Raw genomic sequence first — 72,089 nt, forward strand, 5'->3', positions numbered from 1 at the left:
TAAAAAGTGTTTTAATACAAAATAATAAGAAAATAAAAAAGGATTGCTATACGCGATAATGTTATTTTCTATATCTTGAATCTCAAAATATTGTCCTAATATTGTCCCAAAACATATCAGTGAGGGTTTTGTCTGTGTCATACAGCTTTTTCCATTTCAGAAGGTAAAGTACGTCACATTTCGTCAGAATCTGCACAATAATTGATATCGGACTGCATCTAATATCTCAGATATATATTAGGGTGTCCTGATCCAATATTGGTATCGGATATCGATCCGATATCAGGCAGAAAACGAATATTGGATTTTAACAAACTGCATCTAAAATCTTCAATATATATTAGGGGTGTCCCAATCCAATATTGATATCGGATATCGGTCTGATATCAGCCAGAAAACGAATATTGGATTTTAACGAACTACATCTAAAATCTTCAATATATATTAGGGGTGTCCCAATCCAATATTGATATCAGATATCGGTCTGATATCAGCCAGAAAACGAATATTGGATTTTAACGAACTACATCTAAAATCTTCAATATATATTAGGGTTGTCCCAATCCAATATTGATATCGGTCCGATATCAGCCAGAAAACCAATATCGGATTTTATCAGACTGCATCTGAAATCTTCAATATAAGCGCTCCGATAAGTTTTTGTTGTTTTTGTCCCCACCCTCAATCAAAAAATAACTGAAGTGAACTTGAGTCGTTGACTATTGTTCTCTGTTTGAGTAACATCACTGGATCAAGCCTTTTCTAACATTCCACACTACAAAATAAATAATAAAAGTAGGTATGATTCGTGTTGATATCTTATCGGGTCGATATCGACCAATACCCAAGGCTGCAATATCGGTATCACATCGAAAGTGAGAAAGTTGTATCGGGACATCCTTAGTAAATACATGCGGGCGAGAAACACACAAAAGCTTGCCAGGGCCAGAGCATGTATGTGTGTGTCTGTTAATGTGATTACTCATCTGTTAAACAACGCTCCATTGTTAGCTTGTTCATCACTAGTTAGTTAGTATAGTTAGTAGTCTTTATCTGTTCATAGGAGACTGAGATTTTATGTTAGATGACATAATTAAAAAGAAATAGGGCTCGGTACATCAATGTAGTGGTAACTTTCTAAGTTTTTGTCATTTTTACACAAACTTATTTGCATTACCACAAGCATTGTTGTTAGAATTGTTTTGTTTGTTTCTGAACAAGGTGATCAGTGGACCTTTGTGAGTTTAATAATGTGGAAAGCTGCCAAACAAGAATATTTGTGAGAGAAAATTAGAATAATTGGCTGATTAAGACATTGGCATTAGCTTCCAAAGTCTAATCCCAGTCTCAGTGTGATAGTGGAATAACTTGGACTAACATTTTTATTTTAAAAATAAAAAAACAACAAGAAAACATGAAAGCGATGTAACCTGTTAACATCAGACTAAAAAACTTAGGCCCAAAACAACAAAACAGTCCGCTTGTATGTACGGTTTGGTGATGAATTAGAAAAAGTCTCAGATAAGGATTTAATACCCAATGGCTACAAATATGTCCTCACAGTCCTCCTCAGGGCTTTTAGGCTGTTAAACTTTGAATTTCTATGTTTTGCTGAAAACCCAAATGTCTGAGCTCCAATAATCCTAAATACGTCACTTCAGGTAACAACATATAGGATTACTGCCAGGAACAGGCTCAATAAAAAGCCTTTTTATTTTCCGTCCTCTATGGCTATAAAACCCCGTGTCCTCAGATAACTGGGTCAGATTCTGTTAGTTTCTGTGTGAAAACGTGAGCGTGGACCAAACAAAAACCACATTGCATGTTTCCACTTCAGTCAACAGTCGAAGGCAAACAGACCCCCTTGCCCTGTTTCCTCTCAAACTGCTTCAGCTTGATGTGCCAGTCAACAGTGAATTATATGACCCAATTTACCCTCCACCGTGGCCATAAAGCTTGTTTGATACTTAAAGATATTCAAATAGCGACTAGCTTTACACTGGTGTATCACACATATTGGCATTGTTGGTGGTGCTATGTCTCATTGGCCTGATTGCCTGAAGTCGCTATATCATGTTAAAAACTTTCACACACTTTTGGCCACAAACAGAATAGTCCACACGAGGGGTGTACATTGCCATAAATCTGATACGATTCAACTTTTGCATGTCACTTGGGATGTGAATCTTTGGGTGTCTCACGATTTGATTTCGATTCTTAGGGTCACGATTCGATTCAAAATTGATTCTCGTTTTAACCGATTCTCGATTCAAAAATTGATACAATGCACAGTGTGCTAAAGCAAATTATGGCATCAAAACAATACAGTTTGTATAAGTACATTTTAAATAAATTGATTCCAATGATGGAATCACACAAAGGTAAACTTAAAACACAAGGTAACATTTCTTCATGCTAAACAAATAAAAACTTACTGTACAAGAAATAACTTGCATAAATAAAATTGCCAAAATAAAAGCTTAGGCCAGCTGCCACTTTGTTCCAGAAGTAAGTGTCAACTCTCAGTGACAACAACAATAATTTCAAGGTGTACAAAAAAAAAAAAATTCTTATTCATCTCCTCCTCAGCTCTGGTGCACACACACTCCTTTTGTTTTATATACTGTATATATATATTTAGTGTTTCTACTTGTATTGTTTGACTTCCAAAAAAAAAAAAAAAAAAGAAAAAAAAAGAAAAAAAAATAGAAATTAAAAAATACCCCCAGCCTGTGAGCCAGATAGCAAAATAATAGGTGACACGTAGGAGGTAGCAGCGCACCTTTGGATGAGAGATCATCCGTGCTCAGCAGAGCTAAGAGGGAGAGGAGGAAAGGCGTTTACGAAACAGAAAATGGCGCTACGTACGAGAGTTGACGTTCCCAGCAGCGCACACTCGACCAGAGCATGTGTAGAACTCATGGATAATGTGGCGATGGTGAGATCAAACGATTAAAAAAACAGGGAACGCAGTGACACTCTGTATGTCCGGGAGGAAGAGGAAGTTGCGTGTGTGCAGACTGACGGGAGAAAAACTTGGAGGAACGCCAAAATACATTTTGTTTTATATAAGGAAACAATGTTCAGATGTTAGAGTTGTCACTAAAGCAAAAAAATAGCTTTAGTCACTGACAGGTTTTTTTTTTTTTTTTTTAGAAAAAGGCTGTTTTCTCAGCTTTTTGCTCTGAAACTGAAGATTTGTGTAAAACTTGCTCTATTCAACGGCTGATTACAGAAGAACGAAACTAGCCAGAAACAAATTGTTTTTTGATGACAGTAGAGGCTTCAATCTTTCAGAATCTGGTGTCAGATTTCAGTTAGTCATAGTAGAAAATATTCTGTGGGTCTTTAAAATCAGTCAAAATGATCAAAAACGACTGGCACTGAGGGGGGTAGAAAATCTGAAAATGGCTGGCACTGAATGAGTTAATGGATACTGACACATGTACCTTGTTTTAAAGTATGAAATAGCCACAAAACAATCCTGAATAATTGTTTATTAATCAGAATCAGAATGTTTATTGCCATTGTTGATGAACAGAATTCACAACTAGGAATTTGCTTTGGCTTACAGGTGCTTAAAAAAGGTGCAATAGCAAACAATAGAATAGAATAAATAAAAAATAAAATAAAAATAAGGCATGCAATAACACGTTCTTGGTAGTAGATCCATGGGGGTGGTTAATCTAATGTTTAGGAGCTCTTCGCGAGTGTAAGAGCTCCCAGACACACTTTTAAAGCACAGAAAAAACAGAGCGCACCAGTAAGCCAGGGTAACCATCCGTGGCGCCATCTTGGTTATTAATCGAATATTAGTACCCTAAATCGTAATCGAATCGTGAGGTTCTTTAGATGGCACACCCTTAGTAACTAACTGCATTTCATGTACCAATATCAAAAACAAGTGGTATGTTTATCAAACTGTCAACTTTTGCTTCTACAACAGATATTGATTCTGTTAAGTTCTTAAATTATTATTATTTTTTAAAAGTATACATCTATAAAAGTGCCCAGTATGTTTCATGAAAATAAAGTGCAATCAACTTCCAAGCTAAAATGTATTGAATAGTGAGGTAGTTTAACAAGCACTGATGTGGTTCACTGACACCTGGTGACCGGGCATTTACGTGCTATGCATATGTTAGTGCAGTTAAATGTATTCATTCAAAAACGTGATTAAAAAATTGATTTGGACATTTTTTTTTGGATCGATGCAATTTTATCATGCGGGGAAACGTTGCGATATATCGCAGAATCCATTTTTTCTTACACCCTTAGTTAACATAGCGAGAATCACCCAAACTGAACTTTGTTAGCGAGTGACTGATGAGGGTTAGACTGTGAGCAGCCCCATCATATCCAAAGCCTTTCATTTTGGAAAGCAGCCAAGCTCCAGGGTAAAGAGAAATGCTCTCTTTGTCTCCGTCTCACTCAAGCTCCCTCTCCCTCATACTAAAACACAGATGCACACACACACACACACACACACACAAACTCAAACAAACCCACAAAAGGCACTCTGAGTCTCACACACAAACACATTAGACAATGCTGGTTGTTTACAGTTTGGCGAGCCGCAGTAAGCACATATGCATGCACAGAAAAACACACAATCACTAGGCTGAGAGCTGAGTGTGTTTGCACAGTTTGCCCTAACAGTGAGTGAGAGAGAGAGAATGTGGATGAGTGTGTGTGTGTTTGTGTGTGTTCATGTGTGTCTTCTTTATGCACCAAAAAGGAGTGGTGGGGCTTGCAGAGATGAGAGGGATGATCATCCCAGGTTTTTATGCCATTAAATATACAGAGAGCAGCAGTGTGAACACTCAGCAGAAGCCACACTGTGGTTTAAATCTTGGAACAACGAGCCAAGGAGGCAAAGTAGGTCAAATATACTCACAACATACTTACAGTAAGACATTTTATTAAAGCCACAGGAGTATTTTGGAACCTCTAACAGCTTATTTTCCCCAATAACTATCCAGGCAATCAAGTTGTGTGACCAAAATCAGCCCTTTGAGATTCAATGTTGGTGAATGGCTCTTTTGCAGTCACGTGACTAATAAGCATCCAAGGCAGTGGGTGCGCACTGTATAGGGCCCTATAAAATCTGTTTTATTTTTTCCCAAATTCCGTGTTTTCCACTTAAATTTTTTAAATTCCGTTTCTTTTTTTAAAAAAAAATATTTATCATTTTTTAAAGAAAATATTAGTTTTTAACTCCTGCGAGGAAACAAAATAAATACTAATGAACAAAAAAACTCATAATTTAACAAAAATGTGTCAAAAATAAAGTAAGATACAATTAAAAGGTAGATATACTGTAAATTGTAGTGACATGGATTATTCTGACAGCTCCTTTTTAATTATTCATATGTCATATAAAAATGTAAGAGAACAACATTAATGTCACCCAATTTCCTCTCAGGGTTCAATGATTTACTGAATCTGATCAGGTTTATTGATTAAGTTTTGATCAACTCAGTTTAAATTAACCTAATTTAAATTATCCTATCTTCTGTAGCTCTGATGAGATGTTGTTAGAATGTAACATTCTAATAACGTTGCTCCAACGGACTTTTATTTTGTAAACCGGAAGTTCCCACTGAAACGGTTGTACTTGAGGTAGCTTGCTGACTGTGAATGTGTATCTACGAGGAACGGACAAAAGGCTGGAATAAAATAACTAAAGGACAACACGGACTGAGTTATTCTTAGTTAACCAGGCAAAACAGTTCAAACACTGAGCAGGTGAAGATGATTAAAGCTGATCATGTTCTCACGGAATGGACAGAGGTTTACAGGCACAGCAAAATTAAACGGGCACTGATCTGTATTTAGGAGTCAGTGATGATTTGCCTTGTTTACAGAGGGTGTTTGTGGTGGTTTAAGATGAGTTTAATGTAACCAGGACAGGAGGAGGGAGGGTGGTGCACCTAATAGTGGTCATAGGAAACATTCCCCATAAAAAAAAAAAAAAAAAACATTCTTTGCCCCACGGTGACGGGGTTTCATTCCTATTTTGTCCATTTCCGCATTTAACTGTTTTCATTGGTTGACTCCGTAATTCCTTTAAAGCGGATTTTATATGGCCCGAGTACTGCCCTGGATGAGTTACACAGCCCAGCTACGCCATGAACTTAAGTATCTTTCTCACTGGAAATGTTACCAACGGCTTGTTCAGATGATTCTTATCTCGATATCTTTAACTCAAAGTCATACCAGAAAGACAAATCAGGGTTAGATTTGCTGATAAAAAATGCCACACAGGCACATTTATTAACTAAAAACTGCACAATATGTGCCACTTTTGGCTTTTTCTCCTCTAAGGGACAGCACGTGTGAGTGAGTTCTGTAGTGTGGCTTGTTTAGAGGAAGGTCTGGGTTAGGATGCACACAGAAATCCATCTAACTGAGCTTTTTATGCTTTTCTGAGAAGTAACAAAAGCAGCAACTCCTAAAACGAGTATTTTAATACAAAATAAGCTATAATGATGAGATATGAAAATATTGTAAAGAAGGACACTGTTTTACTGTACTATATGAATAATATTAATGATGATGTGATTTGCACTGTGTGATTGTATAAACAGAAACAATTAAAAAATTCACTCCTATGATCCATTTAGAAAGACACATTACCTGAAAATCCATGTTTTTAAAAAGTGGGAAAAATGTTAACATTACAAAGTACAACATGAACATGTAAACTTTACATTTTGTTGGCTTTACTTTATATTCAGCTCTGTGAGCTCAGAGGCCAAAGGGCCTGATCATTTATTTTATATATTTAATTTTTGCTCGTGCTGCATTTGGACCAATATCAAAACAAACTCTCAGGGTTTGACAACTTAACAACTTTCTTCCCATCTATGATACTTGTCATTTCAAAGCCATTGTAATGGCGTACAAAGCAAAATGCTACACTTGTGTCACTGTCAAGATATTTCAGGCCTATAGAATCCCAATGAGAGTCTTTGTTACCAAAGTGGTCTCACAGCTGTGGTTCATGGTCCCAGATCAGTTACTTTAAAGCCAGAGAACCGATGAAACTCTTTTGAGTTTTGGTAAAAAAGATGAAACACCTCCATATATATTGTAATTTTTATGGATCCAAGTAATGCAGCTAAAAACCACCTGAATTTCCTTAGGAATTCATTTATTTATTCAACCTTTTTTTAACCAGATAACTCATTGAGAATAAATTATTAATTGCAACGACGACCTAGAAGCAATATCTCAGTGCCCCACAGTAGATTCGAACCAGCAACCCTCCAGTTACCATACAAGCCTACTTCCTTACACATTAGGCGACAATTTCCCTATTTATCTCAGGTAAGATACAAATTAATGGTGTGCCAAAATATTGATACGATATATCGCAATATTTCGTCTTGCCGTACGTTATTGATACACTGGCGTCAAATATCGATTTATAAAATAATTATTAAATATTGCAACATACAAGACAGTATGTGATATAAGCAATGGCATGGTAAAACTGTGAGACCCACAAGTGAATTTTTGGGTAATTTACACAATGATAATTAATGTTTTCTCTGTCACTTTTACTTTCTCCTGTGGGCCAAATTGCATGCTCTGAAGTAGGGGTGGGAACCTCTTGGTACCTCACGATACGATACACAGCTCGCGATAACGATTATCTCACGATGTGACGATACTGCAATTATGGATATATAGGTCAGAAATCAATCTATGATAATCTATGACATAACAAGAAAAAAAAAGATTAAGTGAAAAAATACAATTTTTATTTTATATCTCTGAAAGACAATAAATTGAAAAAGTGTCCTATGAACAGTGACACTATTTTAGTGCAACATTTCTGTAAATAAGTGTCAACATACCAATGTAAATGAATAAGTATCTGCTTTCTGTAAACAAAAAATATGGTCTTTCTTACCAGTGACACCATTATAGTGCAATATTCCAGTAAACAATATATTGTTTGCTTCAACAAACAGTGATAACATTTCTGTGAAGACCTACCTGCACATTTTAGTGAAAAAGCAGGAAAGGTTTTGAAAATAATAAATTAAATCTGAAATAAAAAAATAAAAATTAAATTAAAAAAAATCGATACTTAGCGTGAGCATAGCGATAATCGATCGTGCAAAAAAAAAAATACCGTGATACATCGCCATATCAAGATATCATCACACTCCTACTCTGAAGGGTCGATTTTGGTCCTCAAGGCTTGAGTTTGAGACATCTCCGTTACACTGCTTTTAACACGTCTAAGAATGCAATGTCAGCTTTTATTTGCAACACAAGGTAGAGATTCAAGTACATAATTCATTTTTGTGCAGATTTTGCTTGTATGTTATGTCCACTGCAACTTCCAACTTGACCAAAGAAGCAAATCCTAGTGTGCGCTGTGTGTGTCCTCATCTGTTAACCATGCACAAACAGACAGAGAAGCAATGTGCACTCCGCTGATTGGGTCGGGCTCATGCACAGGAAACCAATTTGCATGGATTAAAAGTTCCAAGGACCAAATTTTAGAGAACAAGATTAAATGTTTTGCGGTCATTTAACTACATTTGTAATTTCTGCCAATGGTCAGACATTTTATTTTCTCTAGCAGGGGTCACCAACCTTTCTGTAATCTACTTCATAAGTACTGTATAGTCCGAAGGGCTACCAGTTAGAAAAGCACTTCTTGATTTTCACGGTTTTACGCCTCTGAAGAAGACTGGCAGTTGACAGTCAAAACATGTCAGGAGATCAAAGTAAATTTCCTGAAAAACTGTTAGTTCTCCTAATTTTTCATTTTCATTAAATTGGACAGAAAATCCACCTCGACTTTTAATAAATACTAGTGCAGTGTCTGTAGGAAATATGTGTTGCTATAGAAAAGTAGGATGTTAAGTAGCCTTTTCATGGATGGTTTACATAGAAGCTTTAATTCCTCTTTAATTTAGAATAAAAGTTATATCATCTTTAAACTGACCTTGTGAACACTCAATTCCTAATGAAAATGTAATTCTGAATCTCACACACGCACGATTTTATTGTTATTACTCACCTTAGTTACAAACGTTGCTCACTGAGGGCACCTGCTGGTCAATATTTACGAGGTGTCTTTTTTTTAAGGATATTAAACCCACTTTAGTCGTTTTTAAAACGCCTTTGTGCAGTCACTCCTGTAGATTCTATGCATCTTTCAATTTATCCTGAGTTACCATGACTACGATATCATTTCAGTCCAAACAAATCCGACATTGCACACCCTTGAACCAAGAAACAGCCATGTTGAAAATCTCAGCTTTGTCTGTCCCTGAACCGCAGAGATATTTGAGTAACACACACACAGACACACAGATTCCTTACTTTATCGACAGATATGATATATATCATATTATATATAACATACCACTGACCATACACCAGACCTATAACATGTAAAAACATTTGTCACAATGCTTCACTGAAAATAAACATTTAAAGATGGCTAATTTAATACTAAAACTGTATCACATGCAGCAGTATTTAACTATAACTAAATACTTACTACATCTCTCAAATGTATTTATCTTTGCAAGTTTGACTCCTGGAAAGTAAACCAGATTTTAGATGGAGCTCATTGGTGACTAGAGCTCCTGGGGGCCCCTCACATTGTCTATGAGGGCTACGTGGTGCCCGCGGGCACCGTGTTGGTGACCCCTATATCTATCATTTCCTTGTGGTACACTCATTGGTTGATACTGGTTTGCCATTAAATTTTGCAGGATGAGCAAAAATGTTTACAAAAGGGCCTCATAAATAATGTTAGCTAAAAGCAAGTCAGATTTCTCTTCTTGATGCATGCAGCAATAAATAGTTTTAGCACTGTAATAATTATTGTTTTGTGTGTATTAGGTTCTTCCACCTGTTTTTTTGGTTTTCACTAAGTGCTTTTTTTTTTTTTTTTAAATGTGTAGACGAGAAAGTAAGTGAAATATGGCACAAGAGGAGAACAAGCACTTAATTTTTGATTTTAAGTCAAATTAGTGAAGATAAGGAGGACCTATGTTAACATATGAAGAGCCCTAATGCCAGCCTGGACGGCAGCATGGATGTTTAGGTAAACTCAGGGTGGCATGAAGCCTCGGTCAGACACACTTAGCTTGTCTGGCATCAAATTATAATATTGTGCATTAGTTTGAACTAAAATAAGTAGTTATTAAACCTTTATTCCCTCTAGGATAACAGCCTTTAAATATTCGGTGCCCTCTCCCATCCGCGGCGGGCCTAAAGGGAGGATGCTAACGGCTAAGCTAACGCTACTGTTAAAAAATTTTGGGGCTGGCCCCGGCGCGCGCTCCAGCCGGCCAGCTGCGCAGCGTCTAACGACAGCGCGTGGCTCAAACACACCGAATGAGACACGTACATACACTTACTGCACGAGCGGACGGCGTGTCCGTGAAGAAGCGAGTCCTGCTTTGTCCGAGTCCCCAAATGTTTGGTCTTATTTAAATATCTCGGTGGTGGTGATGATGGGGGGAAATCGCTCCCCCTGCCATTCTCTCCACAGCGCCGACATCAACAGGTCATCCCAGGACACGCAGCCGCTGAGGCTGAGCCAGACGGAACCAGTGCGGCACAGCGCGGGGGGAGCGGGCACAACAAGGCTCGCTTCTCCGCTTACACTGGCCCACAATGCACTCAAATCCTGGTATTTAAGACGCGTTTGATGAAAATGGCTCATGAGCCGTGGGGTGTTTGAACGACCTGGAAAAGGCTTCGCTTTTCACCGTTTTCAAAAGGGTCAAATCAGGTTACAGAAAGTTTGGATTGTGCCACCGTCTCTCTCTCTCTCTTAAAGTCTTCACGTGCCTTATCCGCCGGTTCGTCCATCAGGGACCAGTCCACCACCACCACCACCACCACCACCACCGTGTCCCCACTCACACACTCACCCGCTGCTGCTGAGCCTCGGTTCAAAGACGACGCTGCTCTGTCTCACTCCAGGAAGCCATTGAAGGTGAAGACATGGGGGCCATTAAAGCGGCACAGCCTCCCGGGGCACTGCGGAGCTCCCAGACACCGATACAGCACAGGAGGAGAGACGAGCATGACGCGATCGTCATTCAATCGCATGATCGCCCGGAGAGCGCAGACCTATCCCGACTGTTTGCGCATTGGCACAGCGTCAGCGGAGAGCCGCCACCCCCTCTTTCTTTCTATTCACTCCTCCAGGAGGGAACAGATTTGGCCTGTGTGTATGTGTATGTGTGTGTGTGTGTGCGTGCGTGTGCGCGCGCGCTCTTTAACTGGAATGAACCCAATAGGGAATAAAGCCGCACCCTTTACTCCCAGTAAACCTACATTGTGCCACAAGCTGGCAGTGTCTGTTTGATATAATGCATGTTTTACGTTTGTAATTTCACTTCAAGGCCGGAAGTCTTAGGGCAGCTATATAACTTTACACCCAGTGCCGTCTTTAGGTCATTTGGTGTCCTAGGCAAGAGTGGACTTTGACCCCCCCCCCCGCCCCCCCATCAAGACAAAACAGTGCAATTCTGTGACACAACAAGCCATTGAAAAAAATACAACCTATTTTAAAATGTAGAATAATGCACTATAATACAATATAACACCTACAGGCATAGTGCAAATGTCTCGAGGATACAATAACAAAAATGGTGCAAAATCCCAGAAGCAATGCAAAACAGCGCAATCAAAAGTTATATTAATAATAAAAGTTTCAATACAAGGAAATTTCTACTTTCCTGTTTAGTTTAACTAGTCAGTAACACAAATCTTAAAACCAAAGAACACAATGTGCAAACAACACAATAGAATTATATAGAATAGAACAAGAATTAAAATAAAAATGAATATGAGTAGAGGTTTAGCAGGTACAGATTTTTTTATATTGATATTCAATTAAGAGAAAACATGTACAGTGATTGTAAAGGGTGTGTTTGACATTTATTATACCTGTTTAATTTATTAATTAAAAAATTAAATTGGGAGGTGCAATTTGGCGCCCCTCCAGCAGATTGTATCGGGACATCCCTTGATGGCACCAGGGGTGCAGGCGTTTTTAGGCGTTTTTTTAGGGGTGGCAACGTGGCAGACGTATATACAGTATACTCATTTTAATCAGTTTATTGAGAAATAGAGAATGATAAAAGATAACACTTAAGTATTTGTGATTGCAGAACTATATACATCATTTTATACATCCAGGGTCCCCACGGTCATGAAATTCCTGGAAAAGTTATGGAATTTGAAAAAACTATTTTCCAGTCTTGAAAAGTCATGGAATAATTTGACTGTTTTGGAAAAGTGTTGAAAATATGGCCTATTTAATTTCAATGTTTGAAATCCAACCTTTGCTATTACCATGGCACGTTAAGCAAGTCCCTTAACCCTAACACATTGTGTTGTACATCGCTTTGGATAAAAGTGTCTGCTAGTTTATATTGTCATTTCATAATCTTATAATTAAACATGGTAGCACGTATGTAGTTGTTGTTTAATGTTACGTTCAATAGCTGATGCATCGTTATTTCAGAATCAACTTTAATGGCAATGTATGTCATACACACGAGGAATTTGACTTGGTGAACTGTGCTCTCTCGTAAATATTCTATAATAACAATCAACTAGAAAACATAGACAGTAGTTAGAGACTAATATGTGCCAAACTAAATAGGAGAATGTAACAAGATAATAAGATAGAAATAATAGGTTAATAGTGCAACAGGGATGATGAATTAAACATGAGTTAATTTTATTTCAGTATTTACAATGAAGAGTGAAGTGAACATTTAAATTAAATAGTATACGTATAGATAGTTCAGTTCCAGGCTTGTTATTTCAAAAAAAAAATGCAAAATGGGTGTCAAAGGCATTCCATATGATCCCTGCCACTGTTTGCTAATAACCATGGCACACTGTCAGACCTCTGTTACACTGGTACACTGGAAAGGCCCGCTGATTTTTGGTAGAATAGATCTAGCGGTTCAGAACTAAGTCATGAAAAATTGATAAAACATGTTTTAACTGTCTTTTACTATTTACATAAAAAATGGCATCAAATCCATCAATTCGTAAATAAAATTAGAGATTTAAATATTTTAGAAGAAATAATTCTTCACGTTCAGCAATGTAAGCTGTGCATGAACAAATTATGTTTTAAAGGCAACTTTATCTGAGGACATGTCAGAAATACTCAGAGAAAACCAAAGCCAAAGATGAACATGCTAACGCCAATGCACACATAACAAATTTTATATAACAAACGTAGCTCAACGTGCTTCATACAGAGACACAGGACATTCAAAAATAGGGCGGAAAACTCATAAAATAATGCATAATCAAAAAACTGTATAAAAGTGAATGTATGGCTTTTCCTCAAGATACAATAAAAATAGAAACTAAACTCTACAACAGTGGTTCTCAACCTTTTCAGACCCCCACTGTACCTGAAGGTGGTTGAACACAGACATGAACACTGATGAACAGTCATGGGCCATCTATAAGGGGGAATAAAGGGGAGATATTTTTGGGGTCCATCCATAAAGTCAGCAAAATGATGGTCCATTGTTTTATGAATCTGTGGCAGAAATGGGAGTAATTGAGCAAAAATGCAATAAAGGGTGCAAAAATATGGCAAAAAATAGGTAAAAAATATGGCAACTTTAGTGTAAATGCTGAAAAAGGGTAAAAATAAGCAAAAATTGGCTGAAATTGTAAAAAAAAAAAAAAAAGGCTTTGTTTCTTGAAGGCGTTTGGCCATCCCCTCCCAGTGTCTCGCGGCCCCAAATGGGGGCCTGACCACAAGGTTGAGAACCCTTGCTACACACAATTCCACACAAAGGGGCTTACTATGTTGTTGAAAAAACTGGAAGTTTATGATTTGCAATGCAGTTTAAAATCATCAGTATTGTTGCTTTCTTTTTAATGAGGATATTTATATGTTGCGAGGACAAACTTTTACAAAATGAGCTATGGTTCAACCATAACTTGTGATAACTATGGATTTTTGCATAAAAATACATTTTATACATAATGTGGTGTAAAGACTTGCTATTTAACTCAACTATTTAGTAACTGTCACCACACTGACACATACACCCACCAAATTTCTTCACATGTCATTTTAACATTTGTAGTGTTTTTGTTGTTGTGTTCTGTGTTCCCATATATTTTGCACTATTGTCATATGTTGATATTTGTTTTTGTTCTTACTGTCTGCTCATTTTTATTGTGTAAAATGTTTGTTGCTGCAACATGTGAATTTCCTATGGAAGCCTGTTTCCACCACTAAAAAAATCATTATGGCAAGTCATAATTATGAGTTAGTAAAGGCATAATTATGAGAAAATTATTTTTCATGTAAATTTGCAAAGAAACGTACAAAAATGTGATGGAATCATTTTGCAATAAAGACTTATTTATGTACTTCTACTATTTTCTACACTATGTACCATGTGTTGAATTCTAAGAACTGAATAAAAATATGTTTTATGAATTATTATTTAAAGTGTCATTTGAATGGTTACAGTCAGTGTCAATTTTTTTCTCATAAGTATAACTTTCTATCTCATAATTATTATTTTCTATTTCATTATTATGACAACTCACAAGTATGACTTTCTATCTTTCTATCTCAAAATTATGGCTTTACCAACTAATGATTATGACTTGTCGTGGTGATTTTTTTTTTATTTATTATATATATACAGTATATATGGTGGACACGGGGTTTTATAATTTCTCCTCTGGGGATCAATAAAGGTGTATTCTAATTCAGTGGTTCCCATACTGAGGTACGTGTAACCCCAGGGGTACTTGAACACCTCTCAGGAGGTACACAGAAACATTTGTCAGTTTGTGTTTTAACAGATTGATTTTTACAAACACACTCACTTTTTTTTCTCACCCATCAATAGTAATTTGTGGCATTCTTTAAAATACACCAAAAGGTGAAGTTCAAATTTTTAAATTAAGAAAACATCCGAAAAATTGAATAAAAAGTCCCAAATTCAAGGTTAATATTGGACAATACACAGGAAAAATATACTGAATGATAAAAAGAACAGACAAACAACAACAACAAAATACACAAAATGACACCAAAAACACGTGCATTAAGAAAGAAACATATTTACTGAGGGAAAAAAATACACAAGATTATTACAAAATACACAAAAATAACAGAGAAACATACAAAATGACAAAAGAAACAACCAAACGACACCAAACACACTGAGAGAGAATAATTTCAATAATACCAACAACACACAAAATAAGAGAAAAATAAAATGAATAATGAAACAAACAACATAATACACAAAATGACACCAAAAACAGACAAAAATACACAAAAAAGAAGATAGAAATGACCTTTATATAAGAACATGAACTGAAAATACAAGAATCAGTTTCTTGGTCCCACATCATACATATATACAGTACATATACAGTGATGTTGCTAGGTACGCGTCCTGCGTCCCTGATGCATAAAACTCTAAAAGGACGCATTAAATCCACGATCCATGCGTCCCAGGGACGCACCTAAATTTTCCCATGAAAAACAACACATTGTGAACAACAACTTATGCTTAAAATCACAGTAACTAGCAAAAGAAAGAAACCTCAGCGGACCCCTTTACGCATTAACTCAGCACAGACATGATCCCATTGTGTACATGCTATATGACATATAGATAATTAAAAAGGAGCAGTCAGAATAATAATGTCACTACAATTTATATCTACCTTTTAATTGTATCACTTTATTTTGTACATACATTTTTTGTTTAATTATGAGTTTTTTTTAATTTATTAGTATTTGTTTTGTTTCCTCACAGGAGTTAAAAACTAAAATTTTCTTTAAAAAAAATGATAAATATTTCTTTAAAAAAAATGTAATTTAAAAAAATAAAGTGGAAAACACGAAATTTGGGGGAAAATAAAATGGAATTTGGGAAAAAATAAAACGGAATTTGTAAAAAAATAAAAAGGATTTTATAGGGCCCTAAGTCAAAGATACAAACTTCTTAGTAAGGGCAAGGCAAGGCAAATATATTTGTATAGCGCATTTCATACACAAGGCAACTCAATGTGCTTTACATGAACATTCAAACCAATAAGAACATTTAAAATCATCAGTAAAATCAATTAAAATCATCAGTAAAATCAATTAAAATCATCAGTAAAATCAATTAAAATCATCAGTAAAATCAATTAAAATCATCAACAAACACATTACATCAACAACATGACAAAATCTCCCTCTCAATCATACGCAGTAGAGAAAAAAAGTACCTTTAAGTTTGATTTAAAAATGTTTACATGTGATGCTGACTTCAGCTCTGTGGCAGTTTGTTCCACTTCTTTGCAGCATAACAACTAAAAGCAGCATCACCATGTTTACTGTGAACTCTGGGCTCCACTATCTGACCTGTGTCCATAGATCTGAGAGACCTGCTGGGTTCATACCCTCCCGGAGGCTGAGGTCTCAAGATCAGAACCTGCTCATGGTCCCCTGTACCCGTTACAAGACCAGAGGAGATCGCTCCTTCCAGGAGGTCGCGCCAACGCTCTGGAACGATCTTCCGTTTTCCTTGCGTTTGCTTGATTCCGTTGATGCTTTTAAGAGCCAACTGAAAACCTATTTGTTTCAGAAAGCATTTTAAATTCCAGTGATAAAGGGTTGTTTTATGACCATCATATTCTTGTGACTGTAACTGCAATTTGTATTGTATTGTATGCACTGTATGTATTGTGAAGCACTTTGTGACTTCTGTCTGTAAAAGGTGCTATATAAATAAATATTACTTACTTACTAAAATCTCATTTATGTATTCTGGACCAAACCCATTCACAGATTTATACACCAGCAGCAGAACTTTAAAGTCTATTCTGAGGCTGACTGGGAGCCAGTGTAAAGACTTTAAAACTGGACTAATGTGTTCTGACCTCTTTGTTCTGGTTAAGACCTGAGCTGCAGCGTTCTGAACCAGCTGTAGCTGTTTGATGCTCTTTTGGGGGATTCCTGTCAGAAGACCATTACAATAGTCCAGTCTGCTGGAGATAAAAGCATGGACCAGTTTCTCCTGATCTTTCTGAGTCATTAAAGCTTTCACTCTGGAGATGTTCTTTAGGTGGTAGAAGGCTGTTTTTGTGATAGATTTGATCTGACTGCTGAATGTCAGATCTGAGTCAATCAGAACTTCTTAGTAGTAAGCAGTGATGTTGCTCGGTACGATATATTGTGAGCATCAACTTCTGTTTAAAATCACAGTAACTAGCAAAAGAAAACTAGCCGTCAGCGGACCCCTTTACTCATTAAATCAGCACAGACATGATCTTGAGTACATGCTGGTTTAGCCGCGACAACAGCAATCAGCCAGTTAACTAGCTGCTTACAATACACCACAAACATATCTGCATCATTTTATTTTTCCCAACAGACTTTGCACTGTGTTAGTTCAGTTACATTTTTGTGCTATAAGTTTCATAGTGATTGACTCAGTTTATTTGATTTAGTTGATGTTCAGACAAGAGTATTTTGGTGACAATTTATTTTTTGACTGTCATGGTGATGAGAATGTTTTGTTTGTGTTAAAATCAGCACTTTTATTGATAATTTATTTTTGTACAACAGACACCATTTTGTTTTCATTTGAATTGTATTTGTTTAATTTCAGATACATTTTGAACATACATGAATATATCTGCTAATTATAGCCATATAATGTCACCATTAAGAGAGTATAAGACTACAATTTAAGAAATATAAGAAATAGAAATGAATACATTTTTTTTTATTGGGGACCCATTGAATTTCCCAGAGACCCACTCAAATCATCACCTGTGGGTCCCAGGGACTCACTACATTGAAAACCTATGAACATTACTGCCCAACAATAATTATATATGTATATAAATATTGTTTTTTTTCTATCCTCTCCCTCCTGATGTGGGACCAAGAAACTGATTCTTGTATGTATATATATATATAGAAATAATATATTCATATATATTCAGGAGGCACTAAATACTGTTTCATTCAATTTATTTACAAAATGAGATTCTTTAAAATGCTTTATCACTCATTTGTCCCCTTATTATGATTTATAGTTATTTTTTCATAGAATTCTGAAGGTGTACTTGAGCCAAAAAAGTTTAAGAACCACTGGGTAAAGCGGTACATGGGGCAATACACTGTTCTATTCTTTTCTTTCCTATTCTATTCTATTTTATTTTATTCTATTTTATTCTAAAGTATAACTAGAGTGTAGCCGTCGCCCCCAGGTGGACCCTGTAGGTAATGCACGTAGGTCATTTCATGCTATTTGCTGTAAATTCGTAAAAAGCTTTCAGGATTTATTCATGCAATCATCCTATTCAGCCCGCTTACAATACTGCTAATTATTCAAAATATACACATATAAATTTAACAGTGATCCATTGATTTTGTGTTTTGTTACATGATTATGATGATTATGGCAACTAACAGAGGTCTTTAAACAACTGCACACTCTGAATGCTGGACTATTCCCACCTGTCACTGTTGGTGTGGGCACCAGGATCCTGGGCCACATGTTAGACTGTATGTATTCAGGGGTCATGTGAGGACCCAGAGGGAGGGGTGTTGGCAGGAGTGTATAGGAAGGTGTGGGGGTGAGGGTGGGGGTTGTCAGACAAGGAGACGCTGTGAGTCAGCCTATTGGGCTCAGTGCCCTGCTCCCCTGCTGCAGGCCTCCTGGCATTGGTAGACTGGACTGGATTGGCAGCAGTTTTCTGTGTGTGACTCCATCCCAGCAACAGCGTCACACACTGGGCTCTGTCTGCCACTCAGTCCCCAGCCAATAGGGGCACGAGCAGTGCCAATTCACCCCAAAGCTAACCAATAGGGGGCCTGATGTGCTCAGTGGTGGTATCCCTCCCTGATGTGACTTCCTGTGTGTGTGTGTGTGTGTGTGTGTGTGTGTGTGTGTGTGTGTGTGTGTGTGTGTGTGTGTGTGTGTGTGTGTGTGTGTGTGTGTGTGTGTCACCCTCTTGTGGTCAATCTGAGTAACCATGATAACAGCTGATGTGGACCAGGGGTTCTAAACTGGTCTCACCCTGGGACCCACATTTTGCCACAGTCTTCTTCTTCTTTTTTTTTTTTTTTTTAATTCAACCAACCAAATTTAGTTTTTCAAAAAAAGCTGTTGAAAACACACACACACACACACACAAACACACACACACACACACACACACACATATATATATATATATATATATATATATATATATAATCTTTTTTAAAACTTAAATTAAATTTTCCTGTGCAACATGCATTTCACAGCATGCCTGTCAAAAGAAAAGTTTCTTTCAAAATAAAAGACAATTCCAACTTGAGAGACATTAAGTATTTATTTATTTTTTATTACCAGCTGTCTGCGACCCACCCAGTTCAGGTCCGCAACTTTCTTTTTTGTCCCGACCCACCAGTTGAGAATCACTGGATTGGACAGTCTCATACCCCTTCAGACATTTATTCTGAAGCCATGTACCCACGACTCCTGCATACTAAAAAAAAAACATAATATACAATGTAGCCCTACAGGGAAATTAGTCTTCGAATTTTGCTATCCTGTTGAGGAATAATACGTAGTAAAAAATCAATAATAATCTGTGAGCACACAAGAAAACAACACGCTTAGAATTATTGGCAACACTTTACTTAAAGTTTTCTACATAAGGCTGATATTACGATGTCATTATTATGACATGACTTCTGTCATTAGCTTGAATTTAGTGTCATCAGGTGTCGGTCGTTACCCTAACCCAACCTAACCCCACTAGATGCCTCCACTTAACCCAAATTTTTTTTTAAGGAATCTAACAAACATTTGTTGGTTGAACATATAGCAGTAATACGACATATTCAATAATCACCCTGAAACTGTGAATTACAACTCACTACAACTTTAATGAGAAGGTTGAGGTTAAAAGGATGCACGGAAATCTTAAATCTCCAGGCAAAGTCATTCGGTTTTCATGTTTGTTAAAGCTGAAATTCCACTTTCACACAAGTACGTGGAAACAAAGGGCATCAAGCATGTTTGGCTATAGCGCAAAGCAGTGTTAACCTGGCAACAGCCAGATTGATGTGTAGCCCCTCCCTCTAACTCAAGTTCTCCACATCGATCTGGTTCCGTGTCAGGCAAATCCTTTCTGAACCAGGGAGGGACATGAACAGAATGCTTGAAGCTGATTGGGTGAAGCGCCTGTCCACCATGATTTGTTTTAGCCAATCACACGGCAGAGACGCTGCTATGGCTACAACAACAAGGCTCCGCTTTGTACAAAGCGCATGTCGCTGTTCCCTTTCTAAAGGAAATGCTGGATTCTTTATTTATAGTTTATAGCAGCTTCCACACGTTCATCCTCCTGTGGCGACATCTTTCTGTTTTGATTCGGAGCTATGCTAATAGCGGGCCCAGCTAGTTCCTCTCCCCGCAACTGCACACGCGCCAGCTTTGCTTCGATGCTTCTGCATTCATAACACCTGGGTATTCCGCCCTAAACCACAACATTGCCTCATGACTGGTTCTAACTGGTTTGGTTCTCTTACGGAAGGTAAGGGCCGGAGCAGCACAAGATGGATTCTAGTGTTTGTGAACACCAGGAGAATCCATCTCTCAGGCAAGGTTAAAGCAATGTCGTTCTTGCCATATTTGCGCTTTTTTCCCAAAAAAAAAAATCTGTCACCACTAGAGGGTAGTCTTCCATAATGTGTAATTTGTGACAATGCATGGAGGCTCCTGACTGCTGCTATATTTACATTCTAGTTTCCAATGTTGTCACGCTGTTTTTAATTTTTATTCACGTACCCCCTTCACAATTTGCGATGCATGCCCCACTTTGGGAACCTAGGGATTAGAACATAAAACCTGATAAATGCTTGCAAAGTGTTCATAGTTTTACTGAAGTAATATTACGTCGTTACATCATTTTTTTTTTAGTTGAAACTGAGTCAGTGTGAAGAAGATCATAACTTCATAATAAGATGAAGAAAATTTGAAACAATACATAAACCATTTCAGGAGAGCAGTAAATTACAAATGAAATAGTTGATTTTTATTCATTAAAAATACTTACATTATTTAGAAACAGCTTTCCAGGGTCAATTTACTGAATTGTACACTGTCCTTATATCTACCACCAATACAATAAGAAAGAGCATATAGCCCTTTTTGCTAAAATACGATGGTGGTCATTTTGGGAAAAGCGCCACCAAAAGTGACCAAGGCCAAATCTTGAGGGGGTCCCAATCCAAAATTGTTCAGAATACACTATTCTATACATGTGTACCATATGTGATGCTTTTATGCAAATTTGAACAATTGATCTGATTTATCAGTCCATTCTATATGTACTATTGCCCATGAGGAGAACATGCATCCTATGACTTAACACAACAACTAATAAACATTGAATTTCGGTTTCTTGTTAAAGCTGATATCTGGAGTTTCTGAGATGACGTCTCAATGTAGACCATAGTAAAAGACTAGTTAGGTGTTTTTTAGGCATTTTAAAATAATCATACATAAACATAGTTTTCTCAGAAACTCTGAATATCTATGGTTTGAGTCAAATTTGAATAATTATTATTTCAGTATTCACTTAAATACCAACATTCAAGCATTCATTTGTATCAAGGCCAAGCTCAGCTTCTAGTACTTTTATATTAACTTCATTTCTGTCAAGCTCTTTCTGTGGTTTGTAAGCAGCAGATTTACCAACAGGATGCCACAGACTCCTGAGACGCTGTGGACACACAAAACCAAACTATTCATTATTAATCTCATTGTGATATATACAGTATAAACACATTTAAGGGGAAAACACAATTTCTGTACGGGCAAGAAATAAACTAATCAATGATAAGACTTTTTTTTAGGAGTGTACTTTGGGATACTCTGATAAAGAACCCAACTATTTCTATTGTTACCTGTGGAAGTGGTCCCTTATTGATCAAAATCTTGCAAACTGTCCAAATAAAGGGGACGACCACTGAGGAAAGAGTCATAGCCCAGCCCAGCAGATAAGCCCAGCTGGGGTAAGTGTAGCCCCTGCTGGACGTCAGGGGCTGGTAGACCAGGAAGGAGCAGATGAAACAAATCTTCAGGGAAATTATATTATTAGAAACATGGGATAGGGATCACAATTTCCTTTGCTTTGTTTCAGACTCACCAAACAGAGCAGAGGGGTGAAGTAACGCCAGCAGAGGCTGATGAACAGACACGGTCTCTGTCCAATCATGTCCTCAACAGCATCACACATCCGACTGGACCCTGCAGGACCAAAGCCGGAGTTTTCTGAGTCAAATCAAAACTGAGTAGCTTCGACCAAGGAGAGGATATCACCTTTTATTTGACTCATATCACCTGAATTCAATGATAAAAAAAACTAATTTACTGAAAATTTGTAAAAACTAAGTTGTCAACTTTTGCAAATGAACTCCAAATATTATTCAAATTGGTCAAATTAGACAAAAATTCTGTCTAAATGGTATAGACCCTCGCGACTGACGTCACGACACATTGACCCAACGCCATCTTGGAAGATGACGGTCCTATATGGATGCACCTGCATGGGTGTGTTTACTTGAATAATAGTGTTATTTTTTGACTTATTGAAAGCAGCCCATGTGCTAAACGATTGTTGAAGGTCATCTACGTTTGGCCTCAACATGTCGGAGGCCACGGATTATGTTGAAACTCTACCAGAAGCTGAGAGAAATCGGTACAAGGAGAAACTGGGACTGATCGGTGGGAATGACCCCTACAACGTTCCTGTTGACAATTAAATGGGATGAAAATGTCTTATTTCCCGGGAGTGACTATGTCCTGACACTGTGAACTACCTCGTCTTTACATCTACCTCATACACGTGAAAAGTTTGAAGGGACTGGAAGTTTACAACCATTTTGTTTGTGGCTGGATTTGTAAAGTAGCTGCTTTTATTCATAATGGACTCCATGTGGTTAAATCCAGGGTAAGTAGACTATTTTCTCATAATTCATCTGTAATATGAATGTGCAATGCTGGTTTTTCAGAATCTGAGCTATTTTATTGATTGTTGTATTCTTTATTCTGGCACAAAACAGAAAAAACAAAACAGCTAACCATAAACTTACTAAAAAAACTTATCAGTGAAAAAATGGTCGGAGCAGATCCTGTACTGGTACAGGCTTGTTGTTTTCAGGTCAGGCCAGCACAGGGCAGCTAACCAGGCCTTCCTCCTTTCACGAGTAAGTGCCTCGTTTTTTCCCCTTTGGGTGGCTCTCACAGCTGGTATCCTGAACAAAGACTTGTGTACAGCACTCCAGTCCCAGCCGTGTTAGAACACCCAAACACAGCGCAAAAGTTAATCATCGCTGTGGGCTCTCTGCTTCGCTATATACAATCTATGGTTTCAAAACGTTTCCCGCGGTGCCTTGTTCTTCCAACATGGCAGAGGGCCGTACATCATGTGAACTGTGAGGTCATGTGGCATGGGTCTATTGTGTTCCCATGCATCTACTAAAACCCACAGCTAAGTAATAAAAACTGGGAAATTTAGAGACCAAGTAAAATGTGGAAGTAACATCCACAGTATGCAACCAATAGTTTGGTTTAATACGGGTATAAAAAAAAAAGCATCACATAACTCTCTCAATCCTCCTTTGACATAATGCATCATTACATTATGTGTTCTCTTGGTAGGAGTCATTTTCTAGTTCACTTTTTAACATAATCTCAAGCGCCAGTTTGCTGTCTGGTATATTCCACCCACCAGCATTGGCTCATTCCATGACATTTCAACAAATGGGCCTGACCCACGCACTTTAATCTGAAATTTGTATTATTTGTTACGTGATTACTCAATGGGCATACTGCTAATTTTTAGCTTGATCAGATGAATACTTTTTGAGATATGGCCAATTTAATATGGGGTTATGTGTCGATTTTTGCACATCCTTATTTCTTTTTTAATATCTCAGGAATTATATCACATAGGAAACTGAAATGTATACAGCTCCACATATTCTCTTAGAATGTACAAAAACATCTGCTATACATCCTATGTGGTGGACATGCCAGACCCTCAGAATTGGAAGAAAGTTTATTGGGATTTGGGCCTTTAGTAAACAACTTTACATAATGGTCGGGGAGCCAAAGTCTCAAAAATGGGTTGAACCTGACATAGTCTGCCATACTTTTTATTTGTGTTTTTTCTGTTAACTTTGACCCTAAGGACCAATGATTGGAGGGTCTGCTCTGCTAGAAATATTGCAAAAAAAAATTGTGGCTATTTTAGTGTATGCACCCTGTATTTATTTATCAGAAAAATGTGAAAAACAATTTCTTCCCTAAAATCCTCAGTGGGTTGGGTAGGCTGTCAATAAATGCATTCCAGATACACAGAACACGTGTGCTGCCAACATCCACTAAAAAAACAACTCTTTAAACACATTTCTACATGATTTTTCATCAATTTAATGCAAAAAAAATTTGACGTTTTCTCACTTTTTTCCAATATTTTCATCTTTACTTCATTGGCAATCAACTATTCCACCAAGTTATGGCATCAGTCAACATGCCATACTTTTCAACAAACTGTATACTCATTTCACAGATAAAAAGTCTAGCAGACCATGTCAGGTTCAACCCAATTTATTGAGCTTTTGAGACTTTGGCTCCCCGACTATATACCTCAACTCTCTGTAATCTCATCATCTTTCAGCTGTGTACATAGACTGTTTACATTACTAATAATTAGTCACATATATGCATTGGTTTTTGGGTGACAGTCTCTTGAAATCCAAAAACCTATTTTTTTTTTTTTACAATTTTCAACTGCATGTGGGAATGTAAAAAATATCTGATCTCTGTTTTAATTTATAGTATAAAGGTTACTCTTTCTTGGGATATGAAACAATTTTTCTTTATGCAGCTTCTTCATTCTTATTGAGGGCCCTAACTGTGGGTTAGATCACCACTCGCACATTTTGAAATTGCTTTTCATGAGGCCAGATCTTGCCTCTGTGTCTTATAATCATTTATTGTTTATTAGTTTTTCACTAGTAACAAAAAAACTATAGAAAACCATTGCATCAGAAAAATATCCATCCATGCATTTTCAGACCCACTTATTCCGGTTATCTCCGGCTCTCATTGGGCACTGGGCGGTGGTACACCCTGGACAGGGCGCCAGTCCATCGCAGGGCATTAGAAAAATATTTATTTTTGAAAACACAATAATTATTATGGACAAATTTCATCAAGGATTCATCCGGACCAACTAAAGATTTACAGTGTACAGTACATTTGTAAAAAATTCAGAATTTTTTGAGACCAAAGTGCATGGGATGAAAATTTGTTGAAATGACATTTAATGACCCCATAGTAAAAGGGTTTTTTTTTTCACTCCGTTCATCATTGATCATAATATTATGGCTAATCAGCATAATCTCAGTCCCCTCACGCATCTGAAAGAACATATTTAAACATGTTAGAGTTGGTCCCTGCATCTTACCAAAGGCCCAGCCCACAGCCACGCACTGCAGGAAGCCCACAAATAAAGTACAGGCTCCATTAGGACCGTAGTGATCAATCAGCTGGAACTGATAGACCCCTCCCTGGACATCAGAACACAGAGACATGGACATGCTCAGAGCTACTGCTGCACTATTTACTCCATCACTGGTTCCATCATCATGCTTATTCCTTGTATTATTTAATTCTATTGTTTTTTTTTTTCTTCCTTTATTTAATTATTGTTTGATGTTGTTATATTTCCTGTTTCCCTGTTTTTTGGAGCTGCTGCAACTTCTAAATTTCCCCCATTTTCCATTGGGGGATGAATAAAGTTTTATCTTACTGTATCTTATTATACCTCAGTGGTGAGAGAGATCTGTATGATGAAGCAGCTCAAACACAGGAGCAGGAGGAAGATTTCACGACGCCACGGTCTGCGCATCTGTGCTGGGAACATGTCCACGACTGATGATGTTATAGTCTCTAAACCTGTGAACTGTTACACACACACACACACACACACACACACACAATTATTATTCATATTGTTAGGCAACTTTTCACCTTTTTTATGTTCCTCTTACATACATTTTAAATTCTCGCTGATAATACATCTTCAGAGAGGCCAGTCAAAATATTTGTTGAGCATGCAGAAAAATCATATAGTCTACACATAACTGATATAGAATTGACTCAGAAAAGGCACTAAAATGTTTTCCTCGTAGCTTGAAATGAATACATGTATTCAATGACTCCCAGCCAGTTTTGAGGTCAATTACAATCTTTGAATAACAATTATACATCTTCAATTATCCATGCTCATTTACAACACAATTACGATTACATTGACGGCAGCATTTTTTCAATATAGATGTATCATATTTGTACATTTGTAATATGTTTGTAAATATCTGTATCATATTTGTATATAATTTGTATATTTATTTATTATTATTATTATAATTATTAATAATCTTACTGTATTTTTTACAACTATAATGTGTGAGTATCTGATCTTTATTTTTAACAGTCTTTTACTTAATTATACACTTATTTAACATTTATTCTTTCTTTCGTCTTTGTTAAACATTTTATTCTTTTATTTGTGTTTTTTTTTCTTAAGTTGCTGTAACGAAAACAATTTCCCCCTGGGATTAATGAAGGAATTCTGATTCTGAATTAAAATTACAATTCTTATTTTCCCCCTGAAATCAATTAAAATTCTCATCAATTAATAAAGTTCTATTACAATTAATCACAATTATTGAGCTATTAGCCTTCTTATGATCTCTTATGAAAATGGGTCAGTTTGGACCCATATGTCTTAAATCAGCTGCAACCTACAGTATTTGTTTTTAATCTCTTTTATCCGTTATAAAAATGTTCGTGATATTTTTGGTGATTTAGATTTTTTGATAGTTAAAAGATCCTGGAGAGAACTAACAGGTAAACTTGATCTGAAACATATTTTAATAAAACATGTGTAAGCCACTGAACTATAGCATGGTTCCACAGTTTAGTGTTTAATTAAACTGTAAAAGATAGTTGTTATAGAATCTTCATGCCAATTAAAATTACAAAGTCAATTAAAGCTGCAAGCAGCGATGAACGGGCTCTCGCAACCATACGCATGTCGAGAAGTGGCGCACGTTGAGGTGTGTTGCATGTCCAGGTGTGGCAGAAATTTGAGTGTTGAGACGTAGCTGACCATTTTCAAGGATTATATCACAAACCTTCCTGCAATATTTTGTGCAAATATAATGCCTATGATTTCCTTTTACCAATATGTGGCGCTATGACTATGAATGACAGTTGGGTTAAACCATAACTCATTTTTTTTTGGCATACAAATTAAATCTTTTACAATTAATTAGCATCTACTTAGCGCTACAAATTCTTAATAACTTCCATAAATGTAGCACATCATCCAAATGAACAGGCTGCTAAGAGGAAAATTTCAATCTATAAAGATTCAATTTTATTGTCAATATTGGGTAATAACACAACCAAATAAACATGTAAACATGTTTAAAATAAAAATATGAATGTGTGAAGTACTTTAACAGTGCAGTGTTGGATGCAAGATGTATCTCTCTATAAAAACAAGGAATCTTAGTTTGTCTGTGATTATGATGTCATTACTGTAGAAAGTGATGATGTCAGAATTTTGCAAAAGTTCTACAGTGATGATTTCATCAGTGCCAGCTGGGAGCAAATACAATTTTCAAGGGGTTGCCATTGAGTCATTTTTCCATTCACAAGTCCAATTCCCCCAAAATATCACATTTTTCGGCAGTCCTAATATGCGTTCAAAGTTTCAGGAGTTTTTGAACATGTTTAGGCCCTCAAAAATGCAATAACTTTTTTGTAAGAATAATAATAATAACAAAAAACAATTATCGACACCCCCCACCAGATCGGTTGTCATTATAACTCACAACCTTTTCCTAAATGTCCTAAATCTAAGAACTTAGATGTATACATAAGAAAAATATTATCACATCAGAATATAAAATTACTAACTATCTTAAACGGTTTCTTAGAAAAGCTGTCCTCTTTGAAGTTACCTCGAACAGAGTAAAAAAACTGAACACATGCAATAACTCTGCAAAAAATAATTACACACTTCTCATTTTCAAACTCCATCAAGGTATTGATAACCTGAAGCCACACACTGAATTTCACACTTTGTGATGGGGGATAATAATAAAAATGAGGTGCATTACAAAAGGGTCCTATACGTGCTCGGGCCCTAATTATCTGAACTCAATTACCATTCAATTATGATTACAACATGATTACAACAGCAACATATTTTTTCAACAATCAATTATAATGACATCGTAATTGGAATTAATTATAAATTTCACAATTACAATTCTAATTTACCCCAACCCTGATTGCAGCAATGTGCTCATGCACACGTACTCCTGTTGGGAATTTCTATTGCTAATCAAACACGTCTGTTTTTATCTCACAATGCATGACTGAACACATTTAGTTGTCAAACCTGTTATTTTTAACCAAAATGGTGAAAATAGAATAAAGATTTATTATTTTTAAAGTACATCTCCAGACTTCCTTCTGCTTAAGTTTTGAGGGTATGCAGGAGAATGTTCTCCTCCCATCTTACCACAGTGTCCAGCCCCAACATAAGCAGCATACAGAAGAAGCAGGCAGCCCACAGCTGAGGGAGGGGCATCATGGCCACGGCCTGAGGGAAGGCAATGAATGCCAGGCCAGGACCTGGAAAAGCACAAATCTCTGCATCATATATAGAATATATAGGATGTGTGAACCCTTTTGGCTTTAGCTTGTATACCTGAGCTGACCACCATGTCAACGGGAATTCCCTGCTTGTGTGCCATGAATCCCAGTGCTGAGAAGATGGCGAAGCCTGCAACTAAACTGGTGCCACTGTTAAGCGCACATAGCCACAAACTGTCCCTGTGTACACAAAAAGATCCCAGCCTTAGAGTTTAGATAGATACTGTAAATAGATAGATAGATAGATAGATAGATAGATAGATAGATAGATAGATAGATAGATACTGTAGATAGATAGATAGATAGATAGATAGATAAATACTGTAGATAGATAGATGGATAGATAGATAGATAGATAGATAGATAGATACTGTAGATAGATAGATAGATAGATAGATAGTTAGAGAGATAGATAGATAGATACTGTAGATAGATAGATACTGTAGATAGCTAGATAAATAGATAGATTTTTTTTTTCAAATGATACCCAAACTCATGCCATTTCAGTGCATACATACTGTACATACAATATATGCAAGAAAATCTTCTTGCAATTGCAGAAGAAAAATAGATAAAAGTAAAAGTACAATGAATACTGATTTCTATAGTTGAGCCGGATACTCAGCTGAAACGAGTATTTTGCCGAGTACAAGTAATATAATAATAATTTGAGTCAATATCTGTGCTCGGATTTAACGAAAATCCTCATTGGAAAGCTGAGCTGTGTTTGCATTCTGTGATAGGCTAGTCACAGGATGCGTCCCTCCCCTATACACATACAGATGTGTTGACTGACTCTCTCTCTCTCTCTCTCTCTCTCTCTCTCTCTCTCTCTCTCTCTCTCTCTCTCTCTCTCTCTCTCTCTCTCTCTCTCTCTCTCTCTCTCTCTCTCTCTCTCTCTCTCTCTCTCTCTCTCTCTCTCTCTCTCTCTCTCTCTCTCTCTCTCTCTCTCTCTCTCTCATGCACACACACCTGGTGTGGAAATAAAAAAAAAGAACCAAAATAAATAATTTAAAAAAATCACACGAATCATAAACAAATAAATAAAAGTTAAAAAAAAAGAAAGTTACGTAGAGTATGAAAACCCTTGTTTATTAACAACGATCATAGACTTCTGGTGAGCGATTGAAGATAGCAGCTTAGAAAACTTTCTTGGTCAATTTCAAGAAAAAATCCCCCACTAAAACACAAAAACTGCTTCTGCTCGAAGCCAACATGACCTAAAATGAGTGGGGTTTGAAGAAAGAAGGCTCTGGGGGAAAAAAAATACAGCGAACACTACCAAAAGCAACGTGGAAGAAATGGAGGCCGGCGGCAAGACTTTAACACCGGCAAAGCTATCCAAAACATAGCCAAAAGCATACAAAAACTCCAAACGGAACTTAAAGGCACACCGCTGACTTTTTGACCTAAAGAGTTGACCCATATGAGTTATTTTAAATGATTCCTCAAGCCAATATACAGGGCTTGACAGTATCAATGCTCCAAGCGGGGCTTCCCTCTTGAAATTCCGACCATGTAAGTTTGGAGAGACGGACTGTCTTTGGCCAGGTCATGTGACCAGGAGAATGCCTGGAGAACGTTTCACTTTACGGCAGTCATGTGACAACAGGCTCGGATATACATAGTTCCCACATGACGTCAAAACATACGAGCATTTCCCGACCCGGCGCCATTGTTGTGGGGAGCTGAAATGAGATTAGCCTCTGTTCACAGCCAAAAGAGCACAATATGGTAGTTTTGTGTTGGGTTAATGGGTGCACTAATCGCCGTGATAGTTGAGTTTAACGTGGATTATTTAGTAAGGGAAGTCGAAATGTCAGATCCATAACTTCGGGATAAGGATTGGCTTTCAGGGCTGGGTCGGTCGGGCAAGAGTGCGAAACGGGGCTGGGCTAGCGCCGTGGCTGGAGGAGCAGCTGCCGCCGCCCTCTTCTCCCCGCATCTGGCGACCCGGTACTTGGCCCGCCTTGCGATAACGCTCCCTGGCCTTGCCGTTGTTGTCAGCCCCTTTGCCTGGGACGGAGCGGAAGGGTGACCTGGAAAGCGCGGGGCGGTGTCTGGTGTTCTCACGGATCTGCCCACCCGCGGTGCCTGACGGGGTCCCCCCGTCTGCCGCGCCAACCCCCGGCAAAGGGGGCCGACGACGGTGACGGATAGGAGGACCAAGCATCGGAGAGAGGAGGGCGGCGGGGGCGGCGGCTTCTCCTCCAGCCGCGGCACGAGCCCATCCCCGCTTCGCACCCCAGCCCTTCGAGGCAATCTTTATCCCTAAGTTACAGGTCAACTACTGTCTGCATACACAATCAAAAGACAAGGGAGGCTGGCCGACTGACTGTTTGTTGATTTGTGCAACATTGCTGCGGCGCTTGTGGTCACTAGGGACGCTTGACGTGAAAGTTACAGGTCTAGCGCCCCTAGTGGCCAAAGTTACATAGTGTGCCTTTAAGCAAGATTTGACCGACTTTAAGAACGACTTCAGGAATGATATTAAACAGGAATTCAACAGTTACAAGACGGCGATAAATCAAAAGCTTCAGAGTATCTCTGGAGACGTTCGTAACCACGGTATGAGGCTAACTGAAACAGAGCAGCAATTGGATGAAAATGAGACGGCTAACACTGAGCTAAAAGAGGCTCTGCTTTATTCTCTTAAACAACAGAGACTCTTACAAGCAAAAGTTATATACGGCATTAAAGAAGGCAATACTTGAACAAAGTATTTTGTCTTTGATAAAGAGACAAAGATTGCACGGAATACGTCCGGGAGAGGCTCAGAGATTTTCAGAGACATTAAATATGGAAATGGTACTTGAGGACAAACCGGAGGTCCGTATTCCAGTCTCCGGTCGTGAGGCCGTCTAGCGCGGGGTAGTACGGGGGTACCCGTTACATGAATTACTGGCGTATAGCTCAAACGCACACCCGCGACCCCTGTACAAGCCAGGCAGACGCCACATGACACGGAAGAAGGATCCTGTTTGTGACGCCATTTTGTCACAGAAAATTTGCAGTTGTCCTCATTTAAACCAGTAGTTAGTGCTCTGTGTTGAAATAATGAGGTCCAGTCAAGAAACGTGGTGAATTATTAAAAAAACGATTTATTCTAAACTAAATTAAGAATACAAAAGTGGGCCCAGTCCTGTGCACGAGAGAAGCGGCAGGCAACTAAGGGAAAAGTTTCAAAAACCGTTGCACATAAGAAACAAGCCACACCCTGATAGAGAAAGAAAGAAAGGAGGTGGGGGGTCAGGGTGACCTGGCTGGGTGAGGAGATGTTGGAGACTTTGGCGCCTGGCATCAAGGTGTGTGTGTGTGTCTCCTGAGAGAACATCTGGTGTCTTATCTGTATGTGTAGGCTGAAAGAATGTAAGCCAGTGTCTACCCCCTCCAAGTTAGAAGTAGAAAAGCTCAAGAGAAGAATCACATAGACATATTATGAATAAGACATATAATCAATAGTCACATTAATTATGAATAATATACTTGAATGATTAATTTCGCCCTGACTAGAGAAATTAGCAAAAATCAAGAAACCAATAATCCAATTAACTAGACAGACTGAGCACTAAACTATAAACAACCATACAATGAAGACACGGACAATGACAACAACAAAAAACTTAGCCTGTTGCACACTGGAGGGAACAACCCAGCCTCTCAGCAAGGTGACGTGGGCTGATCCCTGGACAGACTGACAGTGAAGACTGGGCATAAAACAAAACACACCACAACATTAAAAAAAAACAGAACCAAAAGTGGGTTAAAACCACCATAAATACAAATGTATTAAAAACAGCCGATCTCGTGGAGCTGGATATAATAGAGTCCTAGGGCTGGAATGATTCAACTCCAGCAGCACCAATATGGCAAAGCAAAACAGCAGGTCTGATGGGAGATGCAGACGGTTTTAATAGAGCTTAATTGAACCTGAAGACAAAAACTTTAAAATTAAATCCCACTACCTCTGGCCATTATTTCATACATAAGGTCCACATCATCATGACATCATCATCCGGGACATTTGCGTTAGCAATGCTCTCCGCCATTTTAAGAGGGGTTTACATTTACCTGATAACAGCTATTTACACTATTTACCGCAGACAACATGAAGGTTTTACAATGTTGTACGAATATTTCAGCAGATTAGAGCCAAAGGCCAAGTAGCGATAAAAAGGGAAGTTACATCTGGTTGGTTTGGAATATTGTCCGTACCAAACACCTCAAGGTTCATGGAAAAATGACCCGACAACAAGGCCAGATCTCCAGTGGCCTGCTATTTACGAGTACTGACGTCTACACAATGGAGAAGATGAGGACTTACAAAAGCTTGGATGTATACATTTTCTTTAAGGTAGATTTATGTATGTGTTTTTGTGTCTATATAGGCCTGTGTCATCATGATAATTGGCTCATTACACAATGTGGGTATGCTAGGTTAGCGCCGCTAATAATATAATACAGTCTAAATTCAAACATAAATGGGTATATGATGCACATTTGTTTATTTTAATATACTTGCAGTTCATATACAAATCGACGCATTGCATATTTGTTCATTTCACATTGCTTGTCTTCAAGTTAGACATACTAACCATAAACATTTCAGTCATTATTGTATAAATTACAATTTAAATGTAGGCTAATTCATAATCAATGTCATAAAATCAGTCAGGAAGAAATTAGATCCCCAAAATACACAACCTACCATTAACGAAATGTCTACTGCAAACTTATGACCGCTTTGATTTTGGGCTCCATTTAGTTCGATCTACGTTTGTACGCCTCAGTGCTTGGATCCAGAATTTTTGCTTCTGGCCTTTTTCTGTTGGCATTCTGTAAAAGGTCATCATTTCCTTCAGCCAGGCGTGGTTATGACAGCCAAATACTACGCAGGATTTGGGCATTATACGATAAAAATCTGTCAGACTGCAAAATCTCCACCGTGATATCAGCGGTAAATAGCGGTTGTCAGGCAAATGTTTACCACTTTTAAAAAGGTGGAGCGCATTGCTAAGTCAAGTGTTGACGTCACGTGAAAAGATGTATAATGTAACTCAAAACTTAATTTATCACGGGAGCAGCCGCCAGAGAACAAGCAAGCCTACCTCGGAGATGATGATAAACTTGTGCCGAGCCAGACAGGAGCAGAGAGGCCGCCACATACATACTACGTTAAATGAGCATCCGTGTGTACCAGTGATCGGAGAAGGAGGCGGAAACTATGCTCACTTTTGGAGCACTGCAGGACTTCCAGCAGGTGCCGGAAAAACTCGCACCGCACAATTTGCTGCAGCCTTACGTCAATGAGCCACGCCACTGCATCCACTAAGTGGGAACTGCAGACCAGGTGGTCTCAATTACAAGCAACTCAATTACAGTAACGCAAGAACTTGTAATCTGTTACTTTTACCTAGCTTGATGACGTCACCAGGATGACATCACAGCACCTTAAGCTTTAGAAAAAAGTAGTGCGCCTTTGCCTTTTATCTGAGTTTACTGAAAAGCTGCACCCTTCAGATACATCGGCATTTTGGACGGTAACGCTCCTTGCCTTGGTTGCCAACTGCCGTAAAACTACACAAAATAATAAGAAGAAGAAGTACATTGGCAATAGAGATCAGGAAGAGACACTTTACTCAACACAGGTCATTAAACTTACAATCGGCTACTATTTTCTACAACGACAGAGATGGATCCAACCAAAGAACAAACTGTGACTTCTAGTGGAACTGAGACCTATCGCGGTGAGGTGAACCCTCGAACACGGGAAATTGTTGAGAGGATTAGGTCCAAAATAAGTCTTAAACTGTCTTTGAAAAAGGGATGTGCTTTACAAGCCCAATATGAAGAACAGGATGACAGTATCCAGCATGAGAAGAGGGAGAAGCTCACTTCAGAATACAAAGATGGACAAAAAAGGACAAAGCTGGAAAATGATTATCAGAATCTCAGCAAAGAATTGTTGCATCTCCAAGAACAGTTGGGTGTTGCAAAAATCAGCCTGTTAACACAAGCTACAGAAGAAAAAAGACTTAAAGACGTGAACTTAAAACTTCAGGAGCGTATACAAGTTTTGGAGTTTGAACGTGAAGAGCAAAACAATTCACTTGTTGCTCGGATGGACAAAATGAAAGATGAGAAGGATTTTGAGATTCAAACTCACAAGAATAGATTAAATGATCTTCAGAATGAAGTGGAGAAAAACAAAGAAGAGTCTCTGGAACATTGCCAGAGAATTGAAGATTTGGAATCGGAGCTTGGAGGACAAAAAGAGGAACTAAAATCAGCATGGGAAGAAATTGCAAAATCTCAGTATGAGCGCGAAACAGCAAAAAGATTTTTTGCCTCCACGCTGAAAATCTGTTTCTCAGACATTCAGGAGCTAGAAGAGAAAAATAATGTTTTAGTTGAACATAACAAATCACTTGTTGCTCAGATGGACAAAACTAAAGATGAAAATGATTTTGAGATTCAAACTCACAAGAATAGATTTCATGATCTTCAGAATGAAGTGGAGAAAAACAAAGAAGAGTCTCTGGAACATTGCCAGAGAATTGAAGATTTGGAATCAGAGCTTGGAGGAAAAAAAGAGGAACTAAAATCAGCATGGGAAGAAAATGCAAAATCTCAGTATGAGCGCGAAACAGCAAAAAGATTTTTTGCCTCCACGCTGAAAATCTGTTTCTCAGACATTCAGGAGCTACAAGAGAAAAATAATGTTTTAGTTGAACAAAACAAATCACTTGTTGCTCAGATGGACAAAACTAAAGATGAAAATGATTTTGAGATTCAAACTCACAAGAATAGATTTCATGATCTTCAGAATGAAGTGGAGAAAAACAAAGAAGAGTCTCTGGAACATTGCCAGAGAATTGAAGATTTGGAATCGGAGCTTGGAGGAAAAAAAGAGGAACTAAAATCAGCATGGGAAGAAAATGCAAAATCTCAGTATGAGCGCGAAACAGCAAAAAGATTTTTTGCCTCCACGCTGAAAATCTGTTTCTCAGACATTCAGGAGCTACAAGAGAAAAATAATGTTTTAGTTGAACATAACAAATCACTTGTTGCTCAGATGGACAAAACTAAAGATGAAAATGATTTTGAGATTCAAACTCACAAGAATAGATTTCATGATCTTCAGAATGAAGTGGAGAAAAACAAAGAAGAGTCTCTGGAACATTGCCAGAGAATTGAAGATTTGGAATCGGAGCTTGGAGGAAAAAAAGAGGAACTAAAATCAGCATGGGAAGAAAATGCAAAATCTCAGTATGAGCGCGAAACAGCAAAAAGATTTTTTGCCTCCACGCTGAAAATCTGTTTCTCAGACATTCAGGAGCTACAAGAGAAAAATAATGTTTTAGTTGAACATAACAAATCACTTGTTGCTCAGATGGACAAAACTAAAGATGAAAATGATTTTGAGATTCAAACTCACAAGAATAGATTTCATGATCTTCAGAATGAAGTGGAGAAAAACAAAGAAGAGTCTCTGGAACATTGCCAGAGAATTGAAGATTTGGAATCGGAGCTTGGAGGAAAAAAAGAGGAACTAAAATCAGCATGGGAAGAAAATGCAAAATCTCAGTATGAGCGCGAAACAGCAAAAAGATTTTTTGCCTCCACGCTGAAAATCTGTTTCTCAGACATTCAGGAGCTAGAAGAGAAAAATAATGTTTTAGTTGAACAAAACAAATCACTTGTTGCTCAGATAGACAAAACTAAAGATGAAAATGATTTTGAGATTCAAACTCACAAGAATAGATTTCATGATCTTCAGAATGAAGTGGAGAAAAACAAAGAAGAGTCTCTGGAACATTGCCAGAGAATTGAAGATTTGGAATCAGAGCTTGAAGGACAAAAAGAGGAACTAAAATCAGCATGGGAAGAAAATGCAAAATCTCAGTATGAGCGCGAAACAGCAAAAATATTGTTTGCCTCCACGCTGAAAATCTGTTTCTCAGACATTCAGGAGCTACAAGAGAAAAATGATGTTTTAGTTGAACATAACAAATCACTTGTTGCTCAGATAGACAAAACTAAAGATGAAAATGATTTTGAGATTCAAACTCACAAGAATAGATTTCATGATCTTCAGAATGAAGTGGAGAAAAACAAAGAAGAGTCTCTGGAACATTGCCAGAGAATTGAAGATTTGGAATCGGAGCTTGAAGGACAAAAAGAGGAACTAAAATCAGCATGGGAAGAAAATGCAAAATCTCAGTATGAGCGCGAAACAGCTAAAATATTGTTTGCCTCCACGCTGAAAATCTGTTTCTCAGACATTCAGGAGCTACAAGAGAAAAATAATGTTTTAGTTGAACAAAACAAATCACTTGTTGCTCAGATAGACAAAACTAAAGATGAAAATGATTTTGAGATTCAATCTCACAAGAATAGATTTCATGATCTTCAGAATGAAGTGGAGAAAAACAAAGAAGAGTCTCTGGAACATTGCCAGAGAATTGAAGATTTGGAATCGGAGCTTGAAGGACAAAAAGAGGAACTAAAATCAGCATGGGAAGAAAATGCAAAATCTCAGTATGAGCTCGAAACAGCAAAAATCATCTATACCTCCTCGCTGACAAACTCCTCAAACATTCAGGAGCTGCAAAAGGAAAATAATTTTTTAACTGAACAAAACAAATCATTTGTTCCTCAAATTGAGAAAATGAGAGATCAAATACATGAAAAAGATTCTGAGATTCAAAGTCACAAGACTGAATTAAATATTCGTCTGAGTGAAATGGAGAAATTGAAAGAACAGTCTCTTAATTATTGCCAGAAAATGAAAGAATTTGAGTTAGAGCTTGAAGAAAAAGAAGAGGAATTAAAATCAGCATTGGAACAAAATTCCGAACATCAGGAACAGATCAAATCATTGCAAAGAAAGCTGCGCTCTACGAGTGAAAATTATTTAGTTTTAATCAACAAAACAATGAACCTTTTGAAAAAGGATAGAGGAAATGAACAATGAAAAGGATTCTTGTATTTAAAATCTCAAGATTGTATTGGATGATTTTTTGGAGAAATCTGAGAAAACCAAAGAGGAGTCTCTGAAATATTGCCAGAAAATTAAAGATTTGAAATTGGAGCTTGAAGGGAAGAAAGGAACTAAAATATGCATCGAAACAAAATGCAGAATCACAGGTCCAGCTCCACGAAAAGGACAGAAAATACACACATCCATGAGTGAAAGATATGATGTGAAAACTCAGCAGCTATAATATAAAAAACGTTTTAATCCAACAAAACAATTCACTTGCTGCTTGGATGGAGGAAATAAAAAATGAGAGGGATTTTGAGATTCCAAGTCACAAGATTGTATTAAATAATCTTTGGGGAAACATTGGAGAAAACCAAAGAAAAGTCATTCAAATATTGCTCGAAAATAAAGAAGTTAGAATTGGAGAAATGAAAATCTGCATTGGTTCAATAGGTAGCAGTTGGGATCAAAGCATGATGAGCTTCACCAATGAAATCCTTTATTGACGAACTGATCAGCTACTAAAGGATAATGATGTTTTAATCCAACAGTACAATTCATTTGTAGCTCAGATGGGTGAAATGGAAAGTCACATGTGTGAAAAGGATTTGGAGATTAAAAGTCTTAAGGACAAATTGAGTGATCTTCAGACTGGAATGAAGGAACACACCAATCCCTTTTGTCCTGAAAACGCCATGAAGAACCCTGATAACGAGTTGGTGAAACCTCACCAGGAAATTAATGGACTGGAAGGAGAAAAGACCAAACCATTTTAGAAGAAGGTGAAGATGCAGAAACGGATGTTCTTTCGGTTGAACCATTGGAGCTACAGACTGGGATCAGTTCTGCTGATGGGGAGAAGACAGGAGGCTTTTGTGGACAAACTGTATTTTCACACCGTGTTGGCATCGCAGCAGCTTGTATAACAGCTTCCACACTAACATTAGCATTCATGGTGTTCAAAAGACGTCCCAGTTTCCTTTTCTCAAGCAACATGATTTAAACCAGGGGTATTCAACTCCAGTCCTTGAGGGCCAGATTCCTGAGACTTTAAATGTTTTTCTGCTCCAAAACACCTGGTTGAAACCTGCAGATACATGATAACGAGCTATTCATTTGATTCAGGTGTGTTGGAGCAGGGACACATCTAAAAGTCTCAGGAATCCCTTGAGGACTAGAGTTGAATACCCCAGTTTTATGCCATGCCATATGACATGCCATTAAAGTTCTGTCTAATTTTTTCTAAATCCGTCTCTCACTTGGCCAGCAGCATGAACCATGTGAGAGGCCATCAGGAGCGCTAGTCACTAATGAGCTCCTGAGCTTTTTATGAGAGAACTTGTAGGGACACATCAGGGCATATCACTTCTGAGGAAAACTGGCAGTCGACAATCGAAACATGTCAGGAGATAGAATTTGCATGTTCCCATGCTACGTGGGTTTCCTCCGGGTACTCCGGCCTCCTCCCACAATCCAAAAAAGTGAGTTAGGTTTATTGGAGTCTCTAAATTAGTGTGAGTGGTGGTGTGTCTGTGTGTTGCCCTGCGATGGACTGGCGCTCTACCCCTGCCTAATGCCCATTGAGAGTTGGATAGGCACCAGCAGACCCCTGCGACCCTGAAAACTGGAACAAGCGGGTCAGAAAATGGATGGATGAAAGGATGTATTGAGAGTGAAACAATTGCGTAAATTAGGAGAAATTAAGTGTTTCATGTTTTACTACATTGGAAAAATAAATCATTACTTTTTACAAAATCATGTTGATTTGTCATTTGTTCCCACAAAAAAACTGATTTTTTGAGAAAACGATTCCTATTTTGCTTGTAGAAGGTCGATTTGAATCGATTCTCCTTTTTATAGCTGTCATCTGATATTATTTGATTAGCTATTATTTGAGTAGCTTCTGTTCTGGTGATGTGGTGTCATGGAGGTGGTGATGGAATGCTGTGCTGCCATGCTGCTGCTGCATGAAGGTGCCATCATGTCCTACTCTTCTTCTTCTTCAAGACCCCCCTCATGATCTGAGGTTGATATTGCTAGAAAGAAAATAGTATAAGAAGCAATTGTTTAAGACAAATATTTGTATGGTCATATTAAATCAGATAACTCCCACGATATATTTTAAACTTAAACTAAATAAGTTCCTACTTTTATGTAGAGAGGTCTGCTGTTGGTGCTGCTGATATTGTTGTGGTGGTCCAAAACACTTCAACAAAGCACCTCAAGGAAGAAAAAAAAAGAGCACAATGTATTTGGTTGGCTTGCATAAAGTAAAGTAAATAAATGTGCATGTTACACAAACACTAAACATTTGAGATATGTATGGAATAATTAATGAACATTCATTTGCAGTAACATTTTATTTAATTTAACATTTAGGTTATAGCACAACATTTATGAATGTATCAGTTTTACCATTTGACAACAAACACTTTTTTCTGGGAGAAAATATCATTGGCAGCAAAGGACTAACTTATCGTGTCTATGAATGTACAGTATGTACACAGCCATTGGCAACAAGACTTATGTGTAAGCAAAGCTGGACTATTTTTTCACATAAAGCTGTTAAAATTGGTATAAAGTAAGAATAAATGTATGTTCTAAGTTTGTCATGCCACAGAAGTTTGTTGTTAACCACACTGTCAAATTTGAATGAGTAATAAATACATATAAACACACTTTATGAATGTGTTTAGAAGTAAATGGCTGAATTCACTTTACACAGACTTAAATGTGCAGTTAGCTTTTCTGGTGCTGGGTGGATGACTGGGAGTTTGGGACAAAGTGCCTGGGACAAACTGGGACAAACTTTTTTATAATGTAACACACATATCTTACACATTCTCACTTACCACTATCACGTTTTTTCTTTTCATCCTCTTCTTGTTTTTTTCTTCTTTTCATGAGCCCTGTGGGATATGTCCGCTTCATTTTATCAGTGTGTGTTTGACAACATCAGTTGATGCAGGGACCGGTAGTAGTGGGGCCCCATTAGGGAGGTTCCCGACTTAAAACTGTAATGTGTCCAAAGGGTTTCAAGTTGTGTCACTGATATCTGCCATCTGTCGGGGCCCCTACTAGCAACTAGCCAATGACTACTCAGAAAGGGCCCCGTGCAGGGGATTTTTGATGCGCTGTAGCGTTTTGATGACTGTCAGCTGTCCCTTGGGGTCCCCCTTTAGCTCGGGGCCTTAGACAATTGCCTGTGTTGCCTACCCTGTTGCAACGCCTCTGCATTTAGGCTTCAGTTGGGTTCATAAATGTGTGCATCTGACTCCAGAGGAGTAAGTGTCTCAACACCAGTGTTGGGTAAGTTACTCTAAACTTGTAATATATTTATATTACTACTAGTTACTGGGATAAAAATGTAATATATTTGGAATACAATGCTACTGTTTTTTATTATGTAACTGAGTTACACTACTTTGAGTTACTTTTGGTCCAGAACACTAATTATATTACACGGATAGTGTTCGAATAACATCGGTCTAAGTTTTGTTTCAAATACTTCTGCTGTTTCAGGAGCAGAAAGCTCATTTTTTTGTTCCCCATTAGTTATATTTACCTATAATGATAATATATTACAAAAATGACTAGTTTCCCCCAACACTGCTCATCACTAGTAATGAACCTTACCTCACGCAGTGGTTTAAACCGATTAGTAAACCTGAATCATGTACTGACCTGACCTAAAGACTGCAGATCATCAGGTGTACAGTACCTGTAACAGTTGTTTTTGACTTTATTGTAGCTGCCCAGTGTGATGATGCTTCCTGACGAAACGCCGTATGAAAAAAGCACCTGGGAACAAGCATCCATCCACACCTGAGAGATGAGGAAGAGAAATGATCAGCCACAGCAGCAGCTTGTTTACCCACAGGTTACTTCCTTTTGCAAAAAATAATTGATTCCAAATCTAAAACACCGTTAAATGGATTGCTTACATGTGTGAGATAGACAACGTTTCACATAGCTTATCTCAAATGATACTGGGGTACTCCACCTGAAGGTCAGCCAGACGAGATGGATCTGGATACAGGTAGAAAACCATGCCCTGCCAGGCTCCTGGCAGAGTTAGCCCTCTGATCAGCAGAATGAGCAGCATCACGTAGGGAAACACAGCAGTGAAGTACACCACCTAAAAATCCAGACTATTGAAAGTTACCACGAAACAAACACACGTTGTAGTTTAGTTAACCGTAGTGTAGTGTTTGTGAATCAGTGAAAATTTGACAAATGTATTGATCTAAATCTATTTTCAGTTTATTTAAAATTAAACTTTGATTCATAACAGAGCTTGGTAACACTTTACTTGAAGTTTTATACATAAGGCTCACATTACGCTGTTATTATCAGCTTGAGTGAGGTGTCATGAAGGCTGTCATTAAAGGGCCCAATGTTACGCTAAATCAACTTTTCTGTGCTTTAAACATCATCAAAGTGCTATTAGGGCTTCATACACATGCCCAAAGTGTTTATTTCATTGATTCCCTCAATCCTTAGTTAGAGGGTGATTTGCTCCTTTCTTACTGCAACACCTCGCTCCAATTTGATGACACGTTCCCACTTTGATGACAAATTTGACGCGGCACTGAGCTGGAGAAGCCGCGCCTCCAGGAAGCTCTCTGCCGTGATTGACAAGCAAACAGACACACCCACAAAGGTGAGCATTTCAGCATCTTCACGCAGTGCTTCCACACTCTATCACCGCTGCACATCGAATGATGTTGTTGTTTCTGCTTCTGCCGCTATGTACCGGCCAACGCTCAGCCCCCATGTTCAGTCTCGTGTTTATAAAGCATCATGAGCTCGGCTACAGAGTGGGTGGGAGGAGGGCGGGCCGTCCTCTGGCCCTACGGCACCGTGAGGAGAGGGGAGATGGAAAAACACTCAACAGCAGCTTAAAAATGCCATGTGTTTTACTGTAATGTGCAGTTTTTTGGCAAAAACAATCACAACTGTGAGTGAATAGCAAAAATGTATTTGCTTTGGTGATTACTGATCTCCCTCGTAACAGAGCGAGGCCTGCAGGAAAGTCAGTGTACCGTCTATAGACACGCCCACTCATGAATATGTATAAGTCGCAAATCAGCCTGTTTGTGTAGAGTTGCTCAGAAAGTGACTTTTCAGAGACTAAAACTCTGGAGAACAGGTGAGATTGGGAAAATAAACTTTAAATACTGTGTTTTTGGGGTTCTTAGAACAAATAGAGATGGGTGTACAATAACATGGGACCTCTAAGTGTAGTTTGCTAAATTATGACCACTTTGGAGCTATGTTGGCATTCTTTGGGTTAGTTGGAGGGATCTAGTGAGTTTAGGTAGGATTAGGGGTTAGGGTAACGAAGGGTTAGGGTTAAGTGTTTCCCAGAGGGTTTTATTTTATAACAGCACTTAGAAATAGAACTATTGTCACAATAAGTAATGAAGAATTTGCTATTACATTGTCATGTTTTGAAAAGGTTTTTTGTGGGTTGCTTCTTTGTCTTGGTGTGCCCATTTTAAGAACATGTAATTCACAGACTCATCTTGGTTAAATTCTAACACTTTAATGATTGTCCACCTTTCCTGTGTAGTGAACTCCTTTCCAGATGCTGAAGTAACAGGTGACCCAGCAGACCAGGAGGCACAACAGCTGCTCCCACTGTACTGTACCAACATCTTCAATCCCAGCAGACATGGAAAGCAGCTTTCTCCTGAATGTGGGACACCAAACAATAGGAAGCATTAATCCATATATAGAAGATTTCAATGTTCTTCACTCTTATGATTCCTCTAACATTACCCAATACAGAATGTGATGTGACTGGTAAGAGATCGACATAATATGTCACACATTCATGTTAGATAACTCAGGCCCCATGTGGACATTTATTGTGAAAGGACAGACTCACTCCCAGAACTCAGAGACTGATGACTCGGGGAGATGTCCAGATGTCCGGTTAAGTGTCAGATTCCCACTGAGCCATGCAGACTGGTTCAGAGAGCTGATGTCTATACATCTGTCTGTCAAAAACATTAGAGTAAGAGATGTTTTTAAGTCTGTTGTTGTCCACAGTATTTAAAGAAACTGTTGTTTCAAGACAAAAATACAAATACTTCATATAGTGTTATAGTTTATTGTCCTGTAATAAAAAATGAGCAGACAAACTCAATCAAACATGAAAATGTCACTGTTTATTTATTAACAATTGGTTACTGTGAGGGCTGACCCCGCCCACACACTGGACAGCTGTCACTCATTCAGCTCCAGGGTGTAACTTCCAGGCTCCACCCCTATGGCCTGAACCATGGCAGGACATGAGGGGAGATCTGGAATGTCAATTTAAGTTTATTTACAGTTTATACATAATTTGCTAATATTATTTGTCAATATATTTTACTTGCCAAATCTTATTTGCTTATTTAGATTTAGATAATTTACTTACCAATTTATGTATCTAATTATGTCTGTAATGTGACTGTCTAGTCACCCCCTTCATGTTTGGTCTGATAAGCCAGCTTAAATGTTCCCCGCTGTGTGTCATTTGGTAGGTCTGTTGGGTTGTGTCATGTTCAGTTGGAGTTCAGTTTGTTCCTTCTGTTAACATTATTTTTTGGCTAAATAAAAGCCGTAAACTTGAATTGCTTTGGTGTGTTCCTACTTTGACCCTCGGTCCCTGACAGTTACATACATTTTAACCTTCAACATAATATCTACATTATTCTACAATTTAATAAATATAATATATATTGGAGATTTTAAATGCAGTCCGATAAAATCCGATATTCGTTTTCTGGCTGATATCGGACCGATATCCGATATCACAGCAAACGCGTTTCGAACGACAAAATCGTGCCTCACGCGCGTAGTTGGACGCTTGTGCTCATTGAATACAGACGCTTGTCACCAGCATTGAAAATGCTCGGGACGCACGTCGAGGGGAGGGGCTTCTCTGTTGCCAGTGGTGTTCATACAATGGATGATAATGTGGTGATCAGTTACGTTCATAATTCAACCAGTGACTGTGAAGTGCTGAGGAAGATTATTATGTTGAGAACGCGGTGTTTCAGGTCAGATGTATTTTGGTGTGACTCAGTGTGTGCACTGTGATGTCAGAGGGTTATAGAGAAGTGTGGATGAATGGAGAATAAAGTTTGGAGTTCCTTGCTGAACACGCCGCCTCCGACCCCCTGTTCATCGGCTCTACATTATTGAGAGAGTGGCTTGGCTTTATTTGCACCTTGGCGCCGTCTCTGGATTCACCAGAGCTGCGCTTTGACGAGAGTAGCTTTCAGCGCTACTTTCGTCTCTCCCGTGCCCAGTTTGACGACCTGTTGACCTGCATCGGCGCTCGCATCTCCTACCAGGACACCATCTACAGGTGCTCTATTCCAGCAGAAGAGAGCCTGTCCATCTGCCTCCGGGTAGTGTTTTTTTTCTTCTTTTCTTGTCATGATTCTGATACGTCACGGTTGGGGAAAGCTCCTGATTGGTCGACGCGCCGTGATATGCCCCAAAAGTTCAACAATCCCAACTCCAGCGTCAGCCGCATTGGAAGCGCCATACGCACGTCAAAAGAGTCCGCCGTGCGAAAAGCTTCAAAACCCGCCGCACAGGAGGCGCGGGACGCACAGCGGGACCTCCGACGCTCCCTAGAAGTGCGTACACCATGTATTGTGAATGTACACCTGCCGCTTTCAACGCATCTGGTGTGAAAGGGGCATTAGTATTTACCGTCAATGTCTATAATATATAAAGTATATGCAGACCTGTGTTCCAGGGATTGTTGCAGGTGGCCCAGGGCAGAGGGTCTCTGAAACAATAGATGAGGTAGAGAAGAGCCCAGGCCAAGATTATGATGTAGGCTCGAGAGTACAACTGGATCACAATGATAGAATAACCAGCTCCTGGAGGCAGAGCGGAGAAAAAGCACTCCAGTTTAGTTCAGACCTAAAACACACAGATACATGGAGAACATGCAACCCAAGTCCAGCTGAAGCTTGAACCCAAGACCTTCGTGTTGTTAGACAGATGTGGTAACTACTAATAATCAATAACAATATTTTAATATAGTTGTAAGGAGCACATTTAATAGGTTATTCAGCAAAAACTACTGAAAGGAATGAACAATTATATGTAAGGCTGTCGTGATACCACTTTTTAACTTTTACAATATCGATACGATATTGTGGCCTTGAGTATTGGCCAATAACAATATCGATCCGATGTGATATCCGTACGACTCTTGCATAATTGTATTATTTATTTGATAGTGTGGAATGTTAGATAAAGTGATCTTACTCAAACAGAGAAAAAATAGTCAGCAACAGTATATGATAAAAAAACTGACCCACTTATTATTAACCAATGGGTTACATACATTTGAACCTTATACATTAAAAATATTCTGTATTTGCATAAAATAAAAAAATAGGAAAATCTGAAAAATCAACTCAATACATCCAATTAAAATATATATATATATATATATATATATATATATATATATATATATATATATATATTTACATGTATATTAAGTGCAGAATAACTACCAGTTTAACTTAAACATAAGCATATTCCACAATTGAATTGAATAAATGAAACATAAATTAAAAAAAAAAAAAAACCCTGAAAAAAAACTCTATAAATACAATAAAAATAATGTATCCTGTATAATATCTGAGATTTTAGATACAGACCGACACATTCTGATACTATATGATACGGACCGATATCTGATATCAATAATGGATTGGGAAACCCTTAAATACGAGTACGAATGAGTTTAATTTAACTTGCGTTAACCGACTGTGCAGTGATTATTACCTTGTGCCAGTGGACTGACATTAGCCCAGCATGTGATGGTTCCCTCCTGTGTGTACTGACCAATCACTGTTTCCAACAGAAAGAGTGGTACGCCACACAGCACAGCAAAGAAACAGTAAGGGAGCAGGAAGACCCCTGAAAACAAGCAAAAGAACAGCAGGGTAGCATGAGCCATCACTCTGCACTTGTAAACATTATTCACCATTAAAGTAATCATCTCTGAGTGGATTTAACTTTTCATTCCTTTATCTAAAATAAATAATATTAGTAGATTAGTTCGGCCGGCAGGCAGACAGAAAGGAGCGCAATTAAGTATGTGGTTAAGCTTAACAGGGTGTTAATTATTGTGTTAAAATAAAATGTGGACTTTTAATAGCACAGATTTGCAATTAATCTGTTTATCAAACAGCCTGTCCTGATTTGGGGTTGCTAGATGCCTTAAAAAAAAATAAGAATATTTCATGAACAATTTGAGCCCATTTTTGATTATTTTTTACCGTTTTTCTTTGCAATATTTTAACCTATTTTCACCACTTTTTCTCGCCAAATTTTTGCTCCTTTTAATGTATTTTTGCTACTATATTACTTAATTTTTTTAAAGGACTTTTTTTCAGATTGCTTAATGCGTCCCGACTTACCCCTAAAAAAACGACACAGCAGGACACATTCACACATGCTGTCCCTGAAAGAAAAAAACAAAAGTGGCTCATGTTGTGCAACTGTTCGTTAATAAATGTGCCTGTTTCGCATTTTGTATCAACAAATTTGACCCAGAATTGTATTTCTACTAAGACTATTGAGTTAGAAATATTGAGATTTATACTATATATCACTATTTTGATGATAAAATATCAAGATAGGAATATCGTCTACATCGCCCAGCTCTACTTCTCACATTTACTAACACTTTCCCTCTGCAGGGTATCTGCGGGGTCTTAAAATGTCTTAAATCCAATCATTTGAATTTAAGGCCTTAAAATGTCTAAAATTCTCCTAAAATTTCATAAAAGGTCTTATATAGGATTTTGAAAGGTCTTAAAGATATATCTATTCATACATTCATCAGCCGCACATCATCTTTTTAATACAGGCAATTGGCTCAGACACTCCCATCATTACCTGAGGACCCCTGCAGCCCTTTAGCTGTCCCGATGCCATAGATGTCATATATAAAGGCTAGATGTCTCATCTGCGCTGTCGGCAAATGAAGTTGCACGTCTGCACTGGCGGCCATCTTGTCCCGTTCAGCTCGCTCACCCATAATATTTTGTAATAGTGGTGCATGTACTTTTTAAGTAACAATAACGCTCAATTTTCTACTGATTTTCAAACAGTTTAGTTTGTTATGGTCAGAGGTGTCGTTATAGCAATGCACTAATGGTTACCTCGCTGAGCCCTCTCCACTCTACGGCGGGGAGAGAGGCCCCTCACCCCCACCCCCGACCGGACCACAACAGTTGACGCAAAGGGTCGATAGCGATGTTGGCCACTCGACCCGACCCATCTAGACCTGACCAGCTCCTTTTCTTACAAAATAATTTGAAAGTGAGGACAGAGGTGATGATGAGTAGCTGCACATTTGTCTCAGCGCTTACAGTCCCCGGCATTAATAATTAATTGCATTCTTTTTTCCATTCATCTTTTATTTAAAAACCCAAATTCCACAAGGCAAGGCAAATTCATTTGTATAGCACATTTCATACAGAAGGCAACTCAATGTGCTTCACATGATAAAACATTCAACAGCTGAAAATCAATAAGAACATTTAAAATCATCAGTAAAATCAATTAAAATCATCACAAACACATTACCATCAACAACATGATCAAAAACTGGAGACAATCACCAGCAGTTTACTTTTCTAAGAAGTCACACAACACCTCAATGAAACCATAGTCATCTGGGTTCAGTGATAGATAGAGTTGTGTGTCATCTGCGTAGCTCTGATAATCAACCTTACAGTTCAGTAAAATTTGTCCTAAAGGAAGCATATAAAGGCTAAACATAAGGGGTCCAAGGACAGAGCCCTGAGGAACCCCACAGGACATTGGTAATCTGTCAGATTCAAAGTTTCCAATGCTTACAAAATAACTTCGCTCGTCCAAGTATGACTTAAACCATTGCATTACTTTTCCATTTAGTCCAACCCATGTTTGCAATCTGTGCAACAAAATTATATGATCTACAGCAGGGGTGGGCAACTGCAGTCCTCGAGGGCCGGATTCCTATGACCAATGTGTTGTCATTAAGCTCTGCAGAAGCATGATAACGAGCCATTCATTTAATTCAGGTGTGTTGGAGCAGGGGCACATCTAAAAGTCTCAGGAATCTGGCCCTCGAGAACTGGAGTTGCCCACCCCTGATCTACAGTGTCAAATGCAGCACTTAGATCCAATAGAATGACAACAGATACTTTTCCTCAATCAGTGTTCAACCTTATGTCATTGATCACTTTGATAAGAGCAGTTTCTGTGCTGTGATGAGAACGAAAACCTGACTGAAATGTATCAAATATTTTGTTGAATGTTAAGAATTGACTCAGTTGGTTGAAGACCACCTTCTCAATGATCTTGGCCATGAATGGAAGGTTGCTGATTGGTCTATAGTTAGCCAGTATAGAGGCATCCAGTGTTCTCTTTTTTAACTAAGGTTTCACAGCAGCTACTTTCAGGGATTTTGGTACGGTGCCTGATTGGAATAAGCAGTTAATTATCTGACACAAATCAGTGACAATTGACTTTACAACAAAGAAGTTTGAGGGTATTGTGTCAAGGCAACACTTTGATGAATTCAGCTGCTGAACAGTTTCCTCTATTGTTTTTGGGTTCACTGTAATAAACTCTAACATTGTAGTTGACTCATCCCTCATGGTTTGTTCTGATGTTTGACCTTATTGATTGTATGTTTTCATTGAAATATACGGCAAATTCATTGCATTTTCCAGTTGACAGTAATTCAGGGCTATCTGATCTGGGGGGGTTGTGAGCTTTTCAATTACAGAAAACAATGTGTGAGAGTTGTTGACATTTTTGGCAATAATTTCAGAAAAGTATTGCTGCCTCGCTTTGAACAAGCCATCATTGAATTTTCGCAGACTTATTTTGTATTGTTCTAGATGAATTTGGAGTTTTGTTGATCTCCATTTACGCTCAGTTCTTCTACAGTCAGATTTCAAATTCTACATCATCTCAGTCCTCCTCCAAGGTGTTTTCTGTGTTTGGTTTTCTCTTAGTTTTGATTGGAGCCACCACATCTATGACATTACAGACTTTTGTATTAAACTCATCCAAAAGATTATCACAAACAGAAATGATCAGATAGAGCTAAGTCTCTTACATCAACAGCAAAGACATCAACACCTTTAGAGATAACCAGATCCAAAGTGTGACCTTGAGTGTGTGTCGGACCAGTCACATGTTGTATAAGTCCAAAAGTGTCCATTAAAGCATATAGTTCTTTGGCAGTATTGTCCATGTTATTGTCTACATGAATATTAAAGTCACCTGTCATTATTAAAAAGTTGTATTCAGAGCATACAACTGACAGCAGTTCAGCAAAGTCATCCATGAATTCTCCAGAATATTTTCGGGCTCTTGAATCACCCTTCAGTAAGAACGACATATATTCAAAGGAGATAAAATCACCAAATGTTATTTCTTTGCACTGAAATACAAATTTAAAGATGGCAGCAACTCCACCACCTTTCCTGCAAGTACGACACCTATTGAAATAAATAAAGTCTTGTGGTGCACTTTCATTGAGAATAGTATTACTCATTCCATCATTTAACCACGTTTCATTAAGAAGTACAAAGTCCAAGTGATGTCAAAATAACATCATTAACAGTGATTTGTTAACAAGAGATCTAACATTAAGAAGAGCTAATTTTGAAGACTTTACTGGAGACACTGGTGGACTCTTTGGATGACAAGTTATAGTCATCAAATTTTTCTCTCTTTTAAGCTTTTTGTTTTTAACAATTTTACCTGTGTTATTTGTCACCACAGGAATTAAAGAAGCTGCATTAACTCCATAAGGCCTTGACTTTTTCTGGTTGCTCCTAAAAATAGAGGTATTGCAGTCCGGACAAAGCACACATCAGACCTGTGTTGCTCTAAGTTGAACACAGCTGGCCTGAGGAGAAGAGTGATCCTGGGCCTGGTATCGTCGAGGAGGGATGGGTCGTGCTGATTAGTTCTTTAGGGGAGATAAGATGGGACCGTGGTGGGATAAAGGGTGGGGTGTCAGTCTTGTGCCAGCCAGAACCAGCTCGTTCATCTGGGCAGTTAAATCCAAGAAGGCAGGGGTAGGAGAGAAGCTGGATGAGGTGGAAGTAGGTGAATTTTGGGGTGAAGCAGGTGGGTCCTGAGATGTGGGGGGTGGGTTGACCTCTTCACTTTGGCGGTTTTGATTTCTTGCTGGAAGCTCGTTGACTCCATGTTCTTTCCTTGTTGTTTTGTTCTCCGATGGTACATGTTGTCCTCTGTCTTCATCAGGACTGATAGCAGTGTGACTGGTGAAATAAAATAAGTTGGATGTGAAAAGTTTCACTCCAGTCCTTCTGCTCTAAAAAGATGACGACTTTCCCAAAAAACAAGAAAATTTTCTATAAAATTTAGTGAAAGGGCAGCACAAGCCAAAGACAAAACATTATTCAGAGGGTAAATCCTTGAGAATTTCAGATCTCCTTTGCAGACTGGAGGTATCGGGCCACTGATGAACACTTTAGGCTGCAAACAGCTCACAGTTTTTAGCAGATGGGTGAAATCCTGCTTTAACACCTGGCTAAATCATTTAATCCAAAATGAATCACAACATTTTTCAAATGTGGGTAATCTGCAACAATATGCAAGTTTTTGTCAGCCAGGTCTGATACTGTCATTAGGTAAGCAGATCACTGTCACATTGCTGCTAAACATCTTCTGAGCATCTTTAACAGAAACGTCTCCCGCTATCAGTGTGTGAGGTTGTTGCTTTGGCCTACCATGTCGCTTTTGTTTTCCTGAAGCACTTTCAGTCTTCGCAGTTCCAGAAGGTTGTGTGTTGACCTCATTAGAGCCAGATCCTAGGTCATTCAGCAGTGGGGCGAATCGATTACCCAGTTCTACATGAAACTGGGTTTGTGATTTGGTGATACTCCTGCTTTTAACAGATGTTCACTTTTGTGCCTGGGCAGATAAGGGAGTTGATGTTGAGGCTGCAGTCTGCGAAGGCAGTGCAGGCCAGTCCATCTCATTATTGATGTCAGGACGCTTTGCTCGGCCCGTTAGCTTTTGAAGTGGATATGACTTTTTCTTAGGCTTTGCTCCCAGGGTATTCCAGGGAAGACTCGCACCTTTTGGCTTATCAACGGGAACAGGATCCACCTTAGGTCTGATAGCTTTGTTAGCACGGGCTGGTAGCAAGTTAGCTTTATCCACTCTGCTGTTTTGAAACAGAGGCACAGTTGTATCATTATCATATCCACAGTGTCCATTAACCTCAATGTTTACTTGTATTCCTCGCACTGTAGTCTCCAGTTCAGTAATCTTTTGGAGAAGACTGCTGTATTCTGTTGTGGACAGAGCCATTCTTCTGCTAGTTAGCTTGCTACTTGTAACTAGCTAGCTTGCTACTTAGCTTTCCAGTTGAGCCAGCAAATAAAAAAGGAGTAGATGATTACCTCAGAGCCAGAGTCAGATGGTAAATTATAGAGTTTGTTGTTGAAGTATCATATCCTTTCTCAGAAGAAAAACTTCATGTTGAGTAAATAAATTCCTCTGTGAGCTCCGCTCTGCTCTTTTGCTGCTGTCAGCTCAGCTGCCCGAAGTGAATAATGACCACAAGTATCATGAGAGCTGATATTATAGGTTTTATATGTTTTTAAAACTGCTTTGATTGTGCACAGCAAAATGTTTAATTTATTATGGGATTTATACTGCTAATTTAAGTTTTGTTTGGAAGTCTTTTTTTTATTTTTTACTGAAAAAGCCTTTATATTAGATCAAATTGAATTAGCTGACTGAATTAGCAATTTTTTTAGTAATTTCTTTATACATTTGTTTATTTTATAATATGATTACTGTTGGATTTGGTGATTTGATATAAAAGAAGATAAGAGGGATACATTTGTTTGGTTACTTTAACGAATGGATACCGACACATATACCTTGTTTAAAAGTATGAAATAGCCACAAAGTGAGGAAAAGAAAAAAAAATGCATAAAAAATTGTGATAATCATTGATATTGAATTGTAGCACCCTGAATCGAAATCGAATCGTAAAGTCCCTTAGATGTCACACCACTAAAAGTAAGGCCGTAACAAAGATTGTGACATGCATACCTCTCAGCCCTATAAACCAATACATTTTTCAAACCACATTCTCAAAAGTTTTGATCTCTGGAAACATTGCTTATACTCCTGAGAGTGGAAAACTAAAGTCACGAGTCAAAACAGTTTATGTGTCATAAAATGTGTCCAAAGCATAGATATGGAATGTGTAAACAGATTACCACCTATAGTGTAAGAATGGATAAGTAGAATCCTTCTCACATTGGAGACATGGGAGTGACACAATCTGTGTCAAACTGCCCAGACCGACCTTTAACACAGAACGCACAGGAACGCCAAAAATTAGCTTCTTGTTTGTATATTTTAAACAAATCCTGAATATCAGTTCACAAAAGACAAATCATACTTTAAAGGTTTAGTTAATGAACATAAAAATGTTTGCAAGAAAAGTGACAATTTGAGGTTGTGTTTTACCAAATGAAAAATGGTCTGACAAGTCCTTCCATATATAATCACACAATAACAATACACATCTTTTTTTAGCTTGTTTGCGATTGTAATTATCAATAAATATAATAATAAAAAAATAAATAGGAATACTTTGGGGAAAACATCACCAAAGCCATGCTCACCTCCTCCGTTCTTATAGCACAGATATGGGAACCTCCACACATTGCCCAGACCAACCACATTGCCTGCTGATGCCAGTATGTATTCCCTCTTCTTGCTCCAGTGTTCCTTCCTGGCTGTGTTAGTGGTCTCCATGTTCCCTGCTCAGCTCACTGTTCAGCACTGCCAGAAAACTCCTCAGGCAGTGTGAGGTCACACTCATACCAAGGGCTGTCACGTCATGTTGTAGCATGGTAATGCATGGCCCCATGTTGCAAGGATCTGTATTTCAAAATTAAATTAAAGCTAAAAACCAAAGCCTGTAGGGTAGGCATGACACAATCAAACAACAGTAAGTATGAGCATTTCATCTTAAACGCAAACATCAAGACACACACAGAGAGAGAAAGAGAGAACTGTAGCCTATGGGCTGACGAATGTAAAAACTCACTGTTCCGTAGCTGACATATTTAGAACATTTAGCTCACTTTCCTCACATTTAGCTCATTTTTCTTTCATTTGAGACAAATCCATGTAAAACAACATGTTTGTATATCATTGTTAGAATATAATAGAAAAGACAAAACTTTTATTGATCCCCATAGGAGAAATTCACACGTTGCAGCAACACTATAGAGCAGCAAAAGTAAACAATAAGCACAAAACTAAATACAAACACAGGATAATTGTGCAAATATACAACTGTCGGGCGGACATGCATTAGAAAAAGATAGAAATTAAATGTATTTAATTTTAAACAATAACAAAAATAACAACAGCAAAGGCATTAAAAACACGTGCAAATGAAAAAATGAAGGAATTTGGTGGGGGGGCGGGAGGAGATCAGTGCTGTTACAGTTATTAGGTTCAAAAGTTAACAGTTAAAAATGTGTAAACATGAAAAATGAATCGAAGTGTAAATGTTAAATGTAAATCTAAATGTTGAATCTAAATCTAAATGTTAAATATAAATACAAAATTTAACAAAGTGGGCAGGTCAGCACCTGTCGATTACGAGGTCCCACTCACCCTCCACAAACCCCACCCTCAAGGTCTTCTACTTCCTCTTCATCACTGGCAAAAGACAGATGACATACAGCATGCCAGTACTCTCAGCGAATCTACATCTGTTGAACTGTGTGAGGGCAGTTGTCCACACATTCTCTCGGCTGATGTGCAGCTCATAGTCATTACCGTTCTTCCCAGTTCATCAGTTTCATCAGTCTCACTCTTCCCGTCTCCTCACTCACTGAGCCATAGTCGGTGGTGTGGGCGGGGCCTCCTGATTGACAGGTGCTGACCTGCCCACTATGCATAATTTGTAAACATTTAGCTTTACACTTGGCGACCAATTTTACATTTAAATTTAGATTTAGATTTCACATTTAACATTTAGATTTGTATTTAACATTTAAATATAGATATAAATTTTAAATTATATTTAGATTTCACATTTGAAGTGACATTTAACATTTATATTTACTTTTAACATTTAGATTTACTTTTCACATTTAGAGTTACATTTAACATTTAGATTTACATTTCACATTTAGATTTACATTTCACATTTAGATTTACATTTCACATTTAGATTTACATTTCATGCTTAAATTTAGATTTAACATTTACATTTAGATTTAACATTTACATTTATTGTTCATGTATACACATTTTAAAAATGATATAGAACATGGTGTTTTACATGAATTTCTGTTTAAAATGAAAGACAGCTATGAGAAAGTGACTGAGTTTTTACATTCGGCACCCCCTAGTTGCCATTAAACTGTAAAAATTTATAAATGTTTTAAAAATTGTTGACTGAACAAAAACCACGCATCGAAACTCCTCCAGGCTGTGATCAAATACTAGTATTATTTCCTCTGAGTTGTTTTTAAAGACCAGATACCTAATTATAGCCAGAAGTAGGATTCTAATCACTGTGAAGACACAAACACTGCATTCAGACTTGTAAATGGGCAGGAAAAAATCCACAGAAGTGTGATTGTTGGGTCTGAAAAACATTAAAACTTTAATTGGATCATGGATTCATGAGCAGGAATTAATGTAAGCAGGGATGAGCCAGATGTGACGAGAAACATAAAGGCTTATCTTAAACCTACATGTTCTAATTACACTTCATATATTCAACTGCCTGCAGATATGAAGCAATCAATAAATAAAAAATTGGCAGCAGCATTCTGAACCACTTGTAGGTGGTTCACAGACACTAAGACATGTAAACAGTGAATTACAATAATCATGCCTTGATGAAACAAAAGCATTAACAATCATTTCCAGCTCAGCTCTGAGATACAACAGATCTGAGTTTCGATATATACCGTAGGCAGGGGCGAATCTAGAAAAAATTAAATGGGGTGGAAAGAGGGGGGCAGGAATTTTTTAAAGGTGGCAACATATAGCAGACGTACATAAAGCATACTGAATTATAGGGCCGGGTATCGCGAGGTACTTCGCGATGCGATATATCGCAATTTTTTTTGCCCATGATAACAATATTATCATGATAATCAATATATTGCAGGAAAATTAATCCACGATACATCTTGATAACTGGCACTGAAGAAATTCTGAATCTATCTACTGCACTGAATCCATTTCACAGGAATTATAAAATATTGTCAATCAATTTCATTAAATGACAGCCAAGTGTATACTGCACAGTATAAAAAGCCTGAATGCAGTTTTATGGCATGGTTAAAATGAGCCTGCAACAGTGGCTCTTCTTAACGCACACTGACCACAACTAGTCCAATGTCCTTGTGTTATGCTTAAGTCATTAAGGAAAGCCTGATACAAAATATTGCTTCACCAAAATATTGTTAATGTTTGTGAAAATTAACTTTAAATCATTAAAAACAAAATGAATTCAGAAAATAGTCATTTAAGTGCTAGTATTATCAACTTCTCTGTAAATATGGGCACATATCAAATGCTGCTTAACAAGCACAATGATTATATCCTTTTCATTTCTGTAAGATTCAAAAAGTATCTTCACAATGTTTTGGTGGTATGTAACTACCCAATTTTGTTCATTGTTTATGTTGCTGTGTTTTTGTGTGTGAGTGTGTTAGAGTGTTAATGTACTCGTCTAAAAAACTAAATACTGTTTGAGATAAGATTTGCAAATAGTGTTGCTCTGGCATCGTTGACCATAATATAAAAATCTATGAGCTCCTTTCCAACTTAGATAGTTTGTAGTTAAAAGGAAGAAAAAGACCCATTGCTCACCAGCCGACATGAAAAGCTGCTTTTATCCTCGGTGAGCTGAGGAACGTGTTGTCCGCTGGACAGAGTTCAAGGAGCTGAACGAGAGGTGGGAGTGCCGCCCCCACCTCACTACTTAGTAGCACAAGCGGTGGCTCCCTCCACCCCTAGTCCCACCATTCAGCCCCCCAAGGGTTTTCTTATCATTATTACAAATTCACTGTCATTAAGTATTGAAGTGTTAAAGCGCCATAGAGAGGATCATTTCTGATTAGAGTCACACTGCAAGGTGAGGGATATCAGGGCATGGTCGCTGATTTTATAGGATGTTTTTATAAGGAAATCTTATGTGCGATGGAATTGTTTGAAAGAAAGAAGTCAATTCGGGAGAAAGATTTATGCACAGGGGAGAATTAGGTGTATTATTTTTTAGTTGGGTTGTTCACTCTCCATACATCTCCTATTCCAAGATCTTTCATGGTTGTTTAAAAGTATCCCTGTTAACCCAAGGTCATGCAGTCCCCTTTCACTAAAAAAAAAAAAAAGTGCACTTCCTCTTCCGTCTCCATCTCTGTGCCTGCCATGCTGTCGTCGCGTCTCAAAACGGGAGCTCTCTGAAGAAGTCATTTGAAAAATTCAGCCACTGGTGAGTCTTTTAATGACAAGTTTCCCATTGTTTAAACCATATAACTGTCCATGTAAGTGCTCATTAACGCGCTGTTTCACTATAGTCGGTATTGAACTCAACCCGTGCAATACTCCATCTGGAAAACGGCCTATTCTCGGTGGTGCCACGCATGGAAGTTAAGCTCTGACCACTCGGTTCGAAGGTAAACAATTTATTTATTTATTTTTTTTTTTAAAAAGACAGCCGAATTGTAGATAATACTTTAATTTACTTACAAACTCATGTAGTTTAGAGCTTTACATTTTGTTTTGGGCAGTTTTGTTGTTTTTCTGATTGGCGCTACAATGTCTATGGAGTTTTGTTATCAGCGTCTCTAACATTTCACGGGAACACACACACACAGTATTTATTTATAATAAAATATAATAAATTAGTAAAATAAAACAAAAAAAACTAAACAATATTTATACAAAAAGTGCACAAAATGACTCCAGAATCACATTACATTGGCAACCAAAAATAATTATATAAAAAATGCACAAAAATATGAAAATCACTCAAAATACACTAAACTAAATATTTATATAAAAAATACACTAAAATGACAACATAAATGCACAAATGTTGTCTTTTGTGAAATTTTTGTATAAATATTTAGTTTTGTGTAATTTGAGTAATTCCTGTTCAATACTCCATATGGAAAACTGCAGATTCTCTGTGGTGCCACATATGAAAGTCAAGCGCTGACCACTCGGTTCGAAGGTAAACAATGATTTTTGTTGAAAAGAAAGACAGCCAAACTGTAAATAATACTTTAATTTACTTACTCACTCAGGGTGTTTGGAGCTTTACATTTTGTTTTGCGCAGTTTTGTTGTTTTTCTGATTGGTGCTACAATGTCTATGGAGTTTGGTTATCAGCGTCTCAAACATTTCACGGGAACACACACACACGGTATTTATTTATAATAAAAATATGACAATAATTAAACAAAAAATGCACAAAAATACACATGACTCCAAAAAACATACATTACAAAAAATTTTAAATTAGTAAAAAAAAAAACACATTTATACAAAAAAATGCACAAAAACACAACAGAAAGATACACATGACTCCAAAAAACATACATTACAGAAAAATACACCAAACAAAAAAATATAAAAGTGAGTAAAAAAACAAAACAAACACATTTATCATGCACATGTCCCATAAAATTAAACCAGGGAAATCGCACCCACATTTTTGCACCCGCAAATATACCCCTTTTACAACGCGACAAAGTATGTACACTTTGTACATTCAACCTTTTAACACATACGCATTTGGCCATAATTGACAACTCTACTTATGTTCCCACGTGTATGCATACTTCTTAGTCTATCTATAAAAGCAAAAAAAAGTGTGTGCGCGCGCATGTCCATGCGTGTGTGAAGATCGACCTGAAACTTAGTCAATAATTTTCTGAAATTTAGTCAATAATTTAACCATTGCGGCCCTCTCGGTAATGAGCGCGCTACTTCCGGTCCCGGGTTCATGACGTCACTTGTTTGGGTTAAAAAAAAATGTTATTTAAGTTAATATTTCATGGTTATTTAAAATTATTCCTGTGATTCCAAACTTCCTTTAAATTGCGGGTCACGGATTTTACTTCCTCCTCCGTCTCCATGACTGTGGGTGGCGGCTGTGCTGACAGCCATTAGCCGTCCTTATCACAAACTATCTGCTTCTTCAGACAGAGGAATGTAGCTTTTCTGTGAGCGAATGGGTCCACAACACGGCTCCACTATAATTAACATTTGTTCTGCGCAAGGGTGAGTGTTTCTTCTTGCATTATTCTATGTCAGGGCTGCCAAGTTTCAGAAAATGACAAGAGTGAGACTTAAGTGACCTGATGCATTCCGGCGAAAAAAAATGTGGCTTCTTTAACATGACTTTGGCCTGTTTTAACGTTGATTTCTATCTTAAAGGGGCGGTCTGCAACTTTTTGTCGTATTTGCTAAAGCTGTCACTATGTAAGGACAGTTTTACATCAAACTAGTAGTGTGTGAAAAAAACAGGCTCATTGAGTCCCCCTGCTGATTGCACCTTTAAGACTGATGTCCTCACTTCCATGCCAGTGGCTCTCCCTGCACTGTGGCCTCCTAATGCCAGTTTTAATCAACCAGAAATTACAAATGAAAACTAACAAGAATTTTGACAAAATACATTTATTTGTCAATATTTCATTTCAACCAACTCTCCATCATTTAGCTGGGGACATGTCTCATGTTGTAGGTGTTTGTCACAGATGTTGATGCCTTGATGACAGAGGCAGGGGCTCGCACTTAAAACACTGTGGCCCAAGGCAGTGCTACCTTTACCTCAGCTCTCCTTGTCTACAACAAAAAGGAGGTCATTAAAAAGCAAATCATGTAAAAAACATTAAAACATCAAGTGATTTTTGATTGAGTGAATGTCTTAGTGTATTTCTATGGACATTGAGTCTGCTGCTATTACATACAAAATTATCAGATAAAAACAGTTCAAATGAACATTAGATTAGACAAGGCATTTGTTTCATTTACTATGTATTTATGCTGATATAACCTACAAGTGCAATTCAGCTACTAGCAGTGTTCATAACACTGCTAGTAGCTGAATAAGAGTTGTAATTAATTTGAGTTAATGTCTAGTACACACACACACATAGGAGTGGGAGATATGGGGAAAAGACAAAAATCATATCACGATTTATTCTTCGTAAAATCACGATCACAATACAATTTTTTTCATTCACATCATTTAGACTATTTTAAAGTTATTTATCAATAAAACAAACAAATTCACTTACTTAAAATCATCGCCCTAAATGCAAAAAAGGAATAAAGGATAATTTAAGACAAGGAATTTTTCAAATATTTTTTTAAATTGTATGTAAGCAATTTATCAAACTGGTTCCAAGTACAATTAACATTAAACAAAAGGGCTGACATGTTCTTATAGTCACACAGTCTTTTTACTTTGTTTAACTAAAGTAGTGTAGCATTAGCATTAGCAACATTTGCTACATAACAAGGCAGCATATCAGTCTAGTAATTTCTATTTGCTTTTTAGGTAACATATTAATTAAATCCTACTTTAAACAGTATGTGAACTTCTCATTTCACACAGTTTGGACAATAATATACTTTACAAGATAAAACATAACTGCTTTGGTTACATTAGGCCTGGGTGATATGGACCAATATTCATATCTCTATATTTTTCCTCAAAATGGCAATAGGCGATATAAACCATTTATTTTTTCTCAATAGTTAACAAGAATAAATATAATGGGTCAAAGTCAGTGGAGCCACAAACCCTTTTTATTAATCACGAGCAGTATTAATCACAATAACATTTTGTGTCACCTTTGACTTTTTCCTTCATTAAGGCTGAAATGTGATTAAATTATGTTTCAGGGCAGCTCTGAGTTGTTGAAAGTAGTTTTTAAAGTAAATCACATTCAGGACACTATCTCTTTAACTCATTCAGTGCCAGCTATTTTCAGATTTTCTACCCTCCTCAGTGCCAGCTGTTTTTTGAGCATTTTGACTGATTTTTAAAGACCCACAGAATATTTTCTACTATGACTATCTGAAATGTGACACCGGATTCTGATTGCCTCTACTTTCATCAAAAAATGATAATTTGTTTCTGGCTCGTTTTGTTCTTTTGTAATCGGCCGTTGAAGAGAGCCAGTTTTACACAAAATCTTCAGTTTCAGAGCAAAAAGCTGAGAAAATGGGCTTTTTCTAACAAAACCATGTCAGTGACTTTAAAGCTATTTTTTTTGCTTTAGTGAGAACTCTAACATCTGAACGTTGTTTCTTTATATGAAACAAAAAAAAAAAAGAAACACTGAGACCAGGCATTTGATGGCAAAACTATTATTATTTTGCCATCTGGGTCAGAGTTGAATGGATTTCTTACTGTATTTTGGCGTTCCTCCAACTTTCTCTCCCATCAGTCTGCACACATGTAACTTCCTCCTTCTCCCGGACATGCAGAGTGTCACTGCGTTCCCCATTTTTTTTTATTGTTTTATCTCACCATCGCCTCACTATCCATGAGTTCCACACAAGCTCTGGTCAAGTACGCGCTGCTGTGCGCTGCTGGGAATGTCAACTCTGTATGTAGCGCCATTTTCTGTCTCATAAACGCCTTTCCTCCTCTTCCTCTGAGCTCTGCTGAGCACGATCATCCAAAGGTGCGCTGCTACCTCCTACATGTCACCTATTATTTTTCTATCTGGCTCACATGCTGGGGGTATTTTGTACCCCCCTTCCCCTCTCGACACGCAGCAATGACCCGTTTAGCCCGGTTAGTTGATGGTTTTATCTCACCATCTCAACATTATCAATAATCCACTCAGGTCCACACATGTTCTGTGTCAGTATGTGGAGCTGTGAGCTGCTCGATATGTCACAATTTCACTCTGTAGCGCTATAATCCCACTTGTTCCTGCTTCTCCTCCCCAGCTAATGGTAGCATCAGTGGCTAATCTCTCATCTAAAGGTGCACTGCTGCCATCCTCAGGGCACAGTTGGTCACAACATCACCCCACAGCTTAGATATTGATGAGAGACCTCCGCCAGGGTGATTTCTAGTAATCACCATGATTTGGATTTGAAATGATGAGTTATCTCGTCAATGGCACTGAGTGAGTTAATAATGCCTCAGCAGCAGCTCTGTTACACAGAGGGTTAGTTAGAGAAGAAAACACACACACAGCAATATAAACAGTGTACAAAATTGGTGTTACGACTGTGGCCGTAATGGGAGTTTTGTATTCTGTTTGTATCTTGTATTCTGTTTTTGGAGGAGAGTGAGTGCTCTGTCGTCGTGTGAATCTTTGTCTGTCTCTTTTTATCCAGTGTGAGTGAGTGTTGTGAGTGGCTCTTTGTGTTCCAGGTGGTGCTGTCTGATTGGAGGAGACAAGCTGCACTGATTGGTCCTCCACCTATAAAAGGCAGCATGCAGCTGACTTCAGGAGGAACCTCTGACAGCAGCACACCTCGTTGTCCTCACCTTTGATTGGAGTTATGACTTTGTTCAGTTTCTCTGCCTTTGATATTTCCGTCAGAGATTTTCTGAAGCTTTAGAAAAGTGAGTGCTAGACTGCCTCCTTTGTTTTGATCCAGCTTTTTGTTCTTTATTGCTTTGTAAAATACTTTTGAAACACCTATAAATTGTAAATATCTGTTATGTTTGTTTGTTTTAATCATTTATTTGGGGACTGGGGACAAATACCTTCCTGTGTAGTATGGTGTGTACCTACCTCCTAGATAGGTGCATAACAATTGGGTAGTTACATACCATCTCAGTCTGTCCTCTAGATTTTTCTTTCTGAAAACATGTCGACGAGTCGGTGTGTTGTGTAAGGTGTCGTTAGACACGGCTCGTTGAGACTTACGTACTACCATGGTTGGTTAGATTTAGGCACCAGGAGTCATGGATTGGTTATCTCGGTCAGTCAATCAGAGTTACTCAAGCTACAGCAAGCCGTGAGGACCAAAGTTTAAAAAATAAAAGTATTGAATGGGGAAATATCAGCGTGAGAAATGTGAAGTGTGGCGTGAGAATGTGTCAAATTGTGTTCCTGTCACACTCAAAGGGTGAGGCTTAGCAGCTCTGCTATGTGTTAAGATGCTAGCAGCTACAATGTAAACACACAAACACAGCTAATGCGCATGCGTGCACTACACGGGATGTAGTAAATGCTGAACGCAGACAGAGCCGTTTAGAGAGAGTTGCGACTTTGGTGTTGCAAAACGTTTTTATACATTTATTTTTCGTGGTACTTCAGTGTCTCTCTCTTTTCTTTTTCTTTATATCTCTCAACAACCTTCGACGGATTATGTGCATGATACGCGCACGTGTGAGAGATAACGCACGGAGGAGATGGAGGTAGATACACACACACAGTATTTATAATAAAAATATACAAAATGAGTAAAATAAAACAAAAAACTAAACAATATTCATACAAAAAGTACACAAAACGACAACAGAAATGCACAAAAATATACAAAAAGGCTCCAAAGACACACAAAATGACTTAAAAAAACAAACTTTACAGAAAAATACACCAAACAAAAAATGTGAAAATGACTCAAAATTAGGGATGTAACGATTCACTCAACTCCCGATACGATTCAATTCACGATATGATTTTCTCATGATTTATTTAACAAAATGGTATTGTAGACAAATGATGACTGAAATATATTCCTTTATTTTTTTCAGGAAAAAACTAGAAAATACTGTACTATTTTCCTTTTATTTTTCATTTTCGAAATAATCCCTTGATAAACTATTCAAAACAATGCAATTTAACTAAAATTAAATCCTGAATGAAATAAATAAAGGAATAAGACAAATGAAGAAGAAGCCTGTTCATTTAAATTCTGGTTCTATAGTATACAATGCAAAACTGCACGATAGTTCTTTTTCTTTTTAAAAGTGCAACTGAAAATGTATTTTGTGCCTTAGCAATTGGACAATTGGTCATTGCACTGTATTTACATCAGATATTTGTTTGGACCAGCAGAGTGCACTGGTAACCCAGTGGTCGGTTGTCATGCAGCTATTGTAGCAGCGAAGAAGAGATGCTATGCACTAGCAGACAGAGCTAATAGAAAAACGTGACTTTTACAGATATTCATGTACTATCACAGATATTCTTTTGGTGCTAAAGCGGAGCTGAATCATTTATGAACATGTTTAAGAGTAGTAGGCAATTCTGCCCACTTCTGGACAATAGAAGGATAAATAGATAGCACCCTTTGCTGTTTAAAAAAAGTACTGCTATTCAATTTTCAGAGTATCGATATGAACCGAGATATCTATGAATCGATTTTTAACTGCCTTACGATTAATTGTTACATCCCTACTCAAAATACACAAATAATTATTTATACACAAAATACACATTACAACAGAAATGCACAAAACAACACCAAAACAGATACAAAAATACACAAAATGTCTCCAGAATCACACTACAATGGCAACAAAAAACAATAATTATTTAAAACATGCAGAAAAACACAAATACACATGACTCCAAAAATCATACATTACAGAAAAATACACCAAACAAAATAAAATATAAAAATGAGTAAAAAAACAAACACATTTATCATGCACATGTCTCATACAATTAAACCAGGGAAATCGCTCACGCCTTTTTACTTTGCACCTGCAAATATACCCCTTTATAACTCTACAGAGTACAGAGTATGTACACCTCTTTGTACATCCATCCTTCAAACACATACTCATTTGACCATAATTGACAACTCTACTTAAGCCCCCACATGAATGCATACTTCCGACGGGCACTGTACTAGTTGCTTAAATGTCAAGATAATTAAATGTCCATACAGGGTTAGAGTTAGTCTCTGTATTATATAACATTAATGAGAGAGAAATGGCACTATGATCAGTTAAAGGTGATGCTGAAAGTTCAGTGTTAATCAAATTTCTCAGCTTGCTGTACATACCCAGAGGTGTTAAGAGTACGGATATATCCTACTCAAGCAGAAGTGCTGTTACTTGACTGAAATTGTACTCAAGCAGTAGCGTGCACTGACATTTTGGGGGGCAGGTGCTCAGTGAATAATAAGGGCACTTTATGCGGCATGTAGAACTGAAGACTTCCTTATTTAAGCAGTGTGAGATTTAAACAATAAATAACATTACAGGCACACGTTGAATGTAATTGCATATTTATTTGTCAATATCTTAATAAAATTACTTGACCTTTGAACTGGTACAGTTTCACAGCACTCTCTTTCACATACAGCTCATGCCTTTCTCGTTCTCCCTCATTTTAGTCATCAGACAGCACTTCTGATTCTGTAACTGTGCATAGACTTGGTTCTGCTATTGACTTTGCTTTATCTGTAGATGAATCTGGAGATTCATCTATTGTAACTTCTTTGTTGGTAGATGGCCTACTGCTTCCCTGCTGTAGCTGCTTAGATTAGAATAATAACAGTTTTAGTAATAGCCTATTTTTAAGGTTGAATATCCTGTAGCCTATTAAGGTAAATACAAGATTACTGCAAGTCTTGTAACAGAAATAACTTGTTGGTACAAAATAAGTAAGTAAGTAAGTATTTATTTATAAAGCGCTTTTCGCAGATAAAATCACAAAGTGCTGTACACAGAAACAATAAACATACATTTACATCACATGTGTAGCATCATAAAAGGGCAGTAAAAATTAAAAATAAAATCTTGTTAACTAAAAGCTTTTTTGAAAAGCGAAGTCTTCAAATGTTTTTTAAAAGTGTCCACGCAGTTCATCTCCCGGAGAGACTGGGGCAGACCATTCCAGAGTCTGGGGGCTGCAGCCTGGAACGCCAGGTCTCCTCTGGTTTTAAATTTGGTTTTTGGGAACCTTAGTAGACCCTGACCTGAGGATCGAAGGCTGCGTCCTGAAGTGTAGGGACACAACATGTCTGAAATGTATAGAGGAGCCTGGCCATGCAAAGCCCGGAATGTTAGAACCAGTATTTTATATTCAATCCGGAAATTGACAGGGAGCCAGTGCAGGGAGGAAAGTATCGGGGTAATGTGTGATGTTCTGGGCGTACCGGTCAAAAGTCTGGCAGCAGCATTTTGAACCATTTGGAGTTTACACAGGGTCGACTTATTAAAACAGGTAAAAACTGAGTTACAGTAGTCAATGCGGGACGAAATAAAAGCATGGATGACCAGTTCCAGATCAGGTTTGGACAGTAGATGCCTCACTTTTGAGATATTTCTCAGATGGTAAAAACAGTTTTTAGTCAGTTGGCGACAGTGGCCCTCCAAAGACATCGATTGGTTAAACACAACCCCAAGATTTCTGATGCTGGATTTCACTGATGAACCCAAATCACCGAGAGAGTTCTTAATAAGTGGGATCTTTTTATCAGGGGCGATGATCAGAGTTTCTGTTTTGTTGGGGTTTATCTGGAGGTAGTTTGATGAAAACCAGTTTTTGATGCATGAGATACAGTCCAAGAACTCAGGTAAAAAGTGAAACTCTGAGTCATTAAAAGAGCAGTATAACTGGATATCATCAGCATAAAAATGATAAGAAACATTTTTAAAACCACGGATCAACCGACCAAGAGGCATCAGGTACAATAAAAACAAACAGGACCATTTATATACGAGGCAAACCACTGTAGTACAGCACCGGAAAACCCCATTTCTGATTTGAGACGATGGATCAGTGTGTTGTGATCTACGGTGTCGAAAGCAGATGTTAAATCCAATAAAGTTAAAACTGTATAGCGACCAGAATCAGCAGCCATCATCACGTCACTGGAGACCTTCACAAGGGCAGTTTCAGTGGAGTGGATCGACCTAAAACCAGATTGATATTTATCATAAAGATCATTATCTTCCATGATTGATGTTAGCTGCTTGGCTACCACTTTTTCCATCATTTTTGACATGAAGGGAAGCTTAGATATGGGCCGGTAGTTTATAGGCTGACCTGGATCAAGATTAGGCTTTTTGAGAATGGGATTTACTAGGGCGTGTTTAAAGTAGCTGGGGACTGTGCCGGATTTAAGTGAAAGGTTGATCAGTTTCACCAACCATGGACCGACTTCATCAAAAACATTTAAAAGCAGTGAGGTTGGAATAATATCCACAGGGCTCGATGTGGGTTTCATTTTTCTCACTAGATCCTGAATATCCTGTAGGCTGACAGGAGAGAAGGAGGACCATGTGCTGACGGGAGCTACAGAAGTGCACAAGCTGACCAAAGGAGTCGTGATACTGGCCCTAATATCTTCTACTTTATTTACAAAGAAGTTTAAAAACATGTTACAATCATCCCTTGTGTGTACAGGGACATGGGACGGTGGGGGTGTAACAAGATGTTCAATAGTGTTGAACAAGACTCTGGGGTTTCTCTTATTTTGGAGAACAAGGTTAGTGAAATAAGTAGAGCGGGCGCGCTTTATTATTTCATTTAGCTCCATTATCTTTTCCTTAAGATGGAGTCGATGCACTTCCAGTTTAGTTGTTTTCCACAACCGTTCCACTTTCCGACAGCTTCTTTTGAAGTTAAAAATGGTTTCATTCATCCATGGACAAGGTTTTTTATGAGTGCTAACAATGTTTTTAGCTGGTGCTACTGTGTCTAACAGAGTCAGACAGTGATTATTAAAGTTAGCCATAAAAGAGTCAACATCATCACAGCTAGCGAAGGAAGTTGGGTCAAAGGAGGCAGAAAACCCACTGAAAGCTGCTTCATTTAGGATGCGTCGCTGTTTTTTCACATTGGAAGGGGTTTTAGTCAGAGTGATTGACAGGTTAAATAAAATACAGCAGTGGTCACTTAACTGTAAATCATTTATGCTTAATTTGTCTATTTTTAAACCAAAAGAAAAAACTAAATCTAAAGTATGACCTTTGGAGTGTGTTGGACCTGACACATGTTGTACAAAGTTAAAAGAGTCCATAAGAGTCATCAACTCAGTGGCCATAGGACATGTGGAGTTATCAACATGGAGGTTAAAATCTCCAAGGATTAAAACACTCTCAAGTGTTATAATAGATGACATGAACTCAGAGAGCTCATCTAAAAATATACGAGCAGGACCAGGCGGTCGGTACAGTAAAACACAGTGAAAAGAGTGTTCGTTTCCAACCTTGCACATCTGGAGCTCGAAGGAGTTGAACGCGTTCGTGTCCAACAGTCTGCAGCTAAATGTGTCCCGGAAAACGAGCGCCAATCCTCCTCCGCGACGCGTGATCCGTGGGGTTCCAAACACAGAACAGTCTGCAGGGCGCAGCTCATTTAAGTGAACGTACTCGTTCTCCCGTTGCCATGTCTCTGTGATGAACATCAGGTCCAACCCGCGGGACATGAAAACATCTTTCAGGATGTGCGCTTTATTTGCCAGCGATCTGGCGTTTTGTAATCCAAGGCGCAGCGACACTTCCGTGTTGGCCCGTGGAGAGTCGCGCTGCAGCGGGCGAAGGCAACCATAATCCACGGCACGGTGTCTGGGAAGGCGCCGGTGAAGCAGCGCTACAATCGGCAGATGACGCAGGCCGGTGATCGGACGCACGGGAGCCACAGGCTGAATCCACCGTAATCCATTTGACAGCGGGTGTCCCGGAGCAGTCCCAGGACAAGACCTCCTGTACGCCTTCACCTTCACCAGGAGTCCAGCGCGTCTGCCCCGCCTCTTGGCACGCTTCCTACGCGGGACAGGTGCACGCAGCAGGTAGGCAGGCACCGAGGCCAAGTGTGGAGGAAGTCTGGAGGTTTGATCCTCAGGGCAGCTCAGACGTACCTCATGTGCATAATTTAGGTCCATTAGTGCCTGACGATCGTATGTCAATACTGTTGCATCGATGTTTTGGCACAAAAGAACGATCAGGACACAGACAAACAGAAGTTCCAGCAGAGCTGGCAGACGGCAGCCGGTACACGCTGGCGCCATCTTGCTAATAATTTAATTAGCTAAAGTAACTTAATGCCTACTTTAGTACAGCCAAACCACTTTGTGTAGTTAAAATAAAAAAGTGGACAGCGTTTAAGATATTTCAGTAAAATTAGAGGAACAGTTCAACTTTAAAATCTGAGCTTTAAAATGCCCGAAACAGTGAACATGACTCTTGACTCTGACCTTTCATTCTCATTTTCCTCTGCAATTGATAAATAAAAAGAGACCAACAATATGAATAAGACTGTTTGGTTATATTTCAACAAGTTTTCTTCTGTATGAAATAAAAGGTTTGTCAAAATGTACAATTCTATTTTTTAAATAAAATAACACCGATGAATTCAATTCAAATTAAGAACAAATTCTCAGGCTCTGATGTGATGCATTTGATTGTTGTCTGGTCATTTCTATTTTTTTTTTGTAGTTTCACAATTGTCCGTTGATTATTTTAAAACAAACAAAAAAAAGAATTCACTCAGTAACTGTTGGGTGTAGAAATGTAACTATTTCTTTTAAAACGTACATAAGTACAAGTAACATAAGTGATTTAGAAATATACTAAAATTTAAGTACCCACTTCCGGTACGGTGGCGTGCTAGACGGACGGGTGTCTCTCTCCTCCGTAAATTATTGCAAAATTTCCTACAATAAACAAAACTACTTGACACCGAAGCTACGCGGCTTACCGGCTGAGAACACCCCGATGGCGTCTACGCTTCGTGAACAGGGTAAAGGCCATGGCAAATCCTCCCAAGCCAAAATTGAATTCACTCTGGGCAAACCCAGAGGAGAAGCTGCGGCTAATGCTAATGCAATGGTGGAGGAAGCTAGTGAGACCGAGGGCGAAAGTGCTAACCCCTAGCCAATCCTTGAAGCCATCAAAGAATTAAAAACGGACTTCTGCAGCAGATTTGACGGAGTTTTGATGGCAATTGAAGGAGTCAGGAAAGAAGTTGGTGAATGTTTGGAACGAGTTAAGGGCGCAGAGACTCAAACAGATAACCAAAGAAGTGGCTGACAAGGTTGACGATCTAGAAGCAAAATTCAGACGACTAAACCTAAGGCTAGTAAACCTCCCCGAGGGCGCAGAGGGCAGTGACGTCTGTTCTTTCCTTGAGGCGTGGATCCCGGAGACTCTGGGCATAACTAAGAAGCTAACCATTGAAAGAGTGCACCGAGTCGGGCTGAGAAGAGACGCGGCCGCACCCCCAAGAACCTTAATCATTAAGTTTTTGTCTGACAGAGATAAAGTGTTGGTTCTGAAGGAGCTGCGTAACAAAAAGGATATATTATACAAGGACAGAGCAGTACGGTTTTATTCTGACCTGGCAACCGGAATGCATATGAAACACAAGGCTTTCGACGGCGTGAGACAGAAGCTTCGAAACATCGGGATCAGGAACGGAATACGGTTCCCTGCAAAGTTACTGCTGACCTACAAGGGCAACAACACATGGATTTTTGACAAGCCATCTGATGTGGAGGACTTCATAAAAAGCATTCAAGAGGAGGAAAGACAGACTGAGTAAATCGCACTGATGGATCAGCTAATTGCATAACGTCTAGGCTGTCTCTGACAGCCAGTGCTAATAAACAGAATATGTGAAATCAGGTAACCCCATAACATTCCTCTTAACAAAGCTATTCTTGAGATCCTTTGTACTGGGTTTACCTCATAAGTCAGAATCTCATGATGGTGTATTTGTGAAAAGTTTAAAATGTGTTGCACTGTTTTCATAGGAAGGGCTGTGTTGCCTGTAAACTAAAAGCTATTTAAAGATGGGAGTTAGTCCAGCCGTCATCCCGTAGTTTAAAGTTTTTCCATAATGAGACAACCTGTTTGGGTTTATTAACCTGCTTGTAAGTAACCAATCCATAAATGTTCAAAAGCATAATGTTACGTATACATTTCCTGACAAAAGGCATTTCAGGGGTGACATAATTGTTATTTTAGTTTTATTTTTCTGTTATACAAACGGAGGGGGAGGACATGTTGAGGTGGAGTGGCTAGCAAAGTCTGACTGTTCCTCAGGTAGCGTGGAGTGGTCGCTAAGCCTACTGGGGTGTACAAGAGGGTGGGTGGGGGAAGAAACCCTGTTTTTGGGATGTTGGGTTTCTGTTTGGTGTTCAAGACATTTGTTTTCTTTTTATGTTGCTGATCTGGCGGGTTAAAGGTTTCATCATAGACTATATCATGAGTAATCCATCCGTGGTTAACTACCATGTCCAGTGGGTTAGAAATTAAATTTTCAACTTGGAATTGCGGAGGGTTGCAGCAACTTATAAAAAGTAAAACAAGTCATGGGCAGACTAAAGGATATACAGTCTAAAATAATTTTTCTTCAAGAAACGCATCTGGCATTGGGTGAGGAGTTAAGGATCAAGAGGAGATGGCGTGGGGCCGTATATTCAGCACATTTCACTACTCAAGCAAGAGGAGTTATGACACTTGTCCACAGGTCCATTCCACTGAAAGTCATAAAGGTAATATCAGATAAAACAGGCAGATTTTTGATAATCCAGGGTACCCTTTTCAATGAATGTCTTAATTTAGTTAATATTTATGCTCCAAATCAGGACGACCCTAACTTTTTCAGCAATTTATTCCTTACTTTGTCAACAATGGGCATTATGTTATAGCAGGAGATTGTAATTGCGCGCCTGTCCCCGGTACAGACAGACCAACTCATGTAAGTACAACCCATACTAAAAGCAGAGTAGTTATACATCAATTCATGAAGGAACTAAATCTGAGGGACATATGGAGAGATAGAAACCCTGATGCAACTGCATATTCATGTTTTTCTGGAACTCATAACTCCAGTGACGTGCCGTGACCACTACGGCTGGGTAGGCACGTTGCAAATCGAGACCACCAATGACAATTTCATATGTTTCTGCTGTCAAGTGTTAATTCAATTCAAATCAGTTTTATTTGTATAAAGCAATTTCCAACAAAGTCATCTCAATGCGCTTATCAAAATATAAAATTAATAATAAGAAAGAAAAAACCCAATAAGATCCACATGAACAAGTGTTTAGCCATCTAACAAAATCAACATCATAAACACCATTAAAGAAACATAAACAATTATTTAATATAGCCTCCATACTCTCCCAACAAGATATATCTCATGACACGACAGCACATCTGTTGTTTGTGTCGGAAACACAGAAACATGGAGAAAATGACAACTTAGAACAGCCTCAGTGAGGAGCATCCACAAAGCCAATCCTTACTTTTGTACCATTCACCGTGA

General features: G+C 38.2%; 3 protein-coding genes across 5 annotated transcripts in view; 1 reads left to right on the top strand and 2 right to left on the bottom strand.

The window, feature by feature from the left end:
• The window catches only part of nacc1a (nucleus accumbens associated 1, BEN and BTB (POZ) domain containing a), a 30,430-nt gene extending 19,204 nt beyond the window's left edge, over positions 1-11,226 (bottom strand). For 2 of the 3 annotated variants that reach the window (XM_028455988.1, XM_028455986.1), the window contains exon 1: positions 10,920-11,226. The gene's annotated coding sequence lies outside the window, so the exon portion shown is untranslated. Of the gene's footprint in view, positions 1-10,400; positions 10,736-10,919 lie in introns of those variants that run through there. The other variant, XM_028455987.1, reaches the window with a different exon arrangement.
• Positions 11,227-19,673: 8,447 nt separating this feature from the next.
• On the bottom strand, positions 19,674-53,665 carry LOC114468860 (sodium- and chloride-dependent GABA transporter 3-like). The gene is made up of 14 exons (XM_028455984.1): positions 53,511-53,665; positions 46,606-46,740; positions 45,546-45,683; positions 43,688-43,799; positions 43,357-43,489; positions 41,798-41,932; positions 41,516-41,619; positions 28,864-28,988; positions 28,675-28,787; positions 25,900-26,037; positions 25,540-25,642; positions 22,213-22,313; positions 21,971-22,141; positions 19,674-21,786 (listed from the first exon to the last, which is right to left on the bottom strand). The coding sequence occupies exons 1-14, from the start codon at positions 53,641-53,643 to the stop codon at positions 21,643-21,645; spliced, it is 1,785 nt and encodes a 594-aa protein (XP_028311785.1). The 5' UTR covers positions 53,644-53,665; the 3' UTR covers positions 19,674-21,642.
• Positions 34,305-39,279, top strand: LOC114468854 (myosin-9-like). The gene has a single exon (XM_028455976.1). It carries the CDS (start codon positions 34,501-34,503, stop codon positions 37,783-37,785), a length of 3,285 nt encoding a protein of 1,094 aa, XP_028311777.1. The 5' UTR covers positions 34,305-34,500; the 3' UTR covers positions 37,786-39,279.
• Positions 53,666-72,089: the final 18,424 nt, after the last annotated feature.

Source organism: Gouania willdenowi, chromosome 8 (assembly GCF_900634775.1).
Source record: "Gouania willdenowi chromosome 8, fGouWil2.1, whole genome shotgun sequence".
NCBI classification, from domain to species: Eukaryota; Metazoa; Chordata; class Actinopteri; order Blenniiformes; family Gobiesocidae; genus Gouania; species Gouania willdenowi.

Coding starts and splice junctions, on each gene's coding strand:
- LOC114468854 (XM_028455976.1), top strand. CDS start 34,501: ATGGATCCAACCAAAGAACAAACTGTGACTTCTAGTGGAACTGAGACC.
- LOC114468860 (XM_028455984.1), bottom strand. CDS start 53,643: ATGGAGACCACTAACACAGCCAGGAAGGAACACTGGAGCAAGAAGAGG. Junction 43,800..45,545: donor CAACAATCCCTGGAACACAG/GTCTGCATATAC, acceptor TGTTTTTGACAG/ACAGATGTATAGACATCAGC. Junction 21,787..21,970: donor ATAAGGGACCACTTCCACAG/GTAACAATAGAA, acceptor GTGTGTCCACAG/CGTCTCAGGAGTCTGTGGCA.